Source organism: Mustelus asterias, chromosome 20, assembly GCF_964213995.1.
Source record: "Mustelus asterias chromosome 20, sMusAst1.hap1.1, whole genome shotgun sequence".
Classification (NCBI taxonomy): Eukaryota; Metazoa; Chordata; class Chondrichthyes; order Carcharhiniformes; family Triakidae; genus Mustelus; species Mustelus asterias.
In genome coordinates this window covers 3,755,656-3,827,342 of record NC_135820.1, presented here as the reverse complement: position 1 = coordinate 3,827,342, position 71,687 = coordinate 3,755,656, and the positions used below count along the sequence as shown (strand labels likewise).

At 47.1% G+C, this 71,687-nt stretch overlaps 2 protein-coding genes across 3 annotated transcripts in view; one reads left to right on the top strand and one right to left on the bottom strand.

Annotated features, from left to right (window-relative positions):
* The window catches only part of LOC144508733 (poliovirus receptor homolog), a 19,754-nt gene extending 12,511 nt beyond the window's left edge, over positions 1-7,243 (bottom strand). The window contains 3 exon segments of the mRNA XM_078237041.1: positions 2,487-2,507; positions 2,510-2,824; positions 7,123-7,243. Of these exon segments, the coding sequence (XP_078093167.1) occupies positions 2,487-2,507; positions 2,510-2,824; positions 7,123-7,243 (457 nt within the window).
* Positions 7,244-30,623: 23,380 nt separating this feature from the next.
* Positions 30,624-63,337, top strand: LOC144508208 (nectin-1-like). 2 transcript variants are annotated; one of them, XM_078236023.1, is made up of 10 exons: positions 30,637-30,772; positions 44,660-44,998; positions 48,411-48,704; positions 49,751-49,853; positions 51,627-51,790; positions 53,981-54,094; positions 57,768-57,814; positions 59,093-59,122; positions 59,219-59,262; positions 60,471-61,347. In XM_078236023.1, exons 1-10 carry the CDS (start codon positions 30,724-30,726, stop codon positions 60,472-60,474), a joined length of 1,188 nt encoding a protein of 395 aa, XP_078092149.1. In that variant the 5' UTR covers positions 30,637-30,723; the 3' UTR covers positions 60,475-61,347. The 2 variants fall into 2 exon arrangements, with proteins under 2 accessions (XP_078092150.1, XP_078092149.1); XM_078236024.1 differs by lacking the exon at positions 44,660-44,998 and having other exon boundaries at positions 30,624-30,772; positions 60,471-63,337.
* Positions 63,338-71,687: the final 8,350 nt, after the last annotated feature.

The following is a 71,687-nucleotide window of genomic DNA, read 5'->3' as shown; positions in this document are numbered from 1 at the left end:
GTGAGGGTGCATTGATTTTGATTTGATTTATTGTTGTCACATGTATTAGTACACAGTGAAAAATATTGTTTCTTGTGCGCTATACAGACAAAGCATACCGTTCATAGAGAGGGAAAGGAGAGGGTGCAGAATGTAGTGTTACAGTCATATCTAGGATGTTCAAAAATCTGATGGCAGCAGGGAAGAAGCTGTTCTTGAGTCAGTTGGTATGTGACCTCAGACAGTGGGAATCACTGCTGCTTCACAGCGCCAGGGACCAGGGTTCGATTCCCGGCTTGGGTCACTGTCTGTGTGGAGTTTGCACGTTCTCCCCGTGTCTGCGTGGGTTTCCTCCGGGTGCTCCGGTTTCCTCCCAAAGTCCAAAGATGTGCTGGTTAGATGGATTGGTCATGCTAAATTGTCCCTTAGTATCAGGGGATTAGCTCGGTGATGCGCTACTCAAACACGAGGCCTGAAGCTCGGTAAATGAAAGGCTTTTATTTACTGTAATGAAGCAGCCAGTAATTATATACACTATCCCAGACTGAAGGGGTCCCGGCCAGAGTAGGGACTCTTATACCTCTCCCAGGAGGCGGAGCCCGACTGGGATGTGCCACAACACTACAGTACAAAGGTGTAACAACCCCACCCTAACCCCAACAGCAACATATGTACATCCTTGTAGTACTGGCTAGCCCCTGGCTCAGTACTATCCAGTGGGAACCAACGATGGTTCACCACACTCGGGTAAATGTATAGAGTTATATGCATAGGGCCTGGATGGGATTGTGGTCGGTGCAGACTCGATGGGCCAAATGGCCTCCTTCTGCACTGTAGGGATTCTATGATTTTTGCATCCTTTTCCCGATGGAAGAAGGTGGATGAGCATATGTCCAGGGTGTGAGGGGTCTTTGGTTATGCTGGCTACTTTTGCGAGGCCGCGGGAAGTGTAGGCAGAGTCAATGGATGGGAGGCTGGTCTGCGTTATGGACTGGGACTTGTTCACGACCCTTTCTGTTCTGTTTTTGGGCAGAGCAGGAACCATACAAGTTGTGCTACATCTGGAAAGAATGCTTCCGATGGAGGAGTGGGAGGTGTGCTTCAGGAACGAGGGAAATATTCGGAGCAGAGTGGTTTCTCGAGGTGGATTAGAAATGTAGCAAGGTGTGTGAAAAACTGGGCTGGCTGGGTTTCTGAAACCATCGATAGATGTTAGGAGGAAGCTGTGCAATGGTATCAAAACACTGGTGATATTTCAGAGTCCAGACAGAGACATCTCTATGGTGGAAGCTTAATCTAGTTTGCAGCAATGGGATCTTTAGCCTGGGCCTGTGTCAATGGGAGGTGTGATTTGGGTCCTCGCCTCTGGATGAAATAAAAACTTTGGTGTCATGCTGTGGGGAAGGGGCAGGTGACATGGGCGACACGGTGGCACAGTGGTTAACACTGCTGCCTCACAGCACCAGGGACCCGGGTTCGAATCCTGGCTTGGGTCACTGTCTGTGCAGAGTCTGCACATTCTCCTCGTGTCTGCGCGGGCTTCCTCTGGGTGCTCCGTTTTCCTCCCACAGCCCAAAGATGTGCAGGTTTGATGGATTGACCATGCTAAATTGCCCCGAGATGTGTATGTCAGAGGGATCAGCGGGGTAAATGTGTGGGGTTGTGGGGTTAGGGCCTGGGGTGGGATTGTTGTCGGTGCAGACTCGATGGGGCGAATGTCCTCCTTCTGCACATAAGGATTCTATCACACTTCAGACCAGGACACTATGATGATCTACAGGCTAAAGGACAACTCAGAGCAATGAATCTGTGGCAAAGCGGGACTATGGAAGCGAATGAATTGGGGACAGATTGAGAGCGAGTGTCACAGAGCTGTGTTAGTTTGAAGAAGACAGGGGAGGACCTTTGTCTCTGACAGAGGAAGTGAAGTGATTTGGAAAGTAACATGGGCTAAGTGTAGAGGTGCCTCCCAAAATTCTCCAGTTCTGGGGATTTCCCTCACCTCACGTTCCCGTCAGTTAGAGATTGCCAGAGATTGATTGCTCAGAGCAGTCCACCACTGGGTTCCTGTTACAGGATGTCACTGCCAGTAACTGGAGAAACCAAACATGACGCACATCAATCCATTTTAAAACAACCCTCCCAACTTCCATTCCCAACTGCTCAGCAAGCACTCACCATTAATAACTCGATGAGAACACCATGAGCTGGAATGTGACTGGATTCAAACATTAGAATGATGCAGCAATATTCTGGTGATGATTGCAGAGATAATTGCCGGAATTGTACCGCCTCGCCCACCCGATTCTGGGGCAGGCGAGGCTGGCAGGACGGCATTCCCTGTTGGCCTTGGGCGGGATCTTACAAACCTCGGGCGGGCGAGGTTGTAAAATACCGACCATTAAGTTTTCACCAGGACGCACAATCCAATACATTGTCCCCATTCCCCCCCCTCTCTTATTACACTTACCCTCACACAGCAACAACACTCCTGGGAAAATACATACCTAGAACTGTCAAATTCATTTTTCTTCATGATTTCCCTCAGGGAATAAAATGAGCTCACACGTATACATTCCCTCATCCTGCATCTGCAAAGACTTTAATAGAATGGATGCATCCAATAGGGAATTGTTTCTGAAAACTATCCGACTGGAATCATGTGGATTTGAGTTGTTGACCCCACGTTTATGGTGATATACAATGAAGAAAGTATTTTCAGCATCTTTCCTCCAGGCAATTTGCACCAATGTTGAGTTGTTCCCTGTTACCTGACAAGGGAGTAGCACCTCCGCCCCAGCAAAAGCAGTGAGGGTCACTTCTGTAAACTGGTTCCTGGCTGTAACTGCACGAACAGCAAGCATTGACACCATTAGAAAATACACTGGGAGCCGGTTGACTCTCAATCTGGATCAAACTCCCAACAAAACGCTCAAATCCCAAGCAGACACGTCTCAGCAGTAATAAAGTACTTCAGCAGCCCCTCGCTGATAGCCAACCTGTAAGCAGTGTCAATACTGGCCACTGGGACAAGGCTTAAGCATGCGGTGACCCCTGGCTTGCCCGTTGCCCGCTGGGCCCAATATTCAGCCGCCTTGGCACCAACATGGGGAAGCGACGGCTTATTGGTCCTATCGCCAGATTATTAATCCAAAAACTCAGCTAATGTTCTGGGGGCCCGGGTTCAAATCCCACCATGGCAGATGGTGGAATTTGAATTCACTAAAAAATATCAGGAATTAAGAATCCACTGATGACCTTGAAACCATTGTTGATTGTCGGAAAAACCCACCTGGTTCACGAATGACCTTTCGGGAGGGAAATCTGCCATCTGTACCTGGTCTGGCCTACATGTGACTCCAGAGCCACTGCAATATGGTTGACTCTCAACTTCCCTCCAAGGGCAACTAGGGCTGGGCAACAAATGCTGGCCAGCCAGCGATGCCCATGTCCATGGAATTAATTAGAAAAAAACATAACTGAGGTATCAAAGATATGGCTCCATCCTGTCCCTACCTAGTTACAGTGGGCATGTTGACGCAGTGATTCGCACTGCTGCCTCAGAGCTCCAGGGACCCAGGTTCAATTTGTTGAGTCACTGACTGGACAGTGTCTGCACATTGTCTGCGTGGGTTTCCTCTGCGTGCTCCAGTTTCCTCCCACAGTCTGAAAGACATGCTGGTTAGGTATATTGGCCATGCTAAATTCTCCCTCTGTGTTATCCGAACAGGCACCGGAGTGTGGATTTTCATAGAATCCTACAGATAGAAGGAGGCTATTGAGCCCATTGAATCTGCACCAACCACAATCCCACCCAGGTCCTATTCCCATAACTCCATGCACTTCCCGTAGCTGATCCCCCTGACGCTAAGGGGCAATTTAGCATGGCCAATCCACCTAACCCACACATCTTTGGACTGTGGGAGGAAACCGGAGTACCCGGAGGACACCCACGCAGACATGGGGAGAATGTGCAAACTCCACACAGACAGAGACCCAAGCCGGGAATTGAACCCGGGTCTCTGGCGCTGTGAGGCGGTAGTGCTAACCACTGTGCCATTGTGGTGCCCCATCGGTTTAACCAGAGAGAAAGGGGAAGGGGAATTTTACAGTCGCTTCATTGCAGTGTTAATGCAAGCCGACTTCTGACACTAATAAACAAACTTTAAAAAGGCTGACATTTTAAAATGTTCACTCTCATTGTTCTGATTAACTTCAGAGTTCTTCCTAACCCAGCAGTGTTACTTTCTCTGACTTCACCCCATGGTATGTTGCAGCAGTTAGATTCGGATTCTGTATAGTTCCAGGTTCAATTGCAGTTTCAATTCGGAGGTAAATCTATAACATCCAGTTTCTCGCTGTCCATTGTCACAAGAAAGGGACAGTTAAAATAAGATTATTCCGTTCCTCTTTGTTGTATCCCCTTCCTCACTAGTTCAACCAAAGCAAAGTACTCAAATGCTAAAAAAAAAGAAACAATCCCAAAGGCAACTCTCCTAAAAATAACAACATGTTAAAAATAACAGCAGCAAAGGCCGGCACAGTGTACAGTGGCTGAACTTGCTGTCCCATAGCAACAGGGACTTGGGTTTGATTCTGGCCTTGGGTCACCGTCTGTGTGGAGTCTGCACGTTCTCCCCGTGTCTGCGTGAGTTTCCTCCGGGTGCTCCGGTTTCCTCCCACAGTCTGAAAGGCGTGCTGGTTAGGTTCATTGGTCATGCTAAATTCTCCCACAGTGTACCTGAACAGGCGCCGGAGTGTGGCGACTAGGGGATTTTCACAGTAACTTCATTGTAGTGTTAGTGTAAGCCTACTTGTGACACTAATAAATAAATTTAAACTTCAAACTTTCCCTCATAGCTGCAATTTCCCAGTCCTGGGTGACAACATCCTCATAAATCTTCCCTGCACCCTCTTGAGTGAAACTGTATCCTTTCTGTGACAAGGCAACCAGAGCTGTACAAAGCGCTCATGTTGTGGCCCAACTAATGTTTTATACAATTCCAGCATAACCTCCCTACTCTTATATTCTGTACCACTGCTAATAAATGAAAAGATTCCACATTCCCCGATCACCTCATCAACCTGTCCTGATGCATTTCGGAATCTGTGGACACTAATAAATAAACATTAAACTTTAAAAAACTTTTGTTACTCATGGAGTAAAAAGAGGATCAAGAAGGGCCTATGAATAAACTGATCTGAAAATGGGCAGTGTGAGGTTGGGTCGATATAGTGCTTTGTGAGAAGAATGTGAGACAAGTTCAAACACCTACGCAGTGGACTATAATCGACAATAAGGAAATGGGAGAGTTGTTAATGAATGTCTTGTGTCCACTTTCACAGCAGAGCAACCTGAAAGTGAGATCAGGGGCCCAAATTCAGTGGAGTCATTTGCGTTGAAAGATTGGCAGTGGAGTAAATCAAGTTTGGGGAATCTCTGTCAGTTGTAAGGAAGTGGCTGGGATCTATCATTAAGGATAAGCAGCTGTCTAAGTTCATAGTGATCAGTGAGTGCGGGTATGGGTGATTTACACTGTTGAATGTGTCTGGCGAAGCCTGTCTTGATTGTTATTTGAGGAAGTCACAAATCACCAGAGAGGAGAATATCGGTGCGATCTGCTGAGTTCACCCAACAGTCATCTGATAAACTCCACTCACGAAATTGTCAGATTATTCAGAAAAAAATGAGGAAGTAGGAGGGGAATAAATAGATAGAAGGAGGAGTAGGCCATTCGGCCCTTTGAGCCTGCTCTGCCTTTCATTTTGACCATTGCTGATCATTGAAGTCAATATCCTGATTCCCTCCCCTTTCCCCCATATCCCTCGATCCCTTTAGCCCCAAGAACGATATCTAATTTCTTCTTGAAATCAGACGTTTTGGCCTCAACTACTTTCTGTGGTAGTGAATTCCACACATTCACCACCCTCTGGGTGAAAAAAATTCTCCTCACCTAGATAGATAGATAGGCTGAGAGAGAGATATGCCGAGAGACGGATATGCAGAGAGACGGATATGCCGAGAGAGGGATATGCCGAGAGACGGATATACCGAGAGACGGATATGCCAAGAGATGGATATGCAGAGAGATGGATAGATAGATAGATAGATAGATAGATAGATAGATAGACAGACAGACAGACAGACAGACAGACAGACAGACAGACAGACAGACAGACAGACAGACAGACAGACAGACAGACAGACAGACAGATAGATAGATAGATAGATAGATAGATAGATAGATAGATAGATAGATAGATAGATAGATAGATAGATAGATAGATAGATAGATAGATAGATAGATAGATAGATAGATAGATAGATAGATAGATGAATAGAGATAGAGAAATAGATAGACAGACAGATAGAGACAGTTTGGTTGATTGTTAGGGAGACAGCTGAATGGAGAGGTGAGCTGATGGATGAATGGAGGGAAAGAAAAATAGACAGACAGGCATAGAGAGAGATAAGTAGATGGACATGGCAGGCAGATAGATAGACAGACAGGCCGGCTATGTTATTAAATGCCCTCAAGCAAAGAAGTTTAATTCAACGTGAAAATACATGTCATAGAATAGAATCATAGAATCCCTACAGCGCAGAAGGAGGCCATTCGGCCACCAACCACAATCCCACCCAGGCCCTATCCTCATAACTCCACTTACTAACTCTGCTTGTCCTGCTGACACTAAGGGGCAATTTTCTATGGCCAATCCAACTAACCTTCACATCCTTCGGACTGTGGGAGGAAACCGGAACACGCAGAAGAAACCCACGCAGACACGGGGAGAACGTGCAAACTCCACACAGACAGTGACGGAAGCTGGGAATCGAACCCGGATCCCTGGCGCTGTGAGGCAGCAGTGTTAACCACTGTGCCACCGTGCCGCTGAAATGTCACCCCTAGCTGCTGGGTTGTTCAGCACAGGCTCCCGGTGAGTTCCCGCCTGAACCTTCCCTCCTTGTGTGGATGGCCCACCTCTCGTGGACTGACACCAGCAGTGAAAGAGTTTGAGAATGGAACACTCGATGGCAGCATCCTCCTAAAGCTGATGTCCCTGTCCAGGTGCAAATGCAATGGCATTTAAAAAAATAAATTAACACATGAAGGGGTCCCGCGCCTCAATCTGCCAGCCGACCCTTTCCCCTGAATGATTCATCCGATCCCCAAGGGCTGTCGCATGTTCGTTCTGAGCAGATCACGTCCCGAGCAACACTGTCAGAGATGTCACTGAGCTTGCATTGAAAAGACTGCACCATCGTCACACAAGAATATCTATCCTTTTATTAAATGATTAAATGCCCCTGAGCCGCACTTCCCTATTTTGTCTATTTTAGTTATCAGTTAACAGAACCTTCTCCTTATTGGCAACACGTCTCATCCCCATGGCCATGACTGAATGAGGTTTGGGAAAAGTGATCTATCTGCAGCATATATATCCATACCGTTTTATACAGGGCGGATCCACAAATTACATGAGATCCCCCCACATCCTCCACCCAACCCCAACCCCCTCACCCCCCCCGCCCCACCCCACCCGCCACCTCCCACCCCCCATTAACAAAGGGGAAGTGAGGAGATAGAAGTATATTTAGGAAGTGGCGTGGTAATGCTAGAATGGCTGAACAAGTTGAAAGAAGAAAGAATCTCAGAATCCTACAGTGCAGAAGGAGGCCATTCGGCCCATCGAGCCTGCTCCGAAGAACAAAGGGACTTTAGCATGTTTGGCCATAGATCTCTGAAGGCGGAAAGGCAGGTTAAAAGGGAGGTGAAAAAGGCATAGGGCACACTCACCTTTATCAATCGGGGTACAGATTACAAAAGCAGAGAGGTCATGATGGAGTTGTATAGAACTTTGGTGAGGCCACAGCTGGAATACTGTGTGCAGTTCTGGTTGCCGCATTATTGGAACGATTTGAACGCAGTGGAGGGGGTGCAGAGGTGATTCACCAGGATGCTGCCTGGGATGGAACATTTAAGTTATGAAGAGAGGTTGGATAGACTTGGGTTGTTTTCATTGGAGCAGAGAAGACTGAGGGGTGACCTGATTGAGGTGTTCAAGATTATGAGGGGCATGGACAGGGTGGATAGGGAACAGCTGTTCCCCTTAGTTGTAGGGTCAGTTACAAGTGGACACAAGTTAAAAGTGAAGGGTGGGAGGATTAGGGGGGATTAAAGAAAAACTGTTTTACTCAGGGGGTGGTGACGGTCTGGAATGTGCTGCCTGGGAGGGTGGTGGAGGCGGGATGCCTCACACCCTTTAAAAAGTACCTGGGTGAGTCCTTGGCACGTCATAACATTCAAGGCTATGGGCCAAGTGCTGGCAAGTGGGATTAGGTGGGCAGGCCGGGGCATTTCATGCGTCAGTGAAGACTCAATGGGCCGAAGAGCTATTGCTGTGATTCTGTGCACGGACAACAATCCCAGCCTGGCTCTATACCCGTAACCACAAGTATTTACCCTGTTAATCCCCCTGACACTGAGGGTAAATTTAGCATGGACAATCCACCTAACCAACACATCTTTGGACTGTGGGAGGAAACCGGAGCACCCGGAGGAAACCCACGCAGACACGGGGAGAATGTGCAGATTCTGCACAGACAGTGACCCGAGGCCAGCATTGAACCCGGGTCCCTGGCGCTGTGAGGCAGCAGTGCTAACCACTGTATCGCCCCTATTTGAAAGTAGGGAGGGGGAAGGGGGGGTACGAACAGAGTGACTTCTTCACATAAACCTTTGTGAGCCAAAGTTATTATTCTGTTAATTAGAGTTTTAGAAAAACATCCAGCTATTGCTAAACACTATAAGCACTGCTGCCCCAGCTAGGATACTGGCCAAGATTCTCCAGCCTCCCAGCCGTGTGTTTCCTGCCGGCGGGAGGTGGCACCTTGTTTGCTAGCGGCGGAATTCCCATTGACATCTCCATCCCCACACCAGTGGGAAACCCATGGGTGGGGGTGCACTGCTGACGGGACTGGAGAATCCCACCGGTGTGAATGGCCGGAGAATTCTGGCCACTGTGTCCAATTCTGGCTCCTGCACTTTAGGAAGGAGGCCAAGGCTTCAGAGAGGGTGTGGAGGAGATTAAGCTGAGTGCTCCCAGGGATGAGGGGACTTCATTTAATATCAGAGAGACGGGGAGGAGCTGGGATCGTTCTCCTTGGAGCAAAGAAGGTTAAAGGGGAGATTGAATCGAGGCGTTCATAATCATGAGGTGCCGCGGTGACATAGTGGTTCGCGCTGCTGCCTCACAGCATCAGGGACCCGGGTTCCAATCCAGCCTGGGCTCACTGTCTGTGTGAAGGTGGCACGTTCTCCCCGTGTCTGTGTGGGTTTCCTCCGGGTGCTCCGAGTTCCTCCCACAGTCCAAAGGACGTGTGGGTTAGGTTGACTGGCCATGGTAAATTGACTCTCGTGTCAGGGAAATTAGCAGGGTAAAGGTGTGGGGTTACAGGGATACTGCCTGAGTGGGGTTGTGGTCGGTACAGACTCGATGGGCCGAATGGGCTCCTTCTGTACTGTAGGGATTCTATAATAGAATCTATAGGAAAGAGTGCATGAGAGGAAAGTATTTCCAGTAACAGGAGGGTGGGTAACCAGAGGGGGACACAGATTGAAGAGAGTCAGGAAAAGAACCAGAGGTGGGGGAGATGAGGAGGATTTATATTTAAACGCAGAAAATTGTGATCTGGAAGGAACTGCCTGAAAGGGCGGTGGAAGCAGATTCAAGAGGAACTTTCAAAAAGGAGGGAGTTGGGGAAATACTTGGAAAGTATTACAGGGAACAAACGTGGGAGTTTGGGAATCAGGAGTAGGCCTTTCATGCCTTGCAGCCTGCTTTGCCATTCGATAAGATGGCGGCTGATCTGAGCGTGTCTCATTTCCACTCCCCTCTCTGGCCCTTTCTCCCGCCCATCAGTGAAAAATCAGTGTAACTCAGCCTTCAATATCTTCAGTGACCCACAGCCCAGACTGTGCTCTGTGATCAGCCGCCCTCTGAGAGAATCATAGAAACTCTACACTGCAGAAGGAGGCTATTCGGCCCATCGAGTCTGTACTGACCACAATCCCACCCAGTCCCTATTCCCGTAATCCCACATATTTACCCTGCTAACCCCCCGACACAAAGGGGCAATTTAGCATGGCCAATCAACCTAACCCATACATCTTTGGAGTGTGGGAGGGAACCGGAGCCCCCAGAGGAAACCCACGCAGACACTGGGAGAATGTACAGACATCTGCACAGACAGTGACCCAAGGCTGGAATTGAACCTGGGATCCTTGTGCTGTGAGGCAGCAATGCTAACCACTGTGCCAGCGTGCCGCCTCATCTCCTCACATCCTCATCTCCGACTTAAATGGGAGATCTCCCATTCTGAAACCTTAACCCCTGGTTCTTGTCTCCCACAACATTGTAAACATCCTCCCTCTCAAATCCCACTCTGAACCTTTGTTTCAATAAGATCGCCGCTCATTCTTCTGTGCCTCGATACGTGGACTAGAAGTGCAGCACCTCGGGCTTGGTGTCTGCCTCTAGGAGTTGTTCTAATCAACTGGGAGCACTTCTCCGCTACGCCCCCGGAATGTGGGATTTCCCAATCCCGCCTTCCCTGACCTGAAATTTCCACCAGGAATCAACGAAGCTTTCAGTGGCCCTTGAAATTGTCCTTCCCGCCAGCGACATACTGTGTTCTGTGGAATAACACTTTCAAGTGTGGCACGGTGGCACAGTGATTGGCGTACACTGCCTCACAGCGCCAGGAGCCCGGTTCAATTTCGGCCTCGGGTCACTGTCTGTGTGGAATCCGTATGTTCTCCCCGTGTCTGCGTGGATTTCCTCTGGGTGCTCCGGTTTCCTCCCACATTCCAAAGATGTGCGGGTTAGGCTGATTGGCTGTGCCAAATTGACCCTAGTGTCAGGGATTAGCTGGGTAAATGCGTGGGGTTGTGGCAATAGTGCCTGGGTGGAATTGTGGTCGGTACAGACCCCATGGGCCGAATGACCTCCTCTGTATTGTAGGGATTCTATGATTCGATGACAGTTGCCACGACAGGTGGGCGAGACTGGAAAATTCACAATTTTTATGTCCCGGGGGTCGCGCAGTGCAGTCTCGTCCAGACGAAGGTGACCCTGTCCCCTCCTCCCACCCCACGGGTGAGCCACGCAAAACACCTAATCATCGGCGGGACTGGAAAATCCCACAGTGTGCGCAGTTACACTAAAAGGAGCAAAGTTGAACAACCCCCATCTATTTAATACATCCACTTTTATTTTCACTGGAATCCCCCCCGAGGATTGTTCAACTCTGCAGAAAATCTTTTACTCTTTTTTTCATAGGAACATTTCTTCAAAGAAAGGCAAATATCAGCTTGCGTAAATCATGTGGAACCTGAACCTTACCAGACAGGAGAAAGCCAATGCAAACGGTGGGAGCCCACGCCAGTGAAATCATGTTGAAAAAGCCACCTTCCTTCTATCCGGGAGTCAAAAACAAGAGGCTGCTTTCCCAGCGGACTATCCAACCAACAAGTGCAATGATCTCTGTGGCAATTCATAGCAGGAGATAGAAGAAAACCTCGCAAAAAGTGCAGCGACGCCCATGCTTTTCCTCTCTCTCACCACGTCTTTGCTCACACTAAGATTGCGGTTTCTTGGCCAGAGCTGTGCCAGCTCTTTTTATTTACAGCTCTTGCACCTTCCTCCCCAGTGGAGGGACTGGTGGCCCATTGTACCAGCAGGGGATGTGGATGAGCCGCTTGCACCTCTCTGCTCCAGAAGGAAGGCGAGGCCACACTGCAGGTCCCAGGGTTGTGTGGGTCCAGTCTGCAACACGCCAGGGACAAATATATTTCAGCTGTTGTCTTCCTCGATGTTCTATCGCCCTTACAGGGTGAGGTGGGTCCGTGAACCACACAGAGTATTGCTTTTGGGGACAAAAGTTGGAATCCCACCACAGCGGATGGTTAAATTTGAATCCAGGGAAAAAACTGGAACGAAAAGTCCAACGATGACCGTGTCGATTGTCGCGAAACATACACCCATCTGGTTCACTGGTATCCCTATAGGCAAGGAGATCGGCTGTCTTATGGGTGGCACGGTGGCACAGTGGTTAGCAGTGCTGCATCACAGCGCCAGGGACCCAAGTTCAATTCCAGCCATGGGTCACTGTCTGTGTGGAGTTTGCACATTCTCCCCGTGTCTGCGTGTGTTTGACCCGGGTGCTCCGGTTTCCTCCTACACTCCAAAGATGTGCAGACTGCAGGGTTGACCATGCTAAATTGCCATTTAGTAACCAAGGATGTGCAGGTTAGATGGATTGGTCATGCTAAATTGCCCCTTAGTGTCCAAAGATGTACAGGTTAAGTGGATTGGCTGTGCTCAATTGACCCTTGGTGTCCAAAGATGTGCAGGTTAGGTGGATTGGCCATGCTAAATTGCCCCTTAGTGTCCAAAGAAGTACATGTTCGGTGGATTGGTCAAGTTAATTTGCCCTTACTGCCCAAAGAAATGCAGGTTAGGTGGATTGGCCATGCTAAATTGCCCGTAAGTGTCCAAAGATGTGTGGGTTAGGAGATTGGTAATGCTAAGTTGCCACTAAGTAACCAAAGATGTGCAGGTTCGTTGGATTGGCCACACAAATTGTCACTTTGTGTCATAAGATGTGTCGGTTCGGTGGATTGCCCCTGCTAAATTGCCCTTCGTGTCTAAAGGTGCGCAGGTTAGATGGATTAGCCATGCTAAATTACCCGTTATGTCCAAAATGTTCAGGTTAGGTGGATTGGACATGCTAAATTGCCCGGAAGGGTCCAAAGATGTGCATGTTAGGTGGATTAGCCATGCAAATTGCACCTTACTGTCCAAAGATGTGCAGGTTAGGTGGATTCTCCATGCTAAATTGCCTGTTAGTATCCAAAGATGTGCAGGTTAGGTGGATTGGTCATGCTAATTTGCCCCTTAATGTCCAAGATGTGTAGATTAGGTGGATTGGCCAAGCTAAATTGCCCTTTAGTGTTCAAAGATGTGCAGGTCAGCTGTATTGGCCATGCTAAATTGCTCGTATTGTCCAAAGATGTGCAGGTTAGATAGATTGACAATGCTAAATTGCCCCTTAGTGTTCAAAGAAGTAAAGGTGAGGTGGATTGGTAATGCTAAATTACCCCTTAATGTCCAAAGATATGCAGTTTAGGTGGATTAGTCATGCTAAATTGGCCCTTAGTGTCCAAAGAAGTGTAGGTTCGGTGGATTGGTCAAGCTAATTTGCCCTTCGTGTCCAAAGAAGGGCAGGTTATGTGGATTGGCCATGCTAAATTGCCCCTTAGTTTCCAAAGAATTGCAGGTTAGGTGGATTGTTCATGCTAAATTGCCATTAGTGTCCAAAGAACATAGATAGAACAGTACAGCACAGAACAGGCCCTTCGGCCCACGATGTTGTGCCGAGCTTTATCTGAAACCAAGATCAAGCTATCCCACTCCCTATCATCCTGGTGTGCTCCATGTGCCTATCCAATAACCACTTAAATGTTCCTAAAGTGTCTGACTCCACTATCACTGCAGGCAGTCCATTCCACACCCCAACCACTCTCTGCGTAAAGAACCTACCTCTGATATCCTTCCTATATCTCCCACCACGAACCCTATAGTTATGCCCCCTTGTAATAGCTCCATCCACCCGAGGAAATAGTCTTTGAACATTCACTCTATCCCCTTCATCATTTTATAAACCTCTATTAAGTTTCCCCTCAGCCTCCGCCACTCCAGAGAGAACAGCCCTAGCTCCCTCAACCTTTCCTCATAAGACCTACCCTCCAAACCAGGCAGCATCCTGGTAAATCTCCTCTGCACTCTTTCCAGCGCTTCCACATCCTTCTGATAGTGAGGTGACCAGAACTGCACACAATATTCCAAATGTGGTCTCACCAAGGTCCTGTACATTTGCAGCATAACCCCACGGCTCTTAAACTCCAACCCCCTGTTAATAAAAGCTAACACACGATAGGCCTTCTTCACAGCTCTATCCAATTGAGTGGCAACCTTTAGAGATCTGTGGATATGGACCCCAAGATCTCTCTGTTCCTCCACAGTCTTCAGAACCCTACCTTTGACCCTGTAATCCACATTTAAATTAGTCCTACCAAAATGAATCGCCTCACATTTATCAGGGTTAAACTCCATTTGCCATTTTTCAGCCCAGCTTTGCATCCTATCTATGTCTCTTTGCAGCCTACAACAGCCCTCCACCTCATCCACTACTCCACCAATCTTGGTGTCATCAGCAAATTTACTGATCCACCCTTCAGCCCCCTCCTCTAAGTCATTAATAAAAATCACAAAGAGCAGAGGACCAAGCACTGATCCCTGTGGCACTCCGCTAGCAACCTGCCTCCAATCTGAAAATTTTCCATCCACCACCACCCTCTGTCTTTGAACAGACAGCCAGTTACCTATCCAATCGGCCAACTTTCCCTCTATCCCACACCTCCTCACTTTCTTCAGAAGCCGACCATGGGGGACCTTATCAAACGCCTGACTAAAATCCATGTATATGACATCAACTGCCCTACCTTCATCAACACACTTAGTTACCTCCTCAAGAAATTCAATCAAATTTGTGAGGCACGACTTGCCCTTCACGAATCCGTGCTGACTATCCCGGATTAATCCGCATCTTTCTAAATGGTCGTAAATCCCATCCCTAAGGACCTTTTCCATCAATTTACCAACCACCAAAGTAAGACTAACCGGTCTATAATTACCAGGGTCATTTCTATTCCCTTTCTTAAACAGAGGAACAGCATTCGCCATTCTCCAGTCCTCTGGCACCATCCCCGTGGACAGCGAGGACCCAAAGATCAAAGCCAAAGGCTCTGCGATCTCATCCCTTGCCTCCCAAAGAATCCTAGGATATATTTCATCAGGCCCAGGGGACTTATCGACCTTCAGTTTATTCAAAACTGCCAGTACATCCTCCCTCCGAACATCTATTTCCTCCAGCCTATTAGCCTGTAACACCGTCTCTTCCTCAAAAACATGGCCCCTCTACTTGGTGAACACTGAAGAAAAGTATTCATTCATCACCTCGCCTATCTCTACTGACTCCATACACAAGTTCCCACTACTGTCCTTGACCGGCCCTAACCTCACCCTGGTCATTCTTTTATTCCTCACATAAGAGTAAAAAGACTTGGGGTTTTCCTTGATCCGACCCGCCAAGGACTTCTCATGTCCCCTCCTAGCTCTCCTAAGCCCCTTTTTCAGCTCATTCCTTGCTAACTTGTAACCCTCAATCGAGCCATCTGAACCTTGTTTCCTCATCCCTACATAAGCTTCCCTCTTCCTTTTCACAAGACATTCCAGCTCCTTCGTGAACCATGGTTCCCTCACTCGGCCATTTCCTCCCTGCCTGACAGGGACAGCCAAAAGAACTGCAGGTTAGGTGGATGAGTCATGCTAAATTGGCCTTTAGTGTCAAAAGATGTGTCGGTCAGGTGGAATGGTCATGCTAAATTGCCCGTTAGTTTCCAAAGATATGCACCTTAGGTGGATTGGTCATGCTAAATTGGCCCTTAGTTTCCCAATAAATGCAGGTTCGGTTGATTGATCAAGCCAATTTGCCCTTTGTGTCCAAAGAAGTGCAGGTTATGTGGATTGGCCATGCTAAATTGCCCCTTAGTGTCCAAAGATTTGCAGGTTAGGTGGATTGGCCATACAAAATTGGACTTTAGTGTCCAAAGATGTCTAGGTTAGATGGATTGGTCTTGCTAAGTTGCTCCTTAGTGTCCAAAGATGTGCCGGTTCGGTGGATAGGTCAAGCTAATTTTTCCACCAGTGTCCAAAGAAGTGTAGGTTATGTGGATTGGCCATGCTAAATTGCCCCTTAGTGTCCAAAGATGTGTAGGCTTGGTTGATTGGCCATGCGAAATTGCGTCTCAGTGTCCAAAGATGTTTCGGTTCGGTGTATTGGTCATGTTAAATTGCACCTTAGTGTCCAAAGATGTTCAGGCGAGGTGGATTGGCCATGCTAAATTGCCCGGAAATGTCCAATGATGTGCAGATTAGGTGGATTGGACATGCAGATTGCACCTTCTTGCCCAAAGATGTGGAGGTTAGGTGGATTGGCCACACTAAAGTGCCCTTTAGTGCCTAAAGAGGTGCAGGTTAGAAGGACTGGCCACACTAAAGTGCTCTGTAGTGTCCAAAGATGTGCAGGTTAGGTGGGTTGGCCATGCTAAATTGCCCGTTAGTGCCTAAAGATGTCCTGGTTAGGTGGATTGGCCATGCAAACTTGCGACTTAGTGTCCAAAGATGTGTAGGTTAGGTGGATTGGCCATGCTAAATTTCCCCTTAGTGACCAAAGATGTGTAGGTTAGGTGGATTGGCCATGCTAAATTGCCTCTCAGTGACCAAAGATGTGTAGGTTAGGTGGATTGGCCATGCTAAATTGCCTCTTAGTGTCCAAAGGTGTGCAGGTTAGGTGGATTGGCCATGCTAAATTGCCCCTTAGTGACCAGAGATGTGTAGGTTAGGTTGATTGGCCATGCTAAATTGCCTCTTAGTGTCCAAAGATGTGCAGGTTAGGTGGATTGGCCATGCTAAATTTCCCCTTAGTGACCAAAGATGTGTAGGTTAGGTGGATTGGCCATGCTAAATTGCCTCTCAGTGACCAAAGATGTGTAGGTTAGGTGGATTGGCCATGCTAAATTGCCTCTTAGTGTCCAAAGGTGTGCAGGTTAGATGGATTGGCCATGCTAAATTGCCCCTTAGTGACCAGAGATGTGTAGGTTAGGTTGATTGGCCATGCTAAATTGCCTCTTAGTGTCCAAAGATGTGCAGGTTAGGTGGATTGGCCATGCTAAACTGCTCCATGGTATCCAAAGTTGCGCAGGTTAGGTGGATTGGCCATGGTAAATTGCCCCTTAGTCTCCAAAAGTGTGCAGATTAGGTGTATTGGCCACGCTAAATTGTCCTTTAGTGTCCAAAGATGTGGTTGGATGGGTCGGCCATGCGAAGTTGCCCCTCAGTGTCCAAAAATGTGCAGGTTAGGTGGATTGGCCATACTAAATGCGATTTAGTGTCCAAAGATGTGTAGGTTAGGTGGATTAGCCATGCTAAATTCCTCTTTGTGTCTAAAGATGTGAAGGTTAGTTGGATTTGCCATGCCAAATTGTGCCTTAGTGTCCAAAGATGTGCAGGTTAGGTGGATTGGCCATGCTAAATTGCCTCTTCGTGCCCAAAGATGTGTAGGTGAGGTGGATTAGCCATGCTAAGTTGCACCTTAGTTTCGAAAGATGTGCAGGTTATGTGTATTGGTCATGCTAAATTGCTCCTTAGTGTCCAAAGATGTCAAGGTTGGGTGGATTGGCCATGATAAATTGCCCCTTAGTGTCTGAAAATGTGAAGGTTAGGTGGATTGCCCATGTTAAATTGCGCGTTACTGTCCAAAGGTGTGTAGGTTAGGTGGATGGGCCATGCTGAATTGCCCCTTAGTGTCCAAAGATGGGCAGGTTAGGTGGATTGGCCACGCAAATTTCCCCTTTCTGTCCAAAGATATGCAGGTTAGGTGGATTGGCAATGCTAAATTGCCCATTTGCGTCCAAAGATGTGCGGGTTAGGTGAATTTGTAATGCTAAATTGCCACGAAGTAACCAAAGACGTGCAGGTTAGGTGGATTGGTAATGCAAAATTGCCCGGAAGTGTCCAAAGATGTGCAGGTTAGTTGAATTGGCCAGGCACGTTGTCCCTTCGTGTCATAAGATGTGCAGGTTAGGTGGATTGGCCTTGCTAAGTTGCTCCTTCGTGTCCAAAGGCATGCAGGTTAGGTAGATTGGCTATGCTTAATTACCCGTTGTGTCCAAAGATGTGCAGGTTAGGTGGATTGGCCATGCAAATTGCCCCTTACTGTCCAAAGATGTGCAGGTTAGGTGGATTCTCCATGCTAAATTGCATTTACTCTCCAATGATGTGCAGGTTAGGTGGATTGGCCATGCTAATTTGCCCCTTAGTGTCCAAGGAAGTGTAGATTAGGTGGATTGGCCATGCTAAATTGCCCTTTAGTGCCCAAGAAGTAAAGGTCAGGTGGAATGGTCATGCTAAATTCCCCGTTAGTTTCCAAAGATATGCAGCTTAGGTGGATTGGTCATGCTAAATTGGCCCTTAGTGTCCCAATAAATGCAGGTTCGGTGGATTGATCAAGCTAATTTTCCCTTTGTGTCCAAAGAAGTGCAGGTTATGTGGATTGGCCATGCTAAATTGCCCCTTAGTGTCCAAAGATTTGCAGGTTAGGTGGATTGGTCATACTAAATTGGACTTTAGTGTCCAAAGATGTGTCGGTTAGATGGATTGGTCTTGCTAAGTTGCTCCTTAGTGTCCAAAGATGTGCAGGTTCGGTGGATTGATCAAGCTAATTTTCCCTTTGTGTCCAAAGAAGTGCAGGTTATGTGGATTGGCCATGCTAAATTGCCCCTTAGTGTCCAAAGATTTGCAGGTTAGGTGGATTGGCCATACTAAATTGGACTTTAGTGTCCAAAGATGTGTCGGTTAGATGGATTGGTCTTGCTAAGTTGCTCCTTAGTGTCCAAAGATGTGCAGGTTCGGTGGATAGGTCAAGCTAATTTGTCCATCAGTGTCCTAAGAAGTGTAGGTTATGTGGATTGGCCATGCTAAATTGCCCCTTAGTGTCCAAAGATGTGCAGGTTCGGTGGATAGGTCAAGCTAATTTGTCCATCAGTGTCCAAAGAAGTGTAGGTTATGTGGATTGGCCATGCTAAATTGCCCCTTAGTGTCCAAAGATGTGTAGGTTTGGTGGATTGTCCTATCTAAATTGCCCGGAAGGTTCCAAAGATGTGTAGATTAGGTGGACTGGCTACGTTAAATTGCCTTTTAGTGCCTAAAGAGGCACAGGTTTGGTGGATTGCCCACGCTAAATTGCTCCGTAGTGTCCAAAGATGTGCAGGTTAGGTGGATTGGTCATGCTAAATTGCCCCTCCGTGTCTAAAGATATGTAGGTTAGGTGGATTGTCCATGCTAAATTGCCCCTTCGTGTCCCAGGATGTGTAGATTAGGTGGATTGGCCATGCTAAATTGCCCCTTAGTGTCCAAAGATGTGCGGGTTAGGTGGATTGATAATGATAACTTGCCACTAAGTAACCAAAGATGTGCAGGTTAGGTGGATTGGTCGTGCTCCATTGGTCTGTGGTGGCCAAAGATGTGTAGGTTAGGTGGATTGGCCATGCTAAATTGCCCGGAAGGGTCCAAAGATGTACAAGTTAGTTGGATTGGCCATGCAAATTGTCCCTTCATGTCATAAAATGTACAGGTTAGGCGGATTGGCCTTGCTAAATTGCCCCTTAGTGTCCAAAGGCGTGCAGGTTAGGTGGATTGGCCATGTTAAATTGCCCAAAAGGGTCCAAAGATGTGCAGGTTATGTGGATTGGCCATGCAACTTGCCCCTTCCTGTCCAAAAATGTGCAGGTTCAGTGGATTGGCAATGCTAATTTATCACTAATTAACCAAAGATGTGCAGGTTATTTAGATTGGTAATGCTAAATTGCCTGTTAGTATCCAAAGATGTGCAGGTTAGGTGGATTGGCCATGTTAAATTTCCCCTTAGTGTCCAAAGCTGTGCAAGTTAGGTGGATTGGCCATGCTAAATTGTCTGTTTGTGTCCAAAGATGTGCAGGTTCGGTGGATTGGTCATGCTAAATTTTCCCTTAGTGTTCAAAGGTGTGCAGGTTAGGTGGATTGGCCAGCGATTCTGCATTGTTGTGTGTCATGAAGGCCGCCTTGGAGAACGCTTACCCGAAGATCAGAGGCTGAATGCCCTGACTGCAGTCACTGAGCAGAAACTGGGAGCCAGGTTCCGCACACATGAGGATAGCCTCAACCGGGATCTTGGGTTCATGTCACACTACCTGTAGTCCCCATGACTTGCCTGTGCTTGCAAAATCTCACGAACTGTGCTGGCAATACACACCTCTTTAACTTGTGCTTGGCCCTCTCTCCACTCACATTGTCTGCACCTTTAAGACTCGATTACCTGTAAAGACTCGCATTCCAACCATTATCTTGTAAATTGAGTTTGTGTTGATATATGCCCTGTTTGTGAACACAACTCCCTCTCACCTGACGAAGGGGCATGCTCCAAAAGCTTGTGCTGCCAAATAAACCTGTTGGACTTCAACCTGGTGTTGTGAGACTTCTTACTGTGCTAAAAGGTGCCTCCGGACACACAGCAATGCAGTTAACTCTGAAATGCCCCTCTGAAATAGCTGTTCATTTCCAGGATAATTAGGATAGGAAATAAGCACGGCCGAGGGAGGGCCGCCCGCACTGAGTTAACAAACAAAACAAGTCAGCTAAATTGCAGAATGTTTTCTCTGGTTAAAGCTGCAGCTGAGCTTTGTCCTTCCTCATTCCTCTGTGGGGAGATTTGGATTTCTTCACCAACGTTCCTGCCTCAACACCTGTTTCCTTTTTGACCACAGAACAAGTAACTGCGCTGACAAGTCTTCCCCGGGGGAGGGGTAAATGGACCCACTATTTCAGGAGCTCGTGGTTGGTGGCAGGGGTCACCCGAATCAATTCCGTCTTGTCCATTGTCCCTGTACTTTTCACTGCGTCCAATCTCCACAGTGTAGCAGACAGGGGGTCACTTTTATCAGTGAGGGTGGTGTTAGGGCACATCTGACCTGCAACTGTGACCAAACATTCAGTATATTGAATAGAATCATAGAATCCCTCCAGCGCAGAAGGAGGCCATTTGGCCCATCGAGTCTGCACCGACCACAATCCCACCCAGGCCCTGTCCCCATAACCCAATGCATTTCTCCCAGCTTGTCCCCCTGACACGAAGGGGCATTTAGCATGGCCAATCCATCGAATCCACACATGTTTGGGTTGTGGACTTTAACTTTACAAGTATTGACTGGAAAAGCTATAGTTCGAGTACTTTAGAGGGGTCGGTTTTTGTCCAATGTGTGCAGGAGGGCTTCCTGACACAGTATGTAGATAGACCAACAAGAGGCGAGGCCACATTGGATTTGGTACTGGGTAATGAACCAGGCCAGGTGTTAGATTTGGAGGTAGGTGAGCACTTTGGTGACAGTGACCACAATTCAATTACATTTACTTTAGCAATGGAAAAGGATAGGTATATACCAAAGGGCAAGAGTTATAGCTGGGGGAAATGAAATTATGATGCGATTAGGCGAGAGTTAGGTGGCATAGGTTGGGGAAGGAAACTGCAGGGGATGGGCACAATTGTAATGTGGAACTTGTTCAAGGAACAGCTACTATGCGTCCTTGATAAATATGTACCTGTCAGGCAGGGAGGAAGCAGACGTGTGAGGGAACCGTGGTTTACTAAGGAGGTTGAATCTCTTGTGAAGAGGAAGAAGGAAACTTATGTGAAGATGAGACGTGAAGGCTCAGTTAGGGAGCTTGAGAGTTACAAGTTAGCCAGGAAGGACCTAAAGAAAGAGTTAAGAAGAGCCAGGAGGGGACATGAGAAGTCTTTGGCAGGTAGGATCAAGGAAAACCCTAAAGCTTTCAATAGGTATGTCAGGAGTAAAAGAATGACTAGGGTAAAATTAGGGCCAGTCAAGGACAGGAGTGGGAAGTTGTGCGTGGAGTCTGAAGAGACAGGAGAGGCACTAAATGAATATTTTTCGTCGGTATTCACACTGGAGAGGGACAGTGTTGTTGAGGGGCGTACTGAGATGCAGGCTGTTGGACTGGATGGGATTGATGTTCATAAGAAGGAGGTGTGAGCAATTCTTGAAAGGGTAAAAATAGATAAGTCCCCTGAACTGTATGGGATTTATCCTAGGATTCTCTGGGAGGCTAGAGAGGAGATTGCAGAGCCTTTGCCTTTGATCTTTGGGTCGTCATTGTCTACAGGAACAGTGCCAGAAGACTGGAGGATAGCAAATGTTGTCCCCTTGTTCAAGACGGGGAGTAGGGACAACACTGGTAATTATATGCCGGTGAGCCTTACTTCTGTTGTGGGCAAAGTATTGGAACGGATTCTAAGAGATGGGATTTATAATCACCTGGAAAGGAATAATTTGATTAGGGATAGTCAGCACGTTTTTGTGAAGGGTAGGTCGTGCCTCACAAACCTTATTGAGTTCTTTGAGAAGGTGACCAAAGAGGTGGATGAGGGTAAAGCGGTTGATGTGGTGTATATGGATTTCAGCAAAGCGTTTGATAAGGTTCCCCATGGTAAGCTTTTGCAGAAAATACGGACACATGGGACTGAGGGTGATTTAGTGGTTTGGATCAGGAATTGGCTAGCTGTAAGAAAACAAAGGGTGGTGGTTGATGGGAAATATTCATCCTGGAGTTCAGTTACTAGTGGTGTACTGCAAGGATCTGTTTTGGGGCCACTGCTGTTTGTCATTTTTATTAATGACTTGGATGAGGGCGTGGAAAGATGGATTAGTAAATTTGCGGAGGACACTAAAGTTGGTGGAGTTGTAGACAGTGCGGAGGGAAGTGGCAGGTTACAGAGGGACATAGATAAGCTGCAGAGCTGGGCTGAGAGGTGGCAAATGGAGTTTAATGCGGAAAAATGTGAGGTGATTCACTTTGGAAGGAGTAACAGGAATACAGAGTACTGGGCTAATGGTAAGATACTTGGTAGTGTGGATGAACAGAGGGATCTGGGTGTCCATGTGCATAGATCCCTGAAAGTTGGCACCCAGGTTGATAGGGTTGTTAAGAAGGTGTACGGTGTGTTAGCTTTTATTGGGAGAGAGATTGAGTTTCGGAGCCAGGAGGTCATGCTGCAACTGTACAAAACTCTGGTGTGGCCGCATTTGGAGTATTGCGTACAGTTCTGGTCGCCGTATTATAGGAAAGATGTGGAAGTGTTGGAAAGGGTGCAGAGGAGATTTACCAGGATGTTGCCTGGTATGGTGGGAAAATCGTATGAGGAAAGGCTGAGGGGCTTGAGGTTGTTTTCGTTAGAGAGAAGAAGGTTAAGAGGTGACTTAATAGAGGCATACAAGATGATCAGAGGATAAGATAGGGTGGATAGTGAGAGCCTTTTTCCTCGGATGGTGTTGGCTAGCACGAGGGGACATAGCTTTAAATTGAGGGGTGAGAGATATAGGACAGATGTTAGAGGTAGGTTCTTTACTCAGAGAGTAGTAAGGGCGTGGAATGCCCTGCCTGCAGCAGTGGTGGACTCGTCAACGTTGAGAGCATTCAAGTGGTTATTGGATAAACATATGGATGATATTAGAATAGTGCAGATTAGAGGGGCTTTAGATTGGTACCACTGGTCGGCGCAACATCAAGGGCCGAAGGGCCTGTACTGCGCTGTAATGTTCTATGTTCTATGTTCTAACCCACGCAGACATGGGGAGAAGGTGCAAACTCCACACAGGCAGTCACCCAAGCTGGAAATCGAACCCTGGTCCCTGGTGCTGTGTGTGGGCAGTGCTAACCACTGTGACACCATGCTGCCTGTAGCGACAAGTACATTCTCTCCGACGGAAGTTAACAAAGTTAAAGTTTATTTATTATTGTCACGTTTAGGCTTACATTAACACTGCAATGAAGTTACTGTGAAAATCCCCTGGTCGCCACACTTTCGGGTATACTGAGGGAGAATTTAGCCAATGCACATAACCAGCACGTCTTTCAGACTATGGAAGGAGGCCAGAGCACCTGGAGGAAACCCATACAGACACGGGGAATGTGGGAATGGAACCCAGGTCCCTGGTGCTCTAGGGCAGCAATGCTAACCACTGTGCCGCTGGGCCGCCCTAGATTCGGATGTTGAGAATGAACATTGAAAGGAATGGCAATTTTTTTCGTTGCTTCACTGAAAAGTTTCCTTTTTTTTTCAATAGCAGCTGATAAAATTTCCCTCTCCCTTCGCCCATAAAATACTTCAGCAATGAAATTTCTCTGAATAAATTCCGTAACAGTTCCATGGAGGATATCTATGGACTGGTCAAGTGGGCAGAATACTAGCAAATAGGGTTGAAATTGGAGAATTGTGAGGTCACACATTTGGGGAGATTGCACAATGCAAGGGATTACACAATAAACGGGAATTTTTAAAAAGTTTATTGATGAGTGTCATGAGTAGGCTTATATTAACACTGCAATGAAGTTACTAGGGGAGGCGATGGTATTATCGCTGTGCTATAAATCCAGCATCTCAGCTAATGTTCTGGGGACCAGGGTACGAATCCCGCCATGGCAGGTGGTAGAATTTGAATTCAATAAAAAAAATCTGGAATTAAGAATCTACTGATGACCATGGTGGCACAGTGGTTAGCACTGCTGCATCACAGCGCCAGGGACCTGGGTTCAATTCCCGGCTTGGTTCGCTGTCTGTGTGGAGTTTGCACGTTCTCCCCGTGTCTGCGTTTGTTTCCTCTGGGTACTCCGGTTTCCCCCCATAGTCCAAAGATGTGCAGGCTCGGTGGATTGGCCGTGTTAAATTGCCCCTTAGTGTCAGCAGGACTAGCTGGGGTAAATGCATGGGGTTATGGGGATAGGGGCTGGATGGGATTGTGGTCGGTGCAGACTCGATGGGCCGAAAGGCCTCCTTCTGCACTCCAGGGATTATAAACATTCTAATCATGAAACCATTGTAGATTGTCAGAAAAACACATCTGGTTCACTCATGAACCTTTGAGGAAGGAAACCTGCCGTTCTTACCTGGGTCTGATATACATGTGGCTCCAGAGTCACAGCAATGTAGTTGACTCTTAACTGCCCTCTGAACAGGGGCAACGAGGGATGGGCAATAAATGCTGGCCAGCCAGCGACACCCAGGTCCCACAGATGAATAAAAAAACATTGAAAATCCCCCAGTCGCCACACTCTGGCACCTGTTCAGGTACAACAGTGTTTCCCAAACTTTTTTCACTGGGCCACACTTTTGGAACAAAATTTACTCGCGCCACACCGAATTATTTTTTATTGATAAGAAATACATTCAAAAACAAAAAAAACTCCTGGCAGTGCTTGATTCATAACATAGAACACAACGACTTTATTATATGTTCATGGGACATCCAGAAAGTATAAAACAATGCAGCTACATAAAAACATGATTCATTCCCAAAATATACTTATAGATGAGCCTCTTACATATGTAACCTTAAGTAAGTATGCAAACTCAATGAGAGGTGCGAGCTTGTTTTTGTCAGGTAATCTCATTTATATTTGGTCTAATTTGAGACAAACAAACTCTCATCTCCTCATCAACACAAAGAAGCTTTTCTCTTTTCTGGTCTTTGATATTTGTCAGAGCTGAAAATCCCTGTTCACAACAATATGTCGTGGAGAACTGTAGAAGAATAGCTAATGCTCTTGAAGAGATGCGTGGATACTGTTTCTGGTTGTATATCCAAAAAGAGTCCAGTGGCATACTCCCGTGTTTCATTTTCAAGGTGCGATCACTCAAAATGCAGGCCATTTCCTCCTCCTCATCCAATGTCAGACCTGAACAGCTGGAATTCGCAAAGGGGTCTCTAACCCAGTCGAACTTTTCTGTCGACAACGATGCGAAGTAATGATCAATCTTTTCTAAGATGTTCCTGCATGAGGCCATACAATTCATTGCTTGTTTTAAAACTTTTTACCAGTGGGAACATTTCAAGGTTAGGTTGCATTGCTCTTCCGAGCCAGAGCTGAAGCTTTTTTTTGAATGCAGTTAGTTTGTCTGTAGTTGTGAGGATATTGTCATCGCGGCCTTGCATACTGACATTGAGCACATTCAACTGGGAAAAGATATCGGCCAAATATGCCAGCTTTGCACACCAGTCATTGTCATCCAGTTGGTGGTACAATGGGTTCCCTTCTTGTTCCAAAAATTCTCTTAATTCGTTCTTCAGTTCCAACACCCGATTTAAAACTTTTCCGCGGGACATCCAGAGAACCTCCAGGTGCAGAATTAGGCATTGATGTTTTGTTTCCATGTCTTTGCAGAGTTGAGCAAATAACGGCACCTTTAGTGGTTTTGCTTTGATGAAGTTCACAATGCGCACAGTCTGATCTAGAACCAACTTCAAATCAGCTACAAGGGTCTTGGTGATTAATGCCTCTCTGTGTAAAAAACAGTGAGTTGATATTACATCTGGATTTTTCTGTTTGATGAGTGCTGCCAAGCCTCTCGCATTCCCTATCATACATGGCGCTCCATCCGTACAAATTCCAATACAAGAATCCCATGAAATCTCAACTTTTTCCAAATACTCAGACAAGGTTTGGAAAATATCTTGTCCTCTGGTATGTTTTTCATGTTCCTTGCAAAATAGAAACTGTGATTATTTTGTCATTGTGAATGAATCTGATATAGGCAAGCAACTGCGCTTTTCCTCTAATGTCGGTCGATTCATCAACTTGAATGGCAAATTTAGAATTCTTCATACTTTCGGAAACACGCTTCTCAATATTAGCTGACATATCAACTATTCTTCTGCGAATTGTATTATCAGACAAAGGAATTTCCATAACTTCTCGCTCAGCATCATCACCAAACAAAGTTTTCACAATCAAGCTGCAGGCAGGCTGAATCAATTTTTCAGTTAGTGTATATAGTTTTGTCTGTTGAGCAATCAATTCAGCCACTTGGTAAGATACAATCTGCGTCTTATCTGAGACTTTCATTCGTTTTTCGAAATATGATCATTGGCATTTCTGCTGTTCCAAAAGCCTTTCAAAATATTGAACATCCTTGTTTGCCAGATTTCCATGTTTTGACAACAGATGTCTTTCCAACTTGCATGGGACCATATTGGAATTGGAAAGCTTCTCACCACAGATCAAACACATAGGCCGAGGTACGTTTTCATCTCCAGTCCATGTGAAACCGAGACTCAGATAGCTATCCATATATTGTCGACAAACTTTCTTTTTTGGAGGTTTGCTTGGGCCTGCTACTGGTGTAGAATTAAATGACTCTTCTTCAGCACTCTGTTCGAACGGAGTTTCTGGATCACAATGTGGACTCGGATCGTCCTCAGCATCACTTGATGCTCTTGCTCTTACTTTGGAAAAATATCTATCCATATTCAAATGTTTATTTGATTGTCCTTGAATCTTCCCGCCACACTTGCCGTCCTCTCTCGCCGCACCAGTGTGGCGCGCCGCACCCTTTGGGAACCACTGGGGTACACTGAGGGAGAATTTAGCACGGTCAATGCATCTAACCAGGACGTCTTTCGGACAGTGGGAGGAAGCTGGAGCACCCAAAGGAAACCCACACAGACACAGGGAGAATGTGCAGACTCCGCACTGACAGTGACCTATGGCCAGGAATCAAACCCAGGTCTCTGGCGCTGTGAGGCAGCAGTGCTAACCACTGTGTCGCTGGAATGACACAGAATGGGGTGGAGGGAGTGAGGGATCTTGGACTGCATGCCCACAGATCCCGGATTGCATCAGGACAGGTTGATGAGGTGTTTGGGGAACATGGAATCCTTTCATTTATTAGCAGTGGTACAGAAGGCGGAGGCGATGGCCCAGTGGTATCATCGTGAGATTATTAATCCAGAAACTCAGCTAATGTATTGGGAACCCAGGTTCAAATCCCACCACGGCAGATGGTAGAATTTGAATTCAATTAAAAATATCTGGAATTAAGAATCTACTGATGACCATGAAATCATTGTCGATTGTCTGAAAAACCCATCTGGTTCACTAGTGTCCTTTAGGGAAGGAAATCTGCCGTCCTTACCCAGTCTGGCCTACATTTGACACCAGCGCCACAACAAAGTGGTTGACTCTCAACTACCCTCCAAGGGCAACTAGGGATGGGCAATAAATGCTGGCCAGCCAGCAATGCCCATGTCCCACAAATGAATATTTTAAAAAATATATAGAAGCAGGAAGGCAATGCTGGAATTGCACAAAATGTGCCTGTAAAAAAGAAGGATAGGAAGGGTAGGATTCGAGAACCGTGGATAACCAGGGAAATTGAGGGATTGGTCAAAAAGAAAAGAGAGGCGTACGTTAGGTCTAGGCAGCTAAAAACAGAGGGAGCTCTGGAGGAATACAAAGAAAGTAGGAAAGAACTCAAACGAGGAATTAGAAGGGCAAAAAGGGGTCACGAAATGTCCTTGGCAGACAGGATTAAGGAGAATCCCAAGGCATTTTATTCATACGTTAGGAACAAAAGGGTTGTCAGGGAAAAAAATCGGACCTCTCAGGGACAAAAGTGGGGAATTATGCTTAGAGCCCAAAGAAGTAGGGGAGATCCGAAATGAATACTTTGCATCGGTATTCACAAAGGAGAGGGATGTGTTGGCTGGGAGTGTCTCGGAGGGGAGTGTTGACCCGTTAGAGAAAATCTCCATTACAAGAGAGGAAGTGTTATGTTTTTTAGGGACTATAAAGACTGACAAATCCCCAGGGCCTGATGGAATCCATCCAAGGCTGCTCAGGGAGACGAGAGATAAAATCGCTGGGCCTCTGACGCAAATCTTTGTCTCGTCACTGGACACAGGTAAGGTTCCAGAGGATTGGAGGATAGCTAATGTGGTCCCGTTATTTAAGAAGGGCAGGAAGGATAACCCGGGAAATTATAGGCCGGTGAGCTTGACGTCCGTGGTCGGGAAGTTGTTGGAGAGGATTCTCAGAGATAGGATGTATGCGCATCTAGAAAGGAATAAACTCATTCACGATAGTCAGCATGGTTTTGTGAGAGGGAGGTCATGCCTCATTAACTTGGTGGAGTTTTTTGAAGAAGTGACTAGCATGGTTGACGAGGGAAGGGCCGTGGATGTCGTCTATATGGACTTTAGTAAAGCGTTTGACAAAGTCCCTCGTGGTAGGTTGGTGCAAAAGGTTGGATCTCATGGGATAAAGGGGGAAGTGGCGAGATGGGTGGAGAACTGGCTTGGTCACAGAATGTGGAGATGCCGGCGTTGGACTGGGGTAAGCACAGTAAGAAGTTTCACAACACCAGGTTAAAGTCCAACAGGTTTATTTGGTAGCAAATACCATAAGCTTTCGGAGCGCTGCCCCTTCGTCAGATGGAGTGGATATCTGTTCTCCAACAGTGCACAGACACAGAAATCAAGTTACAGAATACTAATTAGAATGCAAATCTCTACAGCCAGCCAGGTCTTAAAGGTACAGACAATGTGGGTGGAGGGAGCATTCAACACAGGTTAAAGAGATGTGTATTGTCTCCAGACAGAACAGCTAGTGAGATTCTGCAAGATCAGGGAGAAAGCTGTGGGGGTTACTGATAATGTGACATAAATCCAACATCCCGGTTTAGGCCGTCCTCATGTGTGCGGAACTTGGCTATCAGTTTCTGCTCAGCGACTCTGCACTGTCGTGTGTCGTGAAGGCCGCCTTGGAGAACGCCTTGGAGAACGAGAAATGTCCCGAGGCATGGTACATTGGGGAAACCATGCAGACGCTACGACAACGGATGAATGAACACCGCTCGACAATCACCAGGCAAGACTGTTCTCTTCCTGTGGGGGAGCACTTCAGCATTCACGGGCATTCAGCCTTGGATCTTCAAGTAAGCGTTCTCCAAGGCGGCCTTCACAACACACGACAGCGCAGAGTCGCTAAATTGTTCCTTAGTTTCCAGAGATGTGCAGGTTAGGTGGACTGGCGATGCCAACTTGCCCCTTAATGTCCAAAGATGTGCAGGTTAGGTGGATTGGCCATGCTAAATTTCTCCTTACTGTCCAAAGATTAGCAGGTTAGGTGGATTAGCCATGCTAAATTGCCCCTTAGTGTCCCAAGATGTGCAGGTTAGGTGGATTAGCCATGGTGAATGTTTAGGATTATGGTGATAGAGCGGGGTGTGGGCCTGTATAAGATGCTCTTTCTGAGAGGCAGGGCCGAATGGCCTTCTGCACTGCAGGCATTCAATGGTTCTATGATACTTCCCTGAGCCTGGGAATCCAGATCTGTCCCCCTCTCTGGCAAAACCCTGGATAACGGAAACAAGGCGATTGACATAATTCACAACAGGGAGGGGAAGGGGTGAGGGCTGAGGTGTGGGAGATGGGTCGGACATAGTTGAGAGCCCTGTCAACCACAGTGGATGGGAAGCCATGATTAAGGAAGAAGGAAGACATATCAACTGCGCCATTTTGGAAAGTGGCATCATTGGAACAGATGCGGCAGAGCTGAGGAACTGAGAGAATGGGATGGAGCCTTACAAGCATGAGGTGTGAAGAGCTGTAGTCATAGTAACTGGCGAGCCGGAGTGCTTGCAATGGATAATGGTGGACAGTCTATCATCAGAAATGGAGACAGAGAGGTCAAGGAAGGGAAAGGAAGCGTCACAGATGGACCCTGTGAAGATGAGAGAGGGATGGAAATTGATAATTTTTTCCGGGTCCAGACGAGAGCATGAAGCAGCACCGATACAGTGATCGATGTTCCAGCATTTTCTGTTTCTGTCACTCTGGTTAGTTTTATTGTCTAACATGTTGTAGTTGTGTACCAGTCACAACACAAAGCAAGAGGAGAAAATTGCAAGCCTGTCTCTTACTGTCAGTGCCTCGGTGACAACCCTCCTGTGAAGTTGGGTTGTCAGCAGAAATTAAGCTGCAGGATGTGTGAATAAAGAGGAAACGCTTATCGTGGTGCATCAGTATTTGAACATTCTGACCAAACAGCAATGGGGAAGAAAGCAGTTGGCTGATGAGGTTTGTTGGAATAACTTTGTGAGGTCTCATTCTCCCCGAAAGGTCTCTTGTTTCTATTTCTTGCAGAAACACAGGCGGATGGTCCCATCGCAAAATGGCATCAATGGTTTGGAATTCAGTTACAATTCTCGCACTCCTCTGTGGTGAGTTTCCAGCGTGGCAAACAACTTGGTATTTGGGGTGGTTTTTTTTTTTGAAAGTCAGTGTTTCTGCTCATTAAATTCTGCTTGAAAACATCGGAAACTTTTCATTTTAGTTCCTTCATGTCACGTTGGCTGGCGAGATCAGCGTTTATTTCCCATCTGTAATTGTTCTTGAACCGCTGCAGTCCCTGAGGTGTAGGTACACCCACAGCGCTGTTAGGGAGGGAGTTCCCGGATTTTGAGTCAGCCACAGTGAAGGAACGACCGATATATTTCCAAGTTAGGATGGTGAGTGACTCGGAGGGGAACCTCCAGGTGGTGGCGTTCACAAGAATCTGCTGCCCTTGTCCTTCTAGATGGTCGCAGTCGTAGGTTTGCAAGGTGCTGCCTAAGGAGCATCAGTGAGTTGCTGCAGCGCATCTTGTAGATAGTACACACGGCTGCCACTGAGCATCGGTGGTGGAGGGAGTGAATGTTTGTGGATGGGATGCCTATCAAGCGAGCTGTTTTGTCCTGGCTGGTGTCGAGCTTCTTGTGTGTTGTTGGAGCCGCACTCATTCAGGCAAGTGGACAGAATTTCACTGGTGCTTTGTAGATAGAGGGCAGGTTCGGAAGAGTCAGGAGGTGAGTTTGTCACCCAGAATTACCAGCCTTTAACCCCCTCTTGTAGCCCATGTATTTTAATGACTGATTAAGTTCAGTTTCTGGTCAACAACAACTCCCAGGATGTCAACAGTTCAGGATCCAGCAATACGGTTGGATTGAATTTCAAGGGGAAATAGTTAGAATCTCTCTTGGTGGGGATGTCCAGTGTCTGGATCTTGTGTGATGCTAATCTTACTTTTCTCTTGTCGGCCAAAATATGAATGTTGTTCAGGTCTTACTGCATGCAGGTACAGAGTGTTTCAATCCCTGAGCAGTGACGAATGGTGCTGAATATTGTGCAATTGTCACTGAACATCACTATTGATAATATTTATGTATGCATAATTAGATATGTATATACATATATATTGTGTCTGTGAGTGTCCGTGAGTGTGTGTGTCTGTGTGTTTGTGTGCTTTATTATGTGGGTGTACATGAGAAAGAGTGGCCCGATTTTATCATCAAGTTGCGCCTGTTTTCGGGCGCGGAAACCTTGTAAAGGCGGGCGTGAGGTGAATAGCGCAATCCACGCCCGCCTCCACGCCCGATCCCCCTTTACCAATGGCTGAAAATGGCCACCGTCAGGACTGCGCCCGAGGTGGGTCAGAAGGCTCTCTGGTGGTCGGGGGGAGAGGGAGGCGGGCCAAATGGCTCTGTGGTGGGGGGGACAGAGGCGGGTCATAAAGCTCTCTGGTGGGGGTGAGGGAGGGGGGTCAGAAAGCTCTCTGGTCGGGGGAGGGAGGCGGGTCATGAGGCTCTCTGGTTGGGGGGGGGAGGTGGGTCATGAGGCTCTCTGGTCGGGGGAGGGAGGCGGGTCATGAGGCTCTCTGGTGGGGGGGAGGGAGGCGGGGCAGAAGGCTCTCTGGTCGGGGGGGCAGAGGGAAGTGAGTCATTTGGCTCTCTGGTGGTGGACGGAGGGGGGGACAGGGGCAGGGTGGGTCCGCTGCCATTCAGTTGCGATCAGTGGGAGGGAATGGGGGCAGGGGGCCACGATCGGCCTGGGCCACAGGGGAGTGGGGGTATAATGGGGACAGTTATGTTGTGGGGGCGGAACAATGTCTGTGGGGGTCAGGGGGAGGCATTATCCGGCCCGGGAGAGATGTGGCAGGAGACTGTTTTTCTATTGTTTTTACTGTGCATGTGCAGTTGAAGGCTCTGATCGGAGCTGCAGCATTTCGGGCGCGATAAACCCCACCCACCGGCTTCTGCAGCACGGTACAGAATCGCTGCTATTTTTGCAGGCAGGGTGCGTATGGGGACGCCTGAGAATGGGCCTAAAAGACGGATCTGAAACATTCCCAGTTCCAAGTCCACCCAGCACTCAGAATCAAAATGGTCAAATAGGGCCCAGTGTGTGTGTGTGAGTGTGCCTGAGTGCGTGTGAGTGTGTGTGAGTGTGTGTGAGCGTGTGTGTGTATCTGTGTGTGTGCGTGTGTGTGTGAGTGTGTATGTGGGTGTGGGTGCATGTGTGTGTGACTATTTGTGAGCATGTGTGTGTGTGAGTGTGTGTGTGTGTGCATGTGGAGGGGGTGTGGGTATGGATGTGTATTTGTGGGCATGTGTGTGTCTGCGTGTGTGTATTTGAGTGTGTGAGTGTGTGTGTGTGTATGTGTGTGTGTGTGAGAGTGTGTGAGTGTGCAAGTATGTTAGTGTGTGTGAGAGTGTGTGTGTGAATGTGTGTGTGAGTGTATGAATGTGTGTGAGTGTGTGAATGTGTGAGTGTGTGTGTGTGTGAGTGTGGGTGTGTGTGTGTGTGTGCATGTGTGTGAGTGTGCGAGTGAGTGCGAGTGAGTGTGTATATATCTGAGTGGTTGTCTGAGTGGGTGTGTGAGTGTGTGTGTGTATGAGTGTGTGTGTGATTGTGTGTGTGGGTGTGTGTGAGTGTGGATGTGTGGTGTTTGTGTATGTGTGAGGGTGTGTGTGCGAGTGTGTGTGTGCGAGTGTGCGAGTGTGGGTGTGTGTGTATGAGTGAGGGTGTGTGTGTGAGTGCTGTGTGAGTGTGTGCGTGTGTGAGTATGTGTGTATGTGAGTGAGTGTGTGTATGTGAGTGTGCATGTGTGCGAGTGTGGATGCGTGTGAGTGTGTGTGTGTGCATGTGTGCGAGTGTGGATGCATGTGAGTGTGTGAGCAAGGGTGTGTGTGTCTGTGTGAGTGTGTGTGAGTGTGTGTGTGAGTATGTGTGTGTGTGTGAGTGAGGGTGTGTGAGTGTGTCTGTGAGTGTGTGTGAGAGTGTGTGTATGTGTGAGTGTGTGTGTGTGTGTGAGTGTGTGTGTGAGTGTGTGTGTGTATGTGTGAGTGTGTGTGTGTGTGTGTGTGTGAGTGAGTGTGTGTGTGTGAGTGTGTGTGTGTGAGTATGTGTGTGAGTATGTGTGTGAGTGTGTGTGTGAGTGTGTGTGAGTGTGTGTGTGAGGGTGTGTGTGAGTGTGTGTGTGCGTGTGTGTGTGAGTGAGTGTGTGTGTGTGAGTATGTGTGTGAGTGTGTGTGTGTATGTGTGAGAGTGTGAGTGTGAGTGTGTGTGAGTGTGTGTGTGAGGGTGTGTGTGAGTGTGTGTGTGAGTATGTGTGTGTGTGTGAGTGAGGGTGTGTGAGTGTGTCTGTGTGAGTGTGTGTGAGAGTGTGTGTATGTGTGAGTGTGTGTGTGTGTGTGAGTGTGTGTGTGAGTGTGTGTGTGTATGAGTGTGTGTGAGTGTGAGTGTTTGTGTGTGTGCGCGTGTGTGAGAGTGTGAGTGTGTGTGTGAATGTGGGTGTGTGTGAGAATGTGAGTGTGCGTGAGTGTGTATGTGTGAGTATGTGAGCGTGGGTGTGTGTGTGTGTATGAGTGTGTGTGTATGTGACTGTGTGTATGTGTGAGTGTGTGTGTGTGTGTGTGTGTGTTTGAGTGCGTGTGAGTGTGAGTGCGAGTGTGTGAGTGTGTGTGTGTGAGTGAATGTGTGTGAGTGAGTGTGTGTGAGCATGTGCATGTGTGTGTGATTGTATGTGTGAGTGTGTGTGAGTGTGAGTGTGTGAGTGTGTGTGTATTTGAGTGTGCGAGTGTGTGTGTGTATGTATATGTATGTGTGAGTGTATGTGTAAGTTTGTGAGGGTGTGTGAGTGCATGTGTGTGTTTGCATGAGTTTGTGTGAGCGTGTGTGTGTGAGTATTTGTGAGCATGTGTGTGAGTGTGTGTGTGTGTGAGTATGTCTCTGAGTGTGTGTGTCAGAGAGTGTGGGTGTGTGAGAGTCTACATAAAATGAAGATTAACAAATATGACAGTAACAGTCCATTTGGTCTCTTGTGTTTGCTTGACGTTCATTTACCGATCTTTGAGCACAAAACTTAAACCCTTTAATGACATGAATCTTGGAGATTTCATTATTCACTGGGTCCACCACGTTCTAGATGGTAGTGGTTGTGGGTTTGGAAGGTGCTGCCTAAGGAGCCTTGGTGAGTCCCTGCAGTGCATCTTGTAGACGGTACACATGGCTGCCACTGTGTGTCGGTGGTGGAGGGAGTGAATGTTTGTGGATGGGGTGCCAATCAAGCGGGGTTGCTTTGTCCTGGATGGTGTCTAGTCTTGAGTGTTGTGGAAAATTGTGCTATTGTGTGAAAATTCTGACCCGCAGTTGCAGTGGCAAAAATAAATTTCAAATGAAGTTCATATGCCCTTAATCGCAGAATTGTTACGGTGCAGAAGGAGGCCATTCGGCCCATCATCCTGCAGCAGCTCACCAAATGAGCATCGTGACTTAGTGCCATCCCCCTGCCTTTCCCCAAATCCCTGCACGTTGCTTCTATTCAAATAATCACCTAATACTCTCTCAAATGCTTCGATTGAACCTCCCTCCACCACACTTCGAGGCAGAACATTCCAGAATCCAGCCGCTTGCTGTGTGAAAAAAATAATGACTCACATCACATTTGCTTCTTTTGCCAATAGCTTTAACATTGTGATGTGACTGTTCCTCGAGTTATCCTGGAAGAGTCAAGGGGGCAGTAGTTGACTGCAGAAATATTTGGCCCCTTTCACGTCCTCGGTCAGGGGAGAGTGTTTGAAGTCTCGTCACTTTGGCAAAATAGGAATAGCAGAACTCTATTTTCCGGGCACTTGCTGCTTTCCCACATCCCTACAGTTTTCCCCCCGAAATTCCATTCTTTGCCCCATTGGGGTGGCAGGGTGGCACAGTGCTTAGCACTGCTGCCTCACAGTGCCAGGTACTTGGGTTCAATTCCGACCTCGGGTGACTATCTGTGCGGAGTTCTCCCCGTGTCTGGGTGGGTTTCCTTCGGGTGCTCCAGTTTCCTCCCACACTCCAAAGATGTGCAGGTTAGGTTGATTGGCCATGCTAAATTGATCCTAATGTCAGGGGGATTGGCAGGGTAAATATGTGGGGTTACGGGAATAGGGCCTGGGTGGGATTGTGGTCGGTGCAGACTTGATGGGCCGAATGGCCTCCTTCTGCACAGTGGGGATTCTAAGATTCTACGTGTGCTGGATAATGAAGCGATGCCCCATCAGTTGTATATGCCGCGGCTGCTCTCTGCTGCAGGAGGAGGTATTGGAAATGTACCCCAGAGACTGAGAGAATGTTGCCCACTTTACCAGCAGAGCCTTGTCTCAGTGTGGCTGCACTTGTGTTCGATTCAAAGAAACCTGTGCAGGAATCTCTGGGAGAAATTATTCTCCAACGCCGGTATCTCGTCACAGTATTCTACGGCCTCGCCTGCGGCTGGGATTCTCCAGACCCGCTGATGTGGACAGAGATTTGGCTGAGTGCCAAATTTTCCATTTTTCCAACAGCCCTCCCTCTCGCCCTAACCTCCTCCAACCCTTACAACCCTTCCTATCTCTGTAACCTCCCCAGCCCCTACAACTGTTCCCATTTTTGAAACATCCTCCAGCACATCCAACCACTCCTACCTGTGCAATCTCGTCCAACCCCTACTTACCTCCCTAACTCTGTAACCTTTTCGAGCCCCAATAAACCTCCCCATCTCTGTAGCGTCCTCCAACCCTCCCTGTCTCTGTAACCACTTCCAGCTCCTACAACCCTCCCGAGCTCTGTAACCTCCTCCAGCCTTTACAAGCATCCCTATCTCTGCAACCTCTGCTCGTCCCTAAATCCCTTGCGATCTCTGTAATTTCCACCAGCCCCGACAACCCTCACGAATTCTGTAACGTCCTCCAGCCACTACCTGCCTCCCTATCTCTGTAACTTGCTCCAGCCCCCACAATGCTCCTTATCTCTGTAATCTCCTCCAGTCCCGACAACCCTTCCTAGATCTGTAACCTCCTCCAACCCCGACCAACCTCCCTATATCTGTAACCTTCCTCCAGCCCCTCTAACCCCTCCCTATTTATTTAACCTCCTCCAGCACCTACAACACACCCAATCTTTGTAACCACGTCCAGACCCTAAAACCACTATATCTGTGAAGGAGGAAAAATATACAGATGGGTACACATAAGATGGTTGCCTGGCACACAAACAGTCACCGAGGAAAGAGACATTAAACAGACACTGACTTTCAGTACAAACAGCCACCTGAGATTAAAACATAAAGGACAGACAGCTATCCAAAGTTAAACATGCAGGAATCAAATCTTACAGGAAGCCAGCCAGGGCTTAAAGATAAGGACAATAGGGATAGATAATGAGATTAACTACAGGTGGGATCGGGAATACGTAACTGCAAGGAAACCAATTCCTGTAAACTGGAGGCTTTGGAGAGAGTACAGAGGAGGTTTACCAGGATGTTGCCTGGTATGGAGGGGCTTAGTTCTGAGGAGAGATTGGGTAAACTGGGGTTGTTCTCCCTGGAAAGACGGAGGATGAGGGGAGACTTAATAGAGGTGCATAAAATTATGAAAGGCATAGATAGGGTGAACGGTGGGAAGCTTTTCCCCAGGACGGTGGTGACGTTCACAAGGGCTCATAGGTTCAAGGTGAAGGGGGGGAGGTTGAACACAGATGTCAGAAGGACATATTTTACACAGAGGGTGGTGGGGGCCTGGAATGCGCTGCCAGGCAAGGTGGTGGAGGCGGACACACTGGGAACGTTTAAGACTTATCTAGATAGTCATATGAACGGAGTGGGAATGGAGGGATACAAAAGAATGGTCTAGTTGGACCAGGGAGCGGCACGGGCTTGGAGGGCCGAAGGGCCAGTTCCTGTGCTGTATTGTTCTTTGTTTGTTCTCTTTGTTTACTGTATGAATAGACCGAAACTAAAGTCATTGATAGTCACTGACGTAGGAAATGTATCCATTCATCGAACAATTCGATGTTAACATGCTTATGTCTGTATCTGTCTGTATTTGCCTATAACGATGTGTTTAACGATCGATCACTGACTTGATTACAACGATGTGATAATGGCCAGATGTCTGGTCCATCTATTGTGTAAAGGGTATAAAGATGGACCGCACCTATTGTCTCATTGAGAGAAGGTAGCTGTCCAAAAGCACTGCGGAGTGCCAGTGTCTTTTCTCCACGAAGCTTCGTTCAATAAAACTCTATTGTTGAAACCTTCAAGCCTGACTCACAAGTGGCATTTTTCCCACAACATCTGTAACCTCCTCCAGTCTCTACAACCCTCCATATCTCTGCAAACCCCAGCAGACCCTGCAATACTCCCAATCTCTGTAATCTCCTCTAGCCCTAACAAACATCCCTATCTCTATAACCTCCCCCAGCCCCCCAACACTCCCTATCTCTAACCTCCACGAGCACCTACAATCCTTCCTATCTCTGTAACCTCCCCCGGCCCCTATATCTTTGTAAAATCCTCCAGCATGTACAACCATCCCTATCTGTGCAATTTCCTATGTACCTCTCTATCTCTGTAACCTTTCCCAGCACCTACACCCCTTCCAGTAGCTTCCTCCAATCCTCCCTAGCTCTGGGGAGGTTACAGAGATTGGGAGGGCTGCAGAGTTTGGAGGACTTTACAGAGATGGGGAAGGTTGTAGGGGCTGGAGGAAGTTAGGGTATTGTAGTGGCTGGAGGAGTTTAGAGAGAGAGGGAGGGCCATAGAGGCTGGAGGAGGTTACAGAGAAGCCACTCCAAACCTCCCTATCTCTAACCTTCTCCAGCCCCTACAACCCCTCCTATTTCTGTAAACTCCGCCAGCCCCTTCAACCCTCCCTATCTCTGTAAACACCTCCAGCCCCTACTACCCTCCTTATGTCTGTAAACTCCTTCAGCCCCTTCAACCCTCCCTATCTCTGTAAACACCTCCAGCCCCTACTGCCCTCCTTATGTCTGTAAACTCCTTCAGCCCCTACAAACCTCCCTATCTCTGTAATCTCCCCGAGCCCTGAAAATCGTCCCAATCTCTGCAACGTCCTCCAGCCCTTCAACCCTCCCTATCTCTGCAACCTCCTCCAGCCCCTACAACCTTCCCTATCTCTGTAACCTCCTCCAGCCCCTACAACACTCCCTATATCTGTAACCTCCAACCCCTACAACACTCCCTATCTCTGCAAGCTCCTCCAGCCCCTACCACCCTCCCTATCTCTGTAGTCTCCTCCAGCCGCAACAACACACCCTATGTCTGTAACATCCTCCTGCCCCTACCAGCCTCCCTATCTATGTAACCGCTCCAGCCTCTACACTCCTCCCTATCTTTGTAACATTTTCCAGCCCCTACAACCCTCTCAATGTATTTAACCTCCTCCAATCCCTACAATTCTCCCTACCGCTGTAACCTCCTCCAGCCCCTACAACGCTCCCTATCTCTGTAACCTCCTCCAGCCCCTACAACGCTCCCTATCTCTGTAACCTCCTCCAGCCCCTACACCCCTCCCTATCTCTGTAACCTCCTCCAGCTCCCACAACCCTCCCTATCTCTGTAACCTCCTCCAGCCCCTACACCCCTCCCTATCTCTGTAACCTCCTCCAGCTCCCACAACCCTCCCTATCTCTGTAACCTCCTCCAGCCCCTACACCCCTCCCTATCTCTGTAACCTCCTCCAGCCCCTACACCCCTCCCTATCTCTGTAACCTCCTCCAGCCCCTACACCCCTCCCTATCTCTGTAACCTCCTCCAGCCCCTACACCCCTCCCTATCTCTGTAACCTCCTCCAGCCCCTACACCCCTCCCTATCTCTGTAACCTCCTCCAGCCCCTACACCCCTCCCTATCTCTGTAACCTCCTCCAGCCCCTACAAGCCTCTCTTTCTGTGTAGCCTCCTCCAGCCCCAACAAAACTCTGCACGTAACACTCAGCCTCATTCCACAGTGTCTCCAGGCACTGTTCAACATCCGAACCCTGGAGCTCGAGCTCCTGCAGCTGAGAGTAACTTCCTACACATGGGCAGCACGGTGGCACAGTGGTTAGCACTGCTCCCTCACAGTGCCAGGGACCCCAGTTCAATTCCCGGCTTGGGTCACTGTCTGTGCGGAGTCTACACATTCTCCCCGTGTCTGCGTGGGTTTCCTTGGGACCTCCGGTTTCCTCCCACAGTGCGAAAGACGTGCTGGTTAGGTGCATGGGCTGTGCTAAATTCTCCCTCAGTTTACCCGAACAGGCGCTGGAGTGTGGTGAGTAGGGGATTTTCACAGTAACTTCATTGCAGTGTTAATGTAAGCCTACTTGTGGCTAATAAATAAAATTTACTTTGTCTCATCTGGGAGACTGGCAGCGTTTCAGGACTCCCCACATGTGACAAGCCACTCATTCCGCTGGGCTGTCCTCTTCTGACATGTCTTGAATTGTAAACGTAATGCCATTTCTAGATACAGATAATGAATTACTTTATTCCCAATAAATAACACGCTTCTTTGAGCTTTAGCGACTTAACCACAGTCCCTTATAACAATTCCTCACCAAACAGTGAGCTTACCGCTTACTTGTTACCTCCTCTGGGACATTCCAAACTCAGCCACTGTTTGAAGTTGTTGGACTGACACCCACCCTCTCTTTTATCCCCTTCCAATGCTGTGTGTTCCTCACAGATCCAGACCTCTCTGCTTCGTGAAAATGAGTGAGGGGGGAGTGGACCTGGCAATTCTGGAGGGAACAGACACTGCAAAATGCGGAAAGGGGCGAGGGAAGAGGGGGCGGGGGTGAAGGGGAGATATGTTGAGTAGTGGCACGGTGCTGGAGTGGCTGGAAGAGGCGGAGGATGGTCCTTTGAATGCGGAGGCTGGTGAGGTGAAAAGTGAGGACAAGGGGGACCCTATCCTGGTTCTGGGAGGGAAGAGGAGGGGGTGAGAGCAGTGTCCCGGGGGATGGGTCAGACATAGTTGAGTTATGCACCTCTACAACCTTCTCCACCTCCATCATGCCCACCAGCCCCTACAACCCTCCCTATCTCTGTAACCTCCTCAGCCTCTAAAACCCTCCCTAATTCTGTAACCTCCTGCAACCCTACAACCCTCCCTATCTATGTCACCTTCTCCATCCCCTATAATCTTCCCTATATCTGTAACCTCCTCCAGTCCCTGCAGTCCTCCCTATCTCTGTGACCTCCTCCAGCCTTTACTACACTCCTTATCTCTGTAACCTCCTCCAGCCCCTACAAAACTCCCTATCTCTGTAACCTCCTCCAGCCCTGACACTCCTCCCTATCGCTGTAACCTCCTCCAGCCCCGACAACCCTCCCTATCTCTGCAACCTCCTCCAGCCCCTACAACCCTCCCTATCTCTGTAACCTCCTCCAGCCCCTACAGCCCTCCCTATCTCTGTAACCTCCTCCAGCCCCTACAACCCTCCCTATCTCTGTAACCTCCTCCAGCCCTGACAACCCTCCTTATCTCTGTAACCTCCTCCAGCCCCTACAAAACTCCCTATCTCTGTAACCTCCTCCAGCCCTGACACTCCTCCCTATCGCTGTAACCTCCTCCAGCCCCGACAACCCTCCCTATCTCTGTAACCTCCTCCAGCCCCTACAACCACCACATTTCTGTTTTCCTCCTCCAGTACCTACAACACTCCCTATTTCTTTCACCTCCCCCAGCCCCTACAACCCTCTCCATCTCTGTTACCTCTCCCAGTCCCTACAACCCTCCAGCCCTTACTCCACTCTTTAGCTCTGTAACCCCTTCCAGCTCTGACAACTCTCCTTATCTCTGTAACCTCTTCCAGCCCCTACAAAACTCCCTATCTCTGTAAACTCCTCCAACCCCTCCAACCACCACATTTATGTTTCTCCTCCAGTACCTGCAACACTCCCTATCGCTGTAACCTCCTCCAGCCCCTACAACCCTCCCTATCTCTGTAACCTCCTCCAGCCCTTACAACCCTCCCTATCTCTGTAACCTCCTCCAGCCCTTACAACCCTCCCTATCTCTGTAACCTCCTCCAGCCCTTACAACCCTCCCTATCTCTGTAACCTTCTCCAGCCCCTACAACCCTCCCTATCTCTGTAACCTCCTCCAGCCCTTACAACCCTCCCTATCTCTGTAACCTCCTCCAACCCTACAACCCTCCCTATCTCTGTAAGCTCCTCCATCCCCTACATCCCTCCCTATCTCTGTAACCTCCTCCAGCCCCTACAACCCTCCCTATCTCTGTAACCTCCTCCAGCCCCTCCAACCCTCCCTATCTCTGTAACCTCCTCCAGCACCTACAACACTCCCTATCTCTGTAACCTCCTCCAGTCCCTACAACCCTCCCTATCTCTGTAACCTCCTCCAGCCCTTACAACCCTCCCTATCTCTGTAACCTCCTCCAGCCCCTACAACCCTCCCTATCTCTGTAACCTCCTCCAGCCCTTACAACCCTCCCTATCTCTGTAACCTCCTCCAGCCCCTCCAACCCTCCCTATCTCTGTAACCTCCTCCAGCACCTACAACACTCCCTATCTCTGTAACCTCCTCCAGCACCTACAACACTCCCTATCTCTGTAACCTCCTCCAGCACCTATAACCCTCCCTATCTCTGGAACCTCCTCCAGCACCTGCAACACTCCCTCTCTCTGTAACCCTCTGCATCCCCTGTCAACCACAGTGGGTGGAAATCCACGATTGAAGAAGAAGGAAGACATACCGGCAGCGCTATTTTGAGAAGTGGCATCAGCAGGACAGATGCAATGGAGGTGAAGGATTTGAGAGAATGGGATGTAGTCCTTACGGGATGTAGGTGTGAAGATTTACAGTCAAGGTAGTTGTTTGATTCAGTGGGCTTGTAATGGATGTAATGGGCGGCATGATAGCACAGTGGTTAGCACTGCTGCTTCACAGCTCCAGGGACCTGGGTTCGATTCCCGGCTTGGGTCACTGTCTGTGTGGAGTTTGCACATTCTCCACGTGTCTGCGTGGGTTTCCTCCGGGTGCTCCAGTTTCCTCCCACAGTCCAAAGATGTGCGGGTTAAGTTGATTGGCCATGCTAAAATTGCCCTTAGTGTCCTGAGATGTGTAGGTTAGAAGGATTAGCGGGTGGATATGGGGGTAGGGCCTGGGTGGGATTGTGGTCGGTGCAGACTGGATGGGCCAAATGGCCTCTTTCTGTACTGTGGGGTTTCTATGATTCTATGACATTGGGAGATGGTCTATCGCCAGTCGTGGAGATAGAGTTCAAGGGAGGGAAAGAAAGCGTCACTGATGGACCCTGTGAAGATGGAAGAGGGCTAGAAGTTGATATATTTTCCCTGATCAAGACGAGAACATGAAGCGCCACTGATACAGTCATCGATGTTCCAGCATTTTCTGTTTCTGTCACTCTGTTTAGCTTTATTGTTTAACATGTTGTAGTTGTGTGCCAGTCACAACACATAGCAAGAAGAGCAAATTGCAAGCCTGTCTCTTATTGTCAATGCCTCGGCGCCAACTCTCTTGTGAAATTGGATTCCCAGCTGAAACAAGGTTGCAGAATGTGTGAATAAAGAGGAAGAGGTTATCTCCGCTGTGTGTCAATTTTTGAACATTCTGAGCAAACAGCAATGGGGAAGAAAGCAGTTGTCAGATGAGGTTTGTTGGAATAACTTTGTCTTTCCAGGTATCTGCTGCCCTTGTCCTTTTAGATGGTAGCGGGCGTGGGTTTGCAAGGTGCTGCCTAAGGAGCATCAGTGAGTTGCTGCAGCACATCTTGTAGATAGTACACACGGCTGCCACTGAGCATTGGTGGTGGAGGGAGTGGATGTTTGTGGATGGGATGCCTATCAAGCGAGCTGTTTTGTCCATGATAGTGTTGAGCTTCTTGTGGGTTGTTGGAGCCACACTCATTAGGGCAAGTGGACAGAATTCCATTCCACCCTTTACTGGTGCTTTGTAGATAGAGGGCAGGTTCGGAAGAGTCAGGAGGAGAGTTACTCAACCCAGAATTCCTAGCCTTTAACCTCCTCTTGTAGCCCATGTATTTTAATGACTGGTTAAGTTCAGTTTCTGGTCAGGAATGACTCCCAGGATGTTAACGGTGCAAGATCTAGCAATATGATTGTGTTGAATTTCAAGGGGAAATAGAATCCCTCAGGGGTGGCACGGTGGCACAGTGGTTAGCACTGCTGCCTCTCGGGTGCAGGACCTGGTTCGATTCCCAGCTCGGGTCACTGTCTCTGTGGAGTTTGCACGTTCTCTCCAAGTCTGTGTGGGTTTCCTGCGGGTGCTCTGGTTTCGTCCCACAGTCCAAAGATGTGTGGGTTAGATGCATTGGGCAATACTAAATTGACCCTTATTATCCCAGGATGTGTAGGTTGGAGGGATTAGTGGGGTAAATATGTGGGGTTATGGGGATAGTGCCTGGGTGGGATTGTGATTGGTGCAGACTCGATCGGCTGAATGGCCTCCTTCTGCACAGTAGGGATTCTATAATTCTAATTGAGCTGGATAATGAAGCGATGCCCCATCAGTTGTTACTTATTCACTGCGCTGCTCTCTGCTGCAGGAGGAGGTATTGGAAATGTAGCCCAGAGACTGAGAGAATGTTGCCCACTTTACCGGCAGAGCCTTGTCTCAGTGTGGCTGCTCTTGTGTTTGATTCAAAGGAATCTGTGCAGGAATCCCCGGGAGAAACTGTTCCCCAACGCCAGTATTTCCCTGGCCTCGCCCGCGGCTGGGATCCTCCAGACCCGATGCTGTAGACAGAGATTTGGCTGAGCACCAAATTTTCCATTCCCGCTGGCAGCGGACCAGAGAATTCTGGTCAGTGATACCGCCACGGTTTAGAATGTCCCTTTTACGGATGCTGCTGGAGTAATTCCATGTGCGGCTGCACTTTCTAAACTGTTTCGGATTTGCTGGTTTAGTGAGAGTTTGATCCGGATTGAGAGTAACCCGGTTCCCAGAGTCTTTCCTAATGGCCTCAATGCTTGTTGTTCTTGCAGTTGCTGCCAGTGACCAGGTTTCAGGTGTGACACTCACTGCTTTTGCTGGGGCGGAGGTGCTGCTCCCGTGCCGGGGAACAAGAGTGGAGGAAATATTCGTGCTATTTTCCTGGATGAAGGATACTGAGCAGAATAATATCGCACTATACAGCCCTAATGTTGGGTTCAAAATCCTGAATCCACACTATTCCAATCGGATCGTTTTCAGAAACAATTCGGGATTCGATGGATCAATTCTATTAAAGTCTTTGCAAATGCAGGATGAGGGGATGTATATCTGTGAGTTCACTTCATCGGTTGAAGAAGTACAAAGGAAAACAGTGAATTTAATAGTTGTAGGTACGTATTTTCCCAGCAGCATTGTTGATGTGTGGGGTTGTGTAATAATCTTGCAGAGAGGGGGAAATGGGGCAGTATATAGGATTGTGCATAGAATCATGGAATCCCTACAATGCAGAAGGAAGCCATTCGACCCATCTAGTCTGCACTGACCACAATCCCACGCGGCACTATTCCTGTAACCCCACACATTTACCGGAGCTAGTCCCCCCTGACACTCAGGGTCAATTTAGCATGGCCAATCCACCTAACCCGCACATCTTTGGAAATCATAGAAATCATAGAAACCCTACAGTGCAGAAGGAGGCCATTCGGCCCATCGAGTCTGCACCGACCACAATCCCACCCAGGCCCTACCCCCACATATTTACCCGCTAGTCCCTCTAACCAACACATCTCAGGGGCAATTTTAACCTGGCCAATCAACCTAACCCGCACATCTTTGGACTGTGGGAGGAAACAGGAGAACCTGCAGGAAACCCATGCAGACACGGGGAGAACGTGCAAACTCCACACAAACAGTGACCCGAGGCTGGAATCGAACCCAGGTCCCTGGCGCCGTGAGGCAGCAGTGCTAACCACTGTGCCACCGTGCCATCCTAATTATGCATCTGGGTGAAAACTTAATATCTCTGCAATCATCATCAATATATTGCTGCATCATTCTAATGTTTGAATCCAATCACATTCCAGGTCATAGTTTTGGCAGAGAATTATTCATGAGATATCTGGTTCATGGTTGATTAGCAGTTGTGGGTAGAAGTTGGGAGGGATATTTCAAACAGATTGATTCAGCTTCTCCCATTACTGGGACTGACTTTCTGCAACAGAAATGTGTGAGTCCGCAGAATACACAGGAAAATGGTGAGTATAAGGACTTTAGGTGTGTATTCCCCCTGGAACATTGAAGGTTTATCTGTGGTGATGCGTAATAACCCTGTATTGGTATTGGGTTTGAAGATGACACAAAAATAAGTGGGAAGGTAAGTGGTGATACAGTGGTTAGCACTGCTGCCTCACAGCTCCAGGAACCTGAGTTCGATTCCAGGCTTGGGTCACTGTCTATGCAGAGTCTGCACGTTCTCCCCATGTCTGCATGGGTTTCCTCCGGGTGCTCCGGATTCTTCCCACAGCCCAAAGGTGTGCGAGTTAGGTTGGTTGGCCATGCCGTATTGCCCATCTGTCCTGGGATGTGTAGGTTAGAGGGATTCGCAGGGTAAATTTGAGGGGATAGGACCTGGGGTGAGATTGTTTCGGTACAGACTCGATGGGCCGAATGGCCTCCTTCTGCGCTGCAGGGATTCTGTTCAATGTGGCTGAACCCTGGGTTATTAACACTGAAGTGAATTTGACCCCACCCCCCCCCCCCCCCCCTCTGCAGTTATCAACAACTATAGGTGTTGCATATTTCCAATTCTTCAATCCAAGTCAGTTTAGCTCCCATGCTCAGTTTTAGCACAGGGTCATTAATGCGATACTTGACTATTCTCTACTCAGTGGTCATGTATGAAGCATTCATTGACAGGAAGGTTGTGAGTATTACACCAAGATGATTACATTTCATCATGTCCATCTCCCACTATGGAGAGCTGCAGTTTGCAATGTAACTCGAGGAGTGTCGCTGGGGTCAGTGCTGGGGCCACAGTCATTGACAATAAATATTAATGACTTTGATGAGATGAAGTCGGTAAATATACCTCTTGAGGCTGGTATAAGTCAAAATACAGTCAGGCTTTATTCTCACAAGCTTGAGGGAGAACCTGACCCCTTGAAAGCGGAAGCCAAAGTTCTCTCTGAACACAAGAAGCGTGGATTATTATACATCAGGGTTCCCAATACAAGCCATAAAGCAAAGTCCAGTTAACAGTCCTTGATCGTAAATTATAGTTCCTTTAACAGCTTCTGACAGTCTCTGGATCATGGTTAGAGACTATCTGGTATCCTTGGGTCATAAAGCACAATTCTCCTGGTAGTTGTAGTCAAGGTGTCACCTCTGGTCCGCTGCTCTTCCCGCAGCTTTTCCTTTGAAGTGACTGTGTATGATTGCAGCTGTCCCAGTGGGAGTCCTCCTTCAAACAGCCATTCTCACACTCTACCATTTGGTAGCTGCTTCCTTTGTTTAAATCATAGACAAGCCTACGGGAAAGAAAGGCTTACCACCCAATATCTATATTTAACTGTCTGTTTTATCAGAATGATATAAACAAGCGAGGGAACCATGAACAAATGGCTTATACTACTACCAGGAGCAATATAAACAAAGGGGAGACTAGCCATAAGGAAGGGTTATGTTTGTGATACATTCCAGGTACAAAGTTCAACCTTTTAGGTACAAAATACATTGAGTACAAAAAAACATTAACCCTTTCCTTTCTTCATGAGAGAAGTGAACAGACTAATGCCAAGTTTGCAGATGACACATAAATAGGTGGGAAAGTAAATAGTGAGGATGACACTGTGATTTCACGGCCTTTCTCATCCTGAAACCGTAAAATCGCACTCCAGGTCAATGGGCCTTTCCGTGGTCCGCCCCGCGCCCACTCCGATTCGTGTGGCAGGCGGAATGGTAAAATTTGCCCCAAAGAGTTAAGGGAGGGATATCGCCAGGTTAAGTGAGTGGGCAAAATATACTTGACTGATGGATTATAATTAGGAAAATGTGAAGTTATGCACTTTGGTAGGAAGAATAAAGGAGCTGAATATTATTTAAATGGAGAAAGACAGCAGAAAGCTGCAGTGCAGAGGGATCTGTAAGTCCGAGTGCATAAATCACAAAAAAAGCACACAAGATCAGCAGGCAATTGGGAAGACAAATGGAATGTTGGCCTTTATTTCAAAGGGAATGGAGTATGAATATAGGGAAATCTTGTGAAAACTGTGCAAGGTACTAATTAGACCATACCTGGAATACTGTGAACTGTGAGCAGCCAGAATAATTAAGGACCCCAGGCACACCGGACATTCTCTCTTCCACCTTCTTCTGTCGGGAAAAAGATACAAAAGTCTGAGGTCACATACCAACCGACTCAGAACAACTTCTTCCCTGCTGCTGTCAGACTTTTGAATGGACTTACCTTGCATTAAGGTGATTTTTCTCCACACCCCAGCTATGACTGTAACACTACATTCTGCACTCTGTTGTTTCCTTCTCTATGAACAGTATGCTTTGTCTGTATAGCACGCAAGAAACAATACTTTTCACTGTAGATTAATACATGTGACAATAATAAATCAAATCAAATCAAATCAATACCATTGGGCTATTTGACACTTTGGGACATAGAAATATTCATCTGTTTCATAGAAATCATAGAAATATTCATCTGTTTCATGTTTCTGCTCTATATTAATCACAAGATATTGTCATGTTTGAAACTGACATTGAATCTATTTCTTGTTAATCTCCCCCAAGTAAATCCCATCAACTCAGCAACACCGATTCCTACAACAGCTGGCCTTTCAGAAGTGCCTGTGGCAAAATGTGTTTCAGCCAATGGGAACCCTCCAGCCGGGATCAGGTGGATTTCCAATCTCCGTGGAAACTATGCAACAACCCAGAATAAAAACGCCAATGGAACAACAACTGTCACCAGCCTGTACAAGATGGTACCCACTCGTTCCACTGATGATCAAGAAGTGACTTGTGTTATCTCCCACCCAGCATCACAGAGCACCATTCCGTTCACAATGGAACTATCCATCCTCTGTAAGTCCCCTGTACAAAGACAAATATTTCAATCCAATTATAGACGCACTATAGCAAACTCTTGCTCAATTGGAACAGGATTAAATTTGTCTCATTGTGTTTCTGGGTATCTGCAATGACAGGGTTTCTGGGAGGTTTGGAACGAGTGGTTTTGTTTGATTTCACCACCCGTCCATTTGTAAGCGCCAACTGAATATATTAAATAAGTCAAAGATTAACATATTGTTCCAGAGCACAGATTTAAGCAATTATCTGATGGATGTACAGTTATTAAATCACTTGTTTTCGGAAATTCAAGGTTATTTTAACTTTGGCCAATTTGGTTCGTCGATTTTTTTTACAACGTGGAAATTGCTCCATCAATGCAGCAGTTTGTTGCAGAGCAGAATGGACTTTATGGCAAGAGACTTTAATTATCTGAACAAGTTATTTTCAAAATTCATTTGTGGTTAACTCACCATTTTCTTCCCATCCCTAATTGCCCTTTGAGGAGGTGGTGGTGAGCTGCCTTCTTGAGCCGCTGCAGTCCCTGTGGTGTAGATACACCCGCAATGATGTTAGGGAGAGAATTCCAGGAGATTGACTCAGCGGCAGTGAAGGAAGGGCTGATATATTTCCAAGTCAGGATGTTGAGGAACTCGGAAGGGGACCTCCAGGTGGTGTTGTTCCCAAATATCTGTTGTCCTTGTCCTTCTCAATGGTAGCGGGCGTGAGTTTGGAAGGTACTGCCTAAGGAAGATTGGTGAGTTCCTACAGTGCATCTTGTAGATGGTAAACATGGCTGCCACTGTGTGTCGGTGGTGGAGGGAGTGAATGTTTGTGGAAGTCACACTTTCCAGGGGACATGGTAAACTGTGCTATTTCCTTTGTTATTCAAACACGTATGGTTCATGCAAGATTTTTAAAAAATCACTTCAAAATATTTTGGCATTGCATAGTTAATAACTGTTTCTTGTTACTGTGGCCACTTTGACAAAAGTACAAAGTTGGATTATTTTGCTGTACTGGAGGCACTAACCACATGAACACAATAATTTCCCCCATAGATCCACCAGAAGTGACCATAACACACGACAATGTCAACGGTGGTGTCAGCCTCAAATGTGTCGCGAAAGCCAATCCTCCAGCAAGAACCTATTCTTGGCGAAGGTAAATATGTGCTGAATCTATTGAGAATTTCGTTGTGTTTATTTCCAATCCTGTGGAGATAATGGATGGCCCAGAATTGTGACGCGGCATTAAACTGGGAAAAATGGTCTATCCCGGCAACCTCTCTCCACATGTGGCTGTTTTCAGGGCAACATTGGTGAAAACGTGTTAGACACACACAGGAGTCAGAGCTGAATCTTCACTGGCTGGTTCTGGATATATGTTTCAATGAGAAACCGTGAATTAAGAATCTGGATCCCGTGACCAGGTGGATATAGATTGTCAGAGCAGAGCGAGGTCATTTCCTCAACTCATCACCATCAGATTGCTCCTTCAGCTCCGGAAACGTCAACTGGGTTAAACAATAAAATAAACACAACTGGGAGCTTCAGCCTCATTAGTTGGGCTTCAGGGAAAAATGCAAGAAATCTGAGCTGCCATTGTCAGCCCAGCAAAATGTTTCAATGAACGATGTAGTCGTCAACTTCAGGAAGCATAGTGGAGGACGTGCCCCTGTCTACATCAAGGGGGATGAAGTGCAAATGGTTGAGAGCTTGAAGTTTCCAGGTGTCCAGATCGCCAATAATCTGTCCGGGTCCCTCCAAGTCAACGCTACAGTTAAGAAAGCCCACCAACACCTGTACTTTCTCAAGAGGCAAAAGAAATTTGGCATGTCTGCTATCGCTCTCACTAACATTTACAGATGCACCATTGAGAGCGTCCTTCCCAGATGTGTCACGGCTTGGTATGGCTCCTGCTCTGTCCAAGACAGTGAGAAACTACAAAGATTCACGAATGAAGCCCAGCCCATCACTCAAACCAGCCTCCCATCCATTGACTCAGTCTACATTTCCTGCTGCCTTGGAAAAGCAGCCAGCATAATCAAGGACCCGATGCACACAAGACATACTCTCTTCCACTTTCTTCCGTCGGGAAAAAAACACAAATGCCGCATAGATGGAGAAGGGGAGGATATCATGTGTAAGATCAACATGCAGGCAATACTAATGAATGAGATAATGGGGTAAAGTAATATATTGGACTTTAATATCAGTGTAAAGGTGTCCACAGTACAGGAGAGTGTATAGCATGCAGAACAGCCTGGGTGGGATTGGGCTAATGTACAACAGATTTTATAGAGAAGCCTGGAGCACAGGAGAACTCCTAACAAACAGCAATTAGGATGGTTTGTTTATCATTGACACAACATACATGGATTGTTCCTCTATCTCAGTGCTTCCGATCTTGATCACTCCATCACCATTTAAACCCAGAACATTTGTCCTGAACTCATTAATACCATCTGTATCACTCATGCCCCATTATACACCCCTCCTGACATCCCTCACCTGTCCAGCCAGTGGTAGGTACAAGCTGGAGGAGTGCAGAATGGGTTGGCTGCCCCGTTGAGCCCAGAATTAAAATTAATCACCTGGATTTAGTACCAAGGCAATTCTTCAATGTGCGTTGTTGGCTTTTCCAAGGTTACCAGTGTGGTGAACCATAGATGGTTACCACTATGGGTACTGAACCATAGATGGTTAGCACTATGGGTACTTGTACATATGTTACTGTTGTCACTGTTGGGGTTATGGTTGGGGTGTTCTACCTGTTGGTATTGTTCTGTGGTATACTCCGGTTGGCTCCGCCTACCTGTAGGAGTATAAAGGTCACTGCACTGCCTGGTGACCCGTTAGTCTGGGATTGTATTGTTAAGCAGTATGCTCCATTCTTGTTACTAATAAAAGCCTTTATTTCCCGGGTACAATCCAGCCTCCCGAGTGATTTAATTGCGCATCAACCAGAAGGAGTGGCGTCAAACAAAAGATCAGTATTCGTAAAGACCGGGATGAATGGAAACGTGAGCTGTTTTGCGACCAACTCAATCGGGACTGGAAATGGCACAATTGAGATAATATTTAAAGGCTCCATTGAAGGTATTTATTAATGAATTGTAATAGAAAGTGACTCCTTTCATTTTGTTCGTGAACGCACTGGTGACAGAGGTTATTCAGCAACCAATATCAGATTAGGTCATTGGAATAATGAGCTCACTTGAGACTGGTGGAGCTTGTGAGAGGCGCTATAATAAATGTAATTTATTATTTCAATGATGAGTGATTCACAGACTCAAAGCATCGGGCATCTTTCCAGAGCTACCATTTCACCAACTTTACCCCCAATCTTCTCGAGGAGCTGTTGCTTTCTCTGCTCTGATGACCCCTGGCTGACCTGAACACTGTGTTTCTACTTTCAGGGATGTGAGTGTCGCTGGCTAGGACCAGCATTTATAGTCCATCTCTAATTGCCCCTTGAGAAGGTGGTGGTGAGCTGCCTTCTTGAACCCATTGCAGTCCCTGAGGTGTAGGTGCACCCACTGTGCTGTTAGGGACGGAATTCCAGGATTTTGGCCCAACCACAATGAAGAAACGGCCGATATATTTCCAAGTCAGGATGGTGGGTGACTTGGAGGGGAACGTCCAGGCGGTGGGGTTTCCAGGTATCTGTTGCTCTTGTTTTTTTAGATGGTAGCGGTCATGGGGTTGGAAGGTGCTGCCTAAGGAGCCTTGGTGAGTTCCTGCAGTGCATCTTGTGGGTGGTTCACACGGCAGCCATTGTGCGTCGGTGATGGAGGGAGTGAATTTTTGTGGAAGGGGGAGCAAGCGGGGCTGCTTTGTCCTGGGTGGTGTCTTGAGTGTTGTTGGAGCTGCACCCATCCAGGCAAGTGGAGAGTATTCCATTACACTCCTGATTTGTGCTTTGTAGAGGGTGAACAGGTTTTGGGGAGTCAGGAGGTGAGTTACTCACCGCAGAATTCCCAAGATTTGACCTGATCTTGTGGTCATAGCATTTATATGGCTCGTCCAGTTCAGTTTCTGGTCAATGGCAACCCGCCAGGATATTGACAGTAATAATTGAACCACATTAATTCCCTAATCAATAAAATAATAACGTGTGTGAAAATGTCATTAACATGTCTGTGTGGGTTTCCTCCGGGTGCTCCGGTTCCCCCCACGGTCCAAAAATGTGCGGGTTTGGTGGATTGGTCATGCTAAATTGACCCTAGTGTCAGGAGGATTAGCAGGGTAAATGTGTGGGTTTATGGGAATAGGGCCTGGTTGGGATATGGTCGGTACAGACTTGATGGGTCAAATGGCCTCCTTCTGTACTATCGGGATTCTATGGTGATGTTCTGGCTGGTGGGGCTTGGGGATTTGAACCCACACCTATCTTTGGTTCACTGACAACATTCCATCAAAAAAACATCTTCCTCAGTTCTAATAATTCCATTAATTAGGTGACAATTTGAGCACATTTTAAATCAGATAAGTTACTTTGTGGATACAATTTGAATTGTTAGATATTACAACATTTAATTATGAGACACAGTGTTGGGGCCGTCAACGTCCTTTCAGTTTGTTTTGAATCATCCTGGTTATTGTATTCTCCACTGACAGTGGAATTGGTGATCGATCACAGCATCAATATCCAGTGTGACGATACTGTGCCTTTAAGGAGAGTATTTGTTTCATATGTCCTGTGCAGGGATTTTTTAAGCAGTCGGTCCAAGTTACCCAGTGCCGCTCTGCCTATAACCACATGTTAATGCTAAAGAATCAATCCTAATTGCTGGAGTTAATTTGGGTTCATGTAGTTTGATTACTTTAGGGCTTTCCCCAGGGGTTTTTCAGAGTGGGGTTTGATTAGCTTGATTGACAAGGACAATCATGTGAGTGGGCAGGGCTAGGAACATAGAGAGAATCAATCAGGCTGCTTGGGAGTCTTAAAGAAAATTAGCTGTCTCTCTCTCTCTCTCTTCCTCCTGCCCCCACTGCTCCTAATGGTAAAGTGGCAGCGGGACCCCACACCCCCTTGACGCTTCCCCATGCCTGGTGTGCAGTGCCAAGGTTCCCCCCTGGCCATGGGAAGTTTGCCCCTTGGGCAGTGCCAGGGAGCACAGCCTGTCACTGCCAGGGTGCCCAATCCAGGAAACGAGGTGTGTTCCCTCACTGGGCAAAAACCCAGACAACAGAAGCAAGGAGATTGACATGAAACACAGCAGGGATTTATTCATTATCTCCATTGTGTTAATTACTTCCTATGTTCGCCTTGTGCTCCATCCACAGGTCACGCCATTGGGAAAACCATCATCCTCAGTGTGGCAGTGGGAGTGTTGTTGCTGGTTGTTCTTGCCACGATTCTCATCGTCTTCCTCATCAGGAGAAAACGCAAAGCAGCAGGTAAGTTCTCAGAGAATGAAAGGTGAAGTTAGATACCTGCACAGCACCAGGTATCTCACCTGGGCACAGGTATTCAATACTTCCAACATATCATCTTCCAACCTTCTGAGGTTACTGTCCATTCTGATCTCAACTTTCTCCCAATCACTTGCTTTTTCTCATTATTTCTATCCCTGAGGATTGTCTATTGTCCAAGGATTTGCCATATGAACATAAGAATGAGGAGCAGGAGTTGGCCATCTGGCCCCTCGAGTCTGCTCCACCATTCAATAAGATCATGGCTGATCTTTTCGTGGATTCAGCTCCACGTACAACCCGCTCCCTTAATTCCTTTACTGTTCAATAATTTATCTATCCTTGCCTTAAAAACATCCAATGAAGTAGCCTCAACTGCTTCACTGGGCAGGGAATTCCACAGCTTCACAACCCTTTGAGCGAAGAGGTTCCTTCTCAACTCAGTCCTAAATCAGCTCCCCCTTATTTTGAGGCCTTGCCCCCGAGTTCTAGTTTCACCTGTCAGCGGAAACAACCTCCCTACTTCTATCATATCTATTCCCTTCATAATCATACATGTTTCGATAAGATCTCCCCTCATTCTTCAGAATTCCAATGAGTATAGTCCCATTTTACTCAGTCTCTCCTCATAAGCCAAACCTGCCAACTCTGGAATCAACGTAGTGAATCTCCTCTGCACCCCCTCCAGTACCTGTATATCCTTTCTCAAGTAAGGAGGCCAGAACTGTACACAGTACTCCAGTTGTGGCCTCACCAGCACCTTATACAGCTGCAACATAACATCTCTCCAGCAATGAAGGACAAAATTCCATTTGCCTTCTTAATTACCTTCTGCACGTGCAAACCAACTTTTTGTGATTCTTGCACAAGGACACCCAGATCCCTCTGCACGGCAGCATGCTGCAATGTTTTACCATTTAAATAATCATTCATTTTACTGTTATTCCTACCAAAATGGATGACCTCACATTTACCAACATTGTACTCCATCTGCCAGACCCTTGCCCACTCACTTAGATTATCTATATCCCTTTGCAGACTTTCAGCGTCCTCTGCACACTTTGCTCTGCCACTCATCTTAGTGTCATCTGTGAACTTTGACACACTACTTTTGGTCCCCAACTCCAAATCATTGATGCGAATTGTAAACCATTGTGGTCCCAACACTGTTCCCTGAGGCACATCACTAGCCACTGATCACCACCCAGAAAAACACCCATTTATCCCCACTCTATGCTTTCTGTTAGTTAACCAATCCTCTATCTATGCTAATACATTACGCAAAACACGGCACATTTATCCCATGAAGCAATCTTTCATGCGGCATCTTGTCAAATGCCTTCTGGAAATCCAGATACACCACATCCACAGGTTCCCCATTGTCCACCAATTGCAAACTATGTCGTGTACATTTCCTCCCGCCCACTTGCTAGAATGCATCTATCCCCTCCTCCGAGATTCCCTCTATTGCTTCTATTGGTGTGATGTTTTCTTCCATTCGCTGCCTCTGGTATGTATGTCTTCCTTTTCCCACATCTGAGGACCCCCCACCATTCCCCACCAGGGTGACCAGGGCCCTTCCCTCTGCCTGCCTCTTCACTCTCACTGTTCCCCCTTCCTCCTCCCTCCCTGCCTCCCCCGCGAAGCCTCTGATGTGGCCGGGCTTGCCCTCACCTTCTATCCCACAGACCATTCAACACATCACTGTCTACCATTTCCACCACCGCCAGCGTGATGCCACCCGCCTGGCTCATCTCCCCCTCCCCTTCCCTTCACGCATCCTGAGGGGACGGATCCCCACACACAGCTCATTAATCCATGGTGATCAACTACCCCTCCCCTTCCCCCCTCACCTTCCAGTGCAGGGGAAGATGTAACTCTCGCCTTGTTACCTCTTCCCTTTCGCCATGCCGAGGAATGCTCCTTCAGGCGAGAAATCGACTGACTTGTACTCCTTTCAATTTATCATATTATTTTGTGGTCTCCTTTAACTGGGCAATTGGAGGCACATTGACGGTGACTTTGTGCCTCACTTCCTCATCAGTGCTCCAGAATTTCCGGTCACCTGTCATTTGAATCCCTCCCCATGCCCCCACTCCCACTGCCACACTGATCTCTCTGCCCTCAATCTGCTGCAAGTGTTGCAGTAAAGTCCAATGCAAATCAGGTGATAAGCAACACAGATATCTTTCTGTTAGACCCTCTCCAACCTTCCAGACTCTATTTGGAAGATAACGCTTTCAGATCATAACCGCAGATTCAGTTGCTTGGACATTCCACTTCCTGTTGTTGCCATTCACACCTCCTCTATGTTCATCCAGCAGAGGTTACTCTTGAGATAGAGACAATGAAATGAACCAAAACTTAGTCCAACAGATAAATCAAAGAAAAATATTCAATAACAAAACTTCATTACTCCAACGCTTGAGGCCTCACCCTGGGCCATTCCAAGCAATTTAACAATTCCCAACAGGTTCTTATTTATACTGAGTCAGCTGATCAGCTAACCACCACATCATTTTATCATTGGTTACCTACTTTATTGGGTCAACTGATCCTTACATCTTGTTACCATTCGTCACACAACAACAGATCCAATGTTATCATCGGTTACATTCCAACATTCTCCCCAATTTTAGAATCCTACAGTGCAGATGGAGGCCATTCGGACCATCGGGTCTGCACCGGCCACAATCCCACCCAGGGTCTATCCCCTTACCCCCATGCATTTACCCTAGCCAGCACCCCTGACACTAAGGGATAATTAAGCATGGCCAATCCACCTAACGCGCACATCTTTGGAGTGTGGGATGAAACCAGAGGACCTGGAGGAAACTTATGCAGGCATGGGGAGAAGGTGCAAACTGCACACAGACAGTGACCCAAGCCGGGCATCAAACCCAGGTCCCTGGTGCTGTGAAACAGCAGTGCTAACCACTGTGCCACCGTGCCACTCATCTTATGTGAATTTACGTCTCCCACTTTTACCTTTCACCACCATCCCTTTTATCCTGTAATATCTCAAATCGCTTTAAGGTTGTTGCATCTGCTCTCTACACGTCCCTCAGTTCTGGTGAAAGCAATATCGCCTGAAACATTTACTCTGTTTCTCTCTCCATCTCAGCTGCCTGGTCTGTTGGGAATTCCTCGCATTTTCAGTTTATTAATTTCAGATTTCTCGTTTCTGCCGTATCTGGCTTTTCATAGAAACATAGAATCATAAAAACCCTACAGTGAAGAAGGAGGCCATCCGGCCCATCGAATCTGCACCGACCACAATCCCACCCAGGCCCTACCCCCACATATTTACCCGCTAATCCCTCTCACTTACGCATCTTAGGACTCTAAGGGGCAATTTTTAACCTGGCCAATCAACCTAACCCGCACATCTTTGGACTGTGGGAGGAAACCGGAGCACCCGGAGGAAACCCACGCAGACACGAGGAGAATGTGCAAACTCCACACAGACAGTGACCCGAGCCGGGAATCGAACCCGGGACCCTGGAGCTGTGAAGCAGCAGTGCTAACCACTGTGCTACCATGCCGCCCTCCGTTAGAATTGGGAAGCTGGTTTACACCAGTGTCTGCCTGACCTTCAGCAGGGAGAACAGCAAACTCGAATGTGTAATGATACAAATCTCCCATTTCATTCATTCAGCAGAAACCTACGTCAACAGTTCATTTCAAAGGCAGAGAATGGAGCAGGTAATTGAATGATCAGTTTCATCATTTCAGCTCCCTACCAAACATTTCAGCCGCAGGATTGCGACTATGAACCATGTTGCACCCAGTAGATAGAAATCGGTGTTCGGGTTTAATATGATCTGGTTCACGCCTTGGTGACAATGTTCGTCAAGTTAGTGATGTGGAGATCTGCAAAGATTCTCTCGAATATCTCTGGGATATCATTTCACCAAAAAATATTGATCCATCAGTCTTGAATCGGAGAAGGGCAAAGCGCTTCGCCGACTGTCACCAGGTTTGTACAGATTTAAGATCATTTGTAACAGATTCCAAGGGAATATATTTTGTGTGTCACATTGTTTAGAGCTGGAAGGGTTAGCTGGAAAGGTGGTGGAATCAAATTCATGACTAAATTTGAGAAGGCGATTGGAGAAATAAGAAGCATTGAGATGAGCACTAGAAATGCCAGAGTATACAAGCCTATGGACCAAGTGCTGTCACGTGTCACGAGAATTGATTGATGCTTGATGGCTGCAGTCCAAAATGGGATGGGGATAGATAGTTGCTTGATGACTGGCACAGACACGATGGACCAAAGGGCCTCTTTCGCTGCTGTGAAGAACCATGGATGTGACCAACAGTTCAGAAGGAAGAGTGAGCAAGGTTATATAGAAATAGCAGGGCAGTGAAGCTAATTGGGGAGCTCTATCAAAGATCCCAGGCTAATGGACTGCGGAACATACTTCAGAACAGCATGACTTCATGTCTATGAATTATTCCCATTTACTAATTGCCACCCAGAGAAGGATTGAAGCTGTGATCTCTCTGTTGGTTCCCCCTCTCTCCCCCGCTTACATCTACACCTTGTGCCTTTTTGTTTACTCATTCGTGGGACATGAGCGTCGCTGGCTGGCCAACATTTATTGCCCATTCCTAGTTGCCCGAGGGCAGTTGAGAGTCAACCACATTGCTGTGGCTCTGGAGTCACATGTAGGCCAGACCAGGTAAGGACATCAGATTTCCTTCCCTGAAGGACATTAGTGAACCAGATGGGTTTTTCCAACAATCGGCAATGACTTCATGGTCATCAGTAGATTCTTAATTCCAGAACTTTTTTATTGAATTCAAATTGCACCATCTGCCGTTGCGGGATTCGAACCGGGACCCCAGAACATTCGCTGAGTTTCTGGATTAATAATCGAGCGATATAACCACGAGGCCATCACCTTGTCTTTCCCTTTCTGTCCAAGACAACTTCTGAATGTTCCCACCTTGAACCATGTCCAATTTCTGTTCCAGGATTCACTTGAGCTGCCTGGAACATACATGGTAAGCGGAACACACACACATTTCGAGTGAAACTTTATTTCATTGAATCAACATTATTGATTTACTAAAAATTGCATGTGTGACTCCTCCCCACAGGGTCTGAATGTCGGAGAACAATCGCTGTACAGTGAATTACACAGGTACACCTCATTCTATATCAATTATCAGCCAATCCCCCCTCATCAGGCATATATTTGTTTTCTTTCCGTCTCTGCACCTATCTCGCTGTCTCGCTGTCTGTCTGTCGGTCTAACAGTCTGTCCATCAGTCTGACCTTCTGTTTGTCTGTGACACAGTCAGTCAGTCAATCAGTCTGTCAATTACCCTGTCTGTCAGCCTCCCTGTCTGGCTGTTTGTCAGATTGTCTGCTTCTCTGTCAGTCTGTCTATCTGTCAGTGTATCAGTCTGTCAGTCAGTCTGCCTGTCTGGCGGTCTTATTGTCCAAGTCTCTGTCAGTAAAACTGACTGTCAGTCTGTCAGGCTGTAAATGTATCAGCCTGTCTGTCAGTCTCACTATCTGACTGTGGGCGGCACGGTGGCACAGTGGTGAGCACTGCTGTCTCACAGCTATAGGGACCCGGGATCAATTCCCGGGCTTGGGTCACTGTCTGTATGGAGTTTGCATGTTCTCCCCATGTCTGCGTGGGTTTCCTCTGGGTGTTCTGGTTTCCTCCCACAATCCAGAGATGTGTGGCTTAGGTTGATTGGCGATGCTAAAGTGCCTCTTAGTGTCAGGGGGCTAGCTAGGTTAATTGCATGGGGTTATGGGGATAGGGCTTGGATGGGATTGTGGTCAGTGCAGACTCGATGGACCAAATGGCCTCATTCTGCACTGTATGGTTCTATGATTCTACAATTCTCGTCTATCTGTAGGCCAACCAGTCGATGAGGATACCAGTCAGTCTGCCATTCTGACTGCCAGTCTGCCTGTCAATATGAATGATGTGGAGATGCCGGTGTTGGACTGGGATGAACACAATAAGAGTTTTAACAACACCAGGTTAAAGTCCAACAGGTTTATTTGGTAGCAAATGCCATTAGCTTTCGGAGCCCTGCTCCTTCGTCAGATTGAGTGGATATCTCCATCTCGCGAAGGAGCAGGGCTCCGAAAGCTCATGGCATTTGCTACCAAATAAAGCTGTTGGACTTGAACCTGGTGTTGTTAAAACTCTTACTGTGTCAATATGAATGTCAGTCAGTCAGATGTCTGCCTGTCTCTTCGTCTCTATAACTCTGCCTCGCTCACATTCTCTTCCTCCTGAGGCTTTCCATTATCAATAAATATTCGACTCTTCCTTTTACTTTATAAATATTGATCCCAGACATCTAACATTTATTTATTTTTCAGCTAAGGTGATCGCAATACAAGAACAAACACCCCTCACCCACACCAGGACGGTGATCCATTCTCCTCTTGGTTCCAGCCCATCAATATTATTGTATAAAGTCGCCTGAAGGTGCAATGCTACAACACGGGCATCAGGGACAATTATCACACCTCAAGCTTTGATTACTGAGTGTTGCTGTAAATCTCTGCGCTGATAATCCTGATTGACGGCTGTCTCATGGGATCGCTCTAATACTTGCAACTGAATGTCCCTGTTTTTATTACCCACATTTTCCAGTCAGAGTCCACTGAGATTTCATGTGTAGTATTTAAAACTGGAAGTGCTGGGTACACTCAGCAGGTCTGGTAGCATTGGTGGAGAGAGAAACAGTTCACCTTTCGAGTCCAGTATGGCTTCTTCCTCACTATGGATTGTAGCAGTTTGTTTTACTATTATCGGAGCTGTTCTGTCTGTATACAGCAGCACTGTATTGTTCCTGCAGCAGTATAACTGATCCTGATTGCTGCACTGTTTAGTTTAATCTTCACAATGACATTTTCTCCTGAGCTGATTTGGAGGAGGCAGAAATGGCCATGTTGCCTTGTATCCCCAACCCCCATTCATCTCCTGTCCATGGTTTTGCAATGTTATTTTAGTCAGGTCATAATAGTTTCGGGCTGGTGGACAATGCCCCCCATGTATCCGATGGGAGTTTCCCAATGGGCACCTTGTTCTCTGAAGACCTATTCCCGTATTCTCAGAAAGGTGTGCCACTCTTGTGTGACTACGAGGGGTCCCGACATTAAAACCGATGATTCCCGGTGAAATGGTCTTATTTTATTGTTGCAATAACTGCAGTGGTGTATCATCTCAATAAATAACTCACTCGTGTCATTTATATTGACATCTTTTTGAGCCGCCAATTAAGTATTTCTAACGTTAAAAAGAGGAGCAGGAATAGCCCTTCGAGGCTGCTCTGTCATTCCTTCTGATCATAACTGGCGGCACGGTGGCACAATGGTTCGCACTGCTGCCTCACAGCGCCAGGGCACCGAGTTTAATTCCAGCCTCGGGTCACTGACTGTGCGGTGTTAGCACATTCTCCCCATGTCTGCGTGGGTTTCCTGGGGGTGCTCCCGTTTCTTCCCGCAGTCCAGACATGCAGGTTAGGTTGAATGGCCAAACTAATTTGACCCTGAGTGTCAGGGGATGAGAAGGGTAAATATGTGGCGTTACGGGGATAGGGCCTGGGTGGGATTATGGTCAGTGCAGACTCGATGGGCCGAATGGCCTCCTTCTGCACTGTATGGATTCTGTGATTTTATGATCATCCAAATCACTGGGCAGGATTTTGCAGTCTCCCTCGTCCAGAAACTGTAAAATCCCACCCGAGATCAGCGGCTTCCGTGGTCAGCCCGTCACCCGCTCCGATTCCCCTGCCGGGTAGGATGGTAGAATTCGCCCCAAAAGCTTGATCCCAACTCCCCCACAAATCCTTTCATCCCCTTCTGCCCAAGAGCGATATTGAACTGCTTCTTGAAAACATAGTGAGCGGGATTTTCCGGCCGCGCTCTCCCAGAAACCAGAAAATTCCACCCAAGGTCAACGGACCTTTCCATGATCCACCCCTCTCCCGCTCCGATCCCCAGGGCGGGCGGACCGGATAAATTCTCTCCACAATGTTTTGGCCTCAACTGCTTTCTGTGGGAGTGAATTCCACAGGCTGACCACTCTCTGGGTGAAGACATTTCTCCTCATCTCTGTCCTAAACGGTTTACCCCTTATCTTTAGGCTGTGAGCTCTGGTTCTGCACACCCCACCATCGGGAACATCCTTCCTGGATCTACCCTGACTAGTCCTGTTGGAATTTTATAGGTTTCTAAGAGATCTCCCCTCATCCTTTTGAACTGCAGTGAATACAATCTTAACCAACCTAATCTCTCCTCATACACCAATCGTGCCTTCCCAGGAATCAGTCTGGTTGTCTCTGTGCCCTGTTTGAGAGCAGATTTCCACTCCATCTGACGAAGGAGCAGCGCTCCGAAAACTAATGGCATTTGCTACCAAATAAACCTGTTGGACTTTAACCTGGTGTTGTTAAACTCTTACTCAGAACTGTGGATAACAGAGCAACAACACTGAGCACAGCAAGATCCCAGATAGAGCAACATGATATTTATTATGAGTGTTTTGTGGAGTTTGTAAACATGTAAAGAATGTGAAAATGATAGAGGGAAAAAACAATAAGTGGTCCCTTTAAAAACTGGTGTTGCTTCAGTGCTTGGAGGTTTAAAATGAAGGTGCATATGGGGTCCCAGACTGAAACATTTGTATCGAGGGCCTGGCAAGAGAGTTGCCTTGGTAACAGGCTTCAGGCATTTGAACGTTTTTGAATTCAGCCTCTCAATTTAAAGCAGACACTCAGATACCAAGAATCGATAACATTTGAATTTGAAGTTGACAAAATTTGACCAATCCTCCTGTCGGAAAATTGATAGGTCATCACAGGGATAAGAGAGAGTGCAAGGGGCAAAAAAGGAGATCGAACTGCCACCTCTCCAGTCTCGATAGGGAGAGAGCAGCTCCCTATCCTGCCAGCTTTATATATCTCTTAAGAGAAGGCACTATTTAACCAGTGAAAGATATCAAATCAAAAAGAACTTACACATCGAGAAATCAACCGAAAAACTCCAGAAGGTTCCGAAAGGCACAAAACCTGGTTGTATATTTTTTCAGAATGACTGAATTGTATTTTTTTGGGGGTTAATGAATAGATAATGTACTTATTTGGACAGCATTCCAATAGAATCTTACTTTATTCGGTCTGTTATTTGTTTCGTTAAAGTTCCCTGTTCGTTAAATGAATAAATTGTGAAGTGTTCTTTTTAAAGTGAGTGTCAGGTATTTCTGTTCGTTAACCGCTAAACGTTACCGAAGAACAGTTCACACCTTCCCACACATTTTTAACAGATTACGAGATGAGGTTTTCCTCTTTGGGGGATTCTGCGTTATGTCTCAAAAGGGGGAAAACCTCCGCCTCGTAACAATGTCACAAGTAGACTTACATTAACACTGTAGTGAAGTTGCCACACTCCGGCGCCTGTTTGGGTACACTGGGGGAATTTTAGCATGGCCACTAACCAGCACATCTTTCGGGATGTGGCAGGAAACCGGAGAACCCATAGGAAACAAACACAGACACGGGGAGAAGGTGCAGACTCCGCTGTGGAAGTTAAATTGTTAAAATTAAGGTTCCATAAATCCCTGTCAAGCAATGGAAAATGCTAATCAGCATATCGGCCTTCAGTGGGGTCAGTGCCTGTGTATTTAGCATGAACGGCTAATCTTCACCTGCTTAAGTCCCGTAAACATTCTGTTTTTGGACCTTTACTCGAGAATGTGAAAAATCAGAGTTTTCCACAACAGAATACCAAAGGCAATATATGGGGACCTGCTATGCAAATGAAAAATTAGCAGGAGACAGTTTTCATCAAATCTGAAAGGGTGAAAAGCTTGGGTATGATTGGTGAATATGTCTGCAAATGAAGGATTAGAAAAAGTGCTTGTTTCCCATTTGCTGTCATTAACTGTAATTGCCAAGTTGTTTGTAACATCAGAAACAATCTGCCGAGGGCTGCAAGTCTGTTTCTCCTTCTGCACAAGTAATTGAAGCCTGCAAGATCGAGTACTCATTCTGTCTAGTGCTGTTTGTACCCAAATCAACTACAGTACCTAATCGTGCCTAATGTTGCTGGTACCCTAGATCTCCCACACCACAGAGGCAGTGATCCAAACCAGGAATCAAATCTGGGTCCCTGGCGCTGCGAGGCAGCAGTGGTACCCACTGTGGCACCGTGCCACCCCAGCCACCGTGCTACCCCATGTTAACATATTGGCAACGATGTGCTCTGGACTAAATCGAGTGACAATTGGTTGCCTGAAGATCCCGACTGGAACAGACAGGAGTCACTAAACCTCCATCTCTGAACCTGTCTTGCCACCATGTGCCTGGAATATCCCAGAGATGTCAGGATAGGAATGAAGTTCATCAGGAGTGAACCTAAAAACAGAAATTTAATTGTACAAATCGAAAGCGCCAGACAAGGCCATTCGACCTATCATGTCTGTGCTGACCGAGGATACAACCTCCTCCCATTTACCAACACTTGTTCCGTAGCCTCCACGGGTGACATGATTTAAGGTCAATAATCCTGTTTAAATGCGAGGAGGGCTTTAGCTTCTACCATAAGGTCATAGAGTCGTACAGCATAGAACAGGCCCTTCGGCCCATCAAGTCTGCACCGACACTGTCTACAACTAAAGATGCGCAAACCCCATTTTCCAGCACTTGTCCCAAATCCGGCACGGTGACACAGTGGTAAGTACTGTTGCCTCAGAGCACCAGAGACCCGGGTTCAATTCCAGCCTCGGGTCACTGGCTGTGTGGAGTTTGCACTTTCTCCCATGTTTGCATGGGTTTCCTCCAGGTGCTCCGGTTTCCTCCCACAGTCCAAAGATATGTGGGTTAGGTGCGTTGGCCATGCTAAATTGACCCTAATGTCAGGGGGATTGGCCATGGTTAACTGACCCTCAGTGTCCAAAGATATGCAGGTTAGGTGGATTGGCCATGCTAAATTGTTCTTTCGTGCCAAAAGAGGTGCAGATGAGGAAAATTGTCCCTTCGTGACAAAAGATGTCTAGGTTGCGGGATTAGCTCCAGGAAATCTGTGTGGTGCAGGAACAGAGAGATGTTGAGGGCCTGGTTAAGATACACTGTGTTGACTTGATTGGTCAAATGGCCTCTCTGCACTGTAGGGATTCTAAGATTCAGTTAGAAGATGGCTGCTACCCATTGACACAGCTTGGTTCCATTTGCCTTGACATCATTTCTCAACAAGTATCTATCCACCCTCATCTGGAAAAGGTTGTACTTTGAACCATCCTTTGTGCAGGGGATCAAGTCTGCTGCCTGAAACGGAGAGATGAGGTACTCGAGGTAAACTATCGACTTAGTTTCTGACCGAGGCGTGGGTTTGTATTTGCAGCACGAGGGAGGGGCCTTTGGTAAAGTGAGATAGTGGAGCTCAAGGGGAGAATTTTCCCGTTCCCCCGGCCATGGGAATTGTAGTGGGCGGTGGGGCGGGGTGGGGGTGAGGGGGGGAGCGGGTGGAGGGCGGGGGCGGAGGGAGCAGACCATCCAAAGGTCCATTGACCTCGGGTGGGATTTTCCGGCTTTGGGGTGAGCGTGGCTGGAAAATCCCGCCCTAAATGTATTCCAAATGGACAACAGGACCTGAACAAAAACTGGCTAAAAGCAAATTACTGCGGATGCTGGAATCTGGAACCAAAAGAGAAAATGTTGGACAATCTCAGCAGGTCTGGCAGCATCTGTAAGGGGAGAAAAGAGCTGACGTTTCAAATCCAGATTTAAAAAAATAATAATTTGCAGGATGTGGGCGTCGCTGGCTGGGCCAACATTTATTGCCCATCCCTGGTTGCCCGAGGGTCGTTGAGAGTTAACCACATCGCTGTGACTCTGGAGTCACATATAGGCCTCACCACGTAAAGATGGCAGATTTCCTTCCCCAAAGGACATTGTTTGATAAAGGGTCATCGAGACTCAAAACATCAGCTCTTTCCTCTCCTTACAGATGCTACCTGACCTGCTGAGATTTTCCAGCATTTTCCAGCATTTTCTCTTTTGGTTGCCTTAACAAACACTGTTTCTCCACCTGGGACTTAATCACAAATCTGGGAGAACAAGAGTGTATAAAATTTTGGGTCAAGATCCTTCCACTGACAATAAGTGACTGACATGTGGAGGGGAATGGACTCCAAGTTGCCGACTCGAAGTGAAATGATGTCAGTGCTTCAAGAATGTGATTGAAAAACAAACATGCCTCATTGTTCATGAGAGTTGTTTGTGGGGAATGGGATTGTTGTTCAGACGTTATTCCTTTTCCCAGGGGAATATGTTGATGCTGAGGGAATGTACAATGCGATGGGGATATGCTTAATGAACATGAACTCACAGTGATTGTGCCACCAGGGGGTTACCATCCTGTATAAATCAGGCACTGCTTTCAACTGGGAATCTGAGCCCAGACTCCAGTCCTGTCTGTCAGAGTCAGTGAATGAGATCACCCATCGTTCCACAATGCAAGGACCAATCATTCTACAGATCTTAGTGGGATTCTTCCATTTCCTCGCGGTGGTTACTATTCCAGGTGAGGACAGCTGACCAGCCCATCAAAGGTGATGTTCAGAGTTCAGTATTTATTCCATTGTAAGTTAGTTGATCGATTAGTTGATCGGCGTGGCACGGTGGCACAGTGGTTAGCACTGCTGCCTCACAATACCAGGGAGCTGGGTTTGTTTCTGTCTGTGCAGAGTCTGCACATTCTCCCTGTGTCTGTGTGGGTGTCTTCCGGGTTCTCCAGTTTCCTCCCACAGTCCGAAAGATGCGCGGGTTTGGTGGATTGGCCATCTTAAATTGCCCCTTAGTGTCAGGGGGACAAGCAGGGTAAATGCATGTGGTGGGATTGTGGTCGGTGCAGACTCGATGGGCTGAATGGCCTCCTTCTGCACTACAGGGTTCTATAATTACATTGTAACCCGGGTTTGCGATGCAAAGTTTCCATCGCGTGACTTTGGGGAAGGTGGAGTGATTGACTGGGACAGCGGCAGGGATGGAAAACTTTGATTTGATTTGATTTATTATTGTCACATGTATTAGTATACAGTGAAAAGTATTGTTTTTGCACATATACAGACAAAGCATACCATTCATAGAGAAGGAAAGGAGAGAGTGCAGAATGTAGTGTTACATAATAGCTCGGGTGTAGAGAAAGATCATCTTAATGCAAGATAGGTCCATTCAAAAGTCTGATGGCAGCAGGGAAGAAGCAGTTCTTGAGTCAATGGTCAGTGACTCAGAGTTTTGTGTCTTTTTCCCGATGAAAGAAGGTGGAAGAGAGAATGTCCGGGGTGCATGGGGTCATTGATCATGTTGGCTGCTTCTCCGAGGCAGCGGGAAGTGTAGACAGAGTCAATGGATGGGACGTTGGTTTGCGTGATGGATTGGGCTACATTCACGACGTTTTGTTCTTAGTTGCGGTCTTGGGCAGAGCAGGAGCCATATCAAGCTGTGATAGAACCAGAAAGGATGCTTTCTTTGGTGCATCTGTAAATGTTGGTGAGAGTCGAAGTGGATATGCCAAATTTCCTTAGCCTCCTTTGAAAGTAGAGACGTTGGTGGGCTTTCTTAATCATAGCATCGGCATGGAGGGACCAGGACGGATTGTTGGAAAACTGGACACCTAAATACATGAAGCTCTCGACCATTTCCACTTCATCCCTATTGGCAGGGGCATGTCCTCCACTATACTCGTTTTGAGGGAGAGATTGAGAGAGATATTATTGCCGTTGCACCAGCTCACCAGATTCTCCATCTTGTTCCTGTACTCTGTCTCGTCATTGTTTGAGATCCGACTCACTATGGTGATGTCATCAGCAAACCTAAAGATCGAGTTGGAGGGGAACTTGGCCAGACAGTCAGAGGTGTATAAGGAGTAGAATAAGGGGCTGAGGACACAGCCTTACGGGGCACCCGTGTTGTGTGCGGAGAGATGAAACAAATTGTGCAATCTCCTCAGAACAGAAGGACACTTTCGGTAATTGAATGGAGATGTTTAAAATTATGAACGCGGAAATAAGGGAGCGAAATATTTTCAGGTGACACAAGATTCTGTAAGTGCAGGAAAGAGATTTTTCCACGGATCCGGACAGGAAAAGCGGTGAGATGTGATTTCCCTCTGGGGAGTGAAGTGCTATGAGATAATGTCACTGTCTGAACGGGTGCTGGATGGAGATTGCAGAACAAGTTCCAAAAGTGAATTGGATAAATACGATTAAATGTAATATTTACAGGACTGTGATGAATGATCAGGGTCTGTGGGGCCGGAGGCATTAATTTCAACATTTTTGCTTCTTTTGTCAATTACCCAAAACCCAATAATGTCTCCCAGACTGTGGTTTACTCATTAGCTCCTCCCAGCCGTTGATCACTGCATGTGGGAAACATTTAGGTTTAAAGTTAATTTATTAGTGTCACAAGTATGCTTACATTAACACTGCAATAAAGTTAGTGTGAAAATCCCCCAGTAGCCGCACTCCAGCACCTGTTCGGATACACTGAGGGAGAATTTCAGCATGGCCAATGCACCTTACCAGCAGGTCGTTTGGACTGTGGGAGGAAACCGGAGCACCCAGAGGAAACACACGTGAAAACACTTTCAAACATTATTGAATGGGATCCTTCTGTGCTACGTCATTTATGATTCTAAATTGGACTCTATAAAATCCAAACAATGCCAGACACTGTGAAAATTATAATTTTTTCAGAAGGAATAAGGGAAATAGTTTTTGATCGGACAAATTAATTTCCATTTAAAGTCCTACATCATTGCTCACAGCACGGTGGCACAGTTGTTAGCTCTGCTGCCTCACAGCACCAGGGACCCCGTGTTCGATTCCCAGCTTGGGTCACTGTCTGTGCAGAGCCTGCACTTTCTCCCCGTATCTGCATGGGTTTCCTCCGGGTGTTTCGGTTTCCTCCCACAGTCCAAAAGACATGCTGGTTCGATGCATTGTCCATGCTAAATTCTCCCTCAATGTACCCGAACAGAACCCGGAGTTTCGCAGCTCGGAGATTTCACAGTAACTAAGTGTAAATATAAGCCTGCTTGTGTTACTAATAAATAAACTTTCAAACTCTCGCCTGGCACCATTGCCTTGCGAAAGCAGGTTCTTTCAAGGGTTGAGAAATTATCGAAGGAGGCAAGAAGGGTATCTGGTGGGCAGAACAATTTTTGATGATGTTTTGCGATGGAATAATTTTGAAATAAGTTCCTCGGGTCATACACAATGACAATCAGTCCTCATCTCCATAGTAATGCCGAGTGCATTTACACTCAAGTTTCCAATCTCTCTGGCCTTCTCGATCGGAACTTGTAACAGGAGTTTGATTTAAGATTGAGAATATAAATGAGGCTGGCTCTCACTGACTGATTGTTGAAATGGATTGGAACAGTTCCCAGCACATATTTAATTGAAGGTTATTCTTTGATCGGCTAATATTCCATCCATTATTATTCAGAAATATGGAATAGTATTTTGAAAACAGCAATGTGCCCAAATCAATGTTCATGACGTGTAATTGAATTGAAATGGAATGTTTATTTGAATGAACTTAGTTAATCTGTGTGGAGTTTGCTTGGGTGGCAGGGTGGCAGAGTGGTTAGCACTGCTGCCTCACAGCGTCAGGGACCCGGGATCAATTCCTGGCTTGCGTCACTGTCTGTGTGGAGTTTGCACGTTCTCCCCGTGTCTGCATGGGTTTCCTCTGGATGCTCCGGTTTCCTCCCACAGTCCAAAAGACGTGCTGGTTAGGTGCATTGGCCAAGCTAAATTCTCCCTCAGTGTACCCAAACAGGCGCCGGAGTGTGGAGCCTAGCTGGTGTTCACAGTGACTTCATTGCAGTGTTAATTTAAATCTACTTGTGACACTAATAAATAAACTAAAATTACATTCTACCCGTGTTTGCATGGGTTTCCTCCCGGTGCTCCGGTTTTCTCTCACAGTCCGAAAGACGTGATGGTGAGATGCATTGGCCATGCTAAATTCTCCCTCAGTTTACCCGAACAGGTGCCGGAGTGTGACGACAAGGGGATTTTCACAGTAACTTCATTGCAGTGTTCACGTAAGCCTACTTGTGACACGAATCATTTACCTTTCAAAAAAAGCTGTGCAACAGTGAATTCCACAATCCAAACACATTCTGGTTCAGGAAACCTCTCTTGATGTTCCCATGTGCATGTCTAATATTTCACAGACCCCTCCCTGTTGCTCCCTCCACAGGAGGCCTCATGTTTCACACACATTCTACAGAATTGTCACATATTAGAGAAGATCTCTAAGCTTCCCATTTTGGACAGGTAAACAGCCACAACCCAGTTAGTGATCTGGTTTCTTGCACTCAGACATATTCAGAATAGCGTCAGAGACAGAAACTCATTTTTTCATTGTAAATTCTACAGAATTGCGGGAAAGTTTCATCATGTGAAGTGTTATAATAAAGATTCGCTTTGGTGTTCATCTCTTCCAGAGATTGTCAGTGTTTATTCTGTACCTCAGTGAACTGTTCCCATCACAGTTATTGTTACTGCTCCTGTATCTATGAGCCTTCATTGCTTAAACACACCTACACAATCTAATCCACAATCCTGGGTGAGAGGACGGCACAGTGGCACAGTGGTGAGCACTGCTGCCTCACAGTGCCAGGGACCCGAGTTTGATTCCCGGCTTGGGTCATTGTCTGTGCGGAGTTTGCACATTCTCCCCATGTCTGCGTGGGCTTCCTCTGGACGCTCCGGTTTCCTCCCACAGTCCGAAAGGCATGCTGGTTAGGTGCATTAGCCATGACAAAGTCTCCCTCAGTGTACCCAAACAGGCGCCGGAGTGTGGTGGGTCTGGGATTTTCACAGTAACTTCACTGCAGTGTTCATGTAAGCCGACTTGTGATTAAAAAATAAACTTTACTTTCGAAAAAAAAATTCTGGCCTCAGGTCGCGTGGGATTTTATGGCCTGATGTCCTCCTCAGTCTCATCTGAATCACCCCATGATTCCTGACTCATGTCCTACTGCACATGAGTGCAACAATCAAAGCCAATGCATTATTCTAATCCAGGTCAGAAACTACAAAGGTTTTATGAAGTCCACCTCGACCCTGTTTTATTTGACTCTGAATTTGGCTCGGGTAAGCATCAGATGTTTCACTCCTGGTATGATTCAAATGACTCAATAGGGAGCTTTTATCAAACAAAGTTTGTTTAAGAACACAGTTAACATATAGAAAGAAAATTAGCAATGAATTTTACCAATTACAGAAGAAAAAACACCATGATATTGTATAAACCTTAACAGCTAAAAAAATACTGATCCAACAAAACATTTTTACTAACATACGTCCCGGTTTCAGGCTTAGCACAGAAAGTAAGTATGCTCACGTAATGCTGGATCTTGCAGCTTTGCAACACCTGCTGTGACTAAGTCCTTTGGATGGAGAATTAAAACTCTGATTTCCCCATCCTGGAGCTCCCAGCTCGAGGTCAGGATACAGCCACAGCTAACCTCTGGTTATTAGCCAGCAAACCACTTCAAGGGACAGAAACACTC

Excerpts from the sequence above, each read along its gene's own strand:
- LOC144508208 (XM_078236023.1), top strand. The coding sequence starts at position 30,724 with ATGGCATCAATGGTTTGGAATTCAGTTACAATTCTCGCACTCCTCTGT. Across the intron at positions 49,854-51,626 it reads AGAACCTATTCTTGGCGAAG|CCTCCCGAGTGATTTAATTG; the intron begins GTAAATATGTGC and ends GGTACAATCCAG. Across the intron at positions 51,791-53,980 it reads ATTTAAAGGCTCCATTGAAG|GTCACGCCATTGGGAAAACC; the intron begins GTATTTATTAAT and ends CTCCATCCACAG.